The following is a 72,089-nucleotide window of genomic DNA, read 5'->3' on the forward strand; positions in this document are numbered from 1 at the left end:
ATTAAGAAATGTAATAAAGGATGATGATTAAAAAATAATGCTTTGAAATAAAACGAAACAAAATATTCATTAAATGGACTCATAATAGAATGATTTATACAATTATAGATTTGGTTCTTTAATAATTAGGGAGCAAATGAATCTAACTCAACCTACATGGATTTACTTTTATTTTCCTTTTTCATTTTCAGTGAGTAATAATTAACCTTCTATAAAGGAATCCAAACAAACCTATATTTTTATTACTATATATATAAATTTTTATTTTTTTAGGAATATTACCTTATAAATGTGGGGGCAAATTTGAACTTTGAAATAGGTGATTATTAATTATCTTAACCAAGTAAAATATATTTTAGGAGAAAAAACATCTTTATAATTCTTAAGTTTTAAGTTCCATTTTTATTTAGCATCTCAAAATATTACATTTTTTTTCTTTTAAATTTTGAGTTGAATTCTCATTTGATTATAAGTTTCAAGGTGCTACTTATAAAAAAGAAAATAAAAAAGGAAAAACATTACTTTTTTACTTTTTGAGTTTAATTTTTGTATAGTCTTTAGGGTTTTAGTTTATACTTTTGCCCTCAAATTTTCACCAATACTAAGTTTGGGCATTTGGCATTAATTTTCAATTAATTCATTTAAAATAATTATGATGTGAAGATTTTTAACTAATTTTAAAAAATTAGTAAAAAGTAATTTAATTATAATTCTTCAAAATTAATTAATAGAAATTGACTACAATGACCAAAAATGAATATTTAGTGATAAAAAAATCAAGAGTAATAGTGTAAATCTCGAACCTTAAAGATCAAATGAAAAAAAAAAAAAAAAAAACTCAAAACACAAATGATAAAAATGTAACCATTTAAAACTTAATAATCACACATATAAACTTTACCTAAAATTAATTCAAAGGTAAAAATACAATAATAATACATTTTAAACCTTAATAAACCAAAATAAGAACTCGATAGTTTTTCATATAAATCCAAATTTTATATAGAATTTATGGACCAAATAGATACTAGACTCAAAAAAACTAAAAAACTAAAGATCAAAAAGATACCTTTCTTATGTTTTAATATATGAGCTTCATAGAATTGGTAGAATAATAGGAAGAAATATTAACAAACAATTTTTTAAATTCTTCCAAATATGGAAGGAGTGAAAAAGATGCTATATAAAATTTGGATTTATACGAAAACGTAACGAATTTTGGTTCTGATTTCGATTATGCGTTTTCTTTAAAATTTCATAAAAAGAATCCTATGGTTTTTTATTTCCTAGTTCAATTGCATGTGGAGTGTTAAAATGGGTTTAGCTCAACGATAATTGACATAACTTTCCAAAGATGAAAGATTTGATCTCCTCCTACACAATTTTCGAACTAAAAAAGAAATTGACGATATTTCAAATTCATGTATATATATAAATAATGTGTATCTAAATACATATATTAATTAATCTAGATATTAAATATTCAAAATTATGAAATAATATTAACGATCCAAACAGATCGTAATGAAACTAAATTGACGATCAACTTTAATATTATCTATTCACTATGAAGCACAGATACTTCATGCAAGGCAAAGAATCAGTATTAGACATGTATTGGATACCGATACTTCCAGATACTTCTTAGATACGTATCATGCGATTTGACATATCTATTTCTATGTGTACTTTTTTTTAAAGAAAAAAAACAAGCAACTCATCTAATCTTCCCCAATCTAAAATTAGGCAATCTATTTAAAAAGTCTACTACTCGAGTCCAAAACTAAAAAAGTTAAATAAATAAATAACGGACCAAACCCTAGACTATAATCATCTATTGAACAATTCAATGAAGAAATTCTTCGTTTATCTTCGTACTTCGTACTTCATATTTCTCCCTCTAATCTAAACCATTTGGATATCTTCAACAATTCAATGAATAAGTTCTTCGTTCATCTTCGTACTTCTCCCTCTAATCTTCTTTTTCTCCTTTGCAATATGAGTCATTATTCTATTGAATTTTATTAACTATTGTACTTCAACATCTTAGAAGTTGCGTTTTTGTATTGTATTTCAGTGTTTGTATTCTATTTTGTGTTATTATTGTTAACTTGTATGCTAAATTTATCTATATCATAGATTTTTTTAAAGAATATATCTTCAACGTTTCAGTATCCTCGTTTTTTTAAACATATATATTAAATATATATATATAAAATGATACATCCTCAGACGTATCTGTATCTTAGTTTTTTAGAAATTGACGAATCGTCGTATGCAATTGTATCCATATCATGTAGAGATATTTGTGTCTGCATTTCATGGTCTATTGAGCTATACTCAAATTAACTTTTTAATTTCATTCGATAAAAAACCAATTAATTTATAATGGATGGTGATAAAAAAAAATGAATAATAATAATAATAATAAGATGTGAAGTAGAAAAAGAGAAAGAAACAAAGGAAGAGAAGAAAGGCAGCCACCACCAAAAGTGGGGCCGGGATTCGAGTACTAAGAGGTATCCGTTTTTGTTTTTGAGCGCCGTAACGCCATCTTCTTATGATTGTTTTTTGTGTTTTTTCTCTAACTCCTTTATTTTATTCTCTCTCTCCTATTTCAATTTTCCACCACCTTTCTTAAAATTAAGTTAAAACCAACCCTCCGCTCTTCTTTAATTCCCTCTCTTCTCATCTTCCACCTCCCATCTCCGCCATGTCCGGCCACCACCACCCTCCTTGGACCCTCCTCAACTCCGGCAGCGAAATCGCCAATGATAACAGCAACAACAAGATATCCCCCATCAACGATACCCACCTCCTTCCTCCTCCGCCGACGCAGGTGGGGAAGAAGAGAGAGGCGACCGAGGGAAAATCCGGTGGCGCTACCGAATCGTCGGATCACGACATTCATATTTGGACGGAGAGAGAGCGGCGGAAGAAAATGAGAAATATGTTCTCTAATCTTCATGCCTTGCTTCCTCACCTTCCTCCTAAGGTAACTTCACATTATACAAAAATTGTATCACTCTTTTTCTTTATTTATTCTTATTATCGGTCAAATTGAGCCTAGTTTAATAGAATTTCTCAAATATTTCGTCTTTTAAAATTAGGAGGTTTGAATTACCATATTCACAATTTTTTGTAAAAAATCTCTAATGATTATTTATAACTTAGGTTGCAACTAATCTCAAGCATCACTCTCTTAATACATAGTAAACAAATATAAATTGATCAATTTTTTTTTAAAAAAATAGTTTTTTGGCAAAATTTTATTAGGTAAATATCTGGACTACATAAATATATACAAAAATGCAACTCATAACACTCGAGTTTTTTTCATATATGTATATATATAATTTTCTTTGAACCATAAAAAGCTGCGAAAAGTGGCCTTATCTTATGTATGTTTTTGGATTTTAATCATATGGGATTCTTTATTAAATGTATATTTGTTTTTTTAGGGTATATCATGTCTTTTAATAATTATGGAGAGGGAAGATTTTAATGACATGTTTTTAATGTAAAAAGTGAAAAAGGGACATAGTTTTTTTTTATGTACTTTAAACAGAAAATGAAACAAATAAATTGTTGATGAATAACCCTCATTTAAAAAAAAAAAAAAAAAGGTGAAATTTTTATTTTTTTTGTTTCAGAGAAGCATATTTAGAAATTAGTTTTCATGAGTTCACTTGAAACAATTTTGGGTTTTTTAAAAACCTAAGAAAATTATTTAGGTTTGTTTTGTTTTGGGTGTGTGTTTTTAAAAATGCAGTGTGCTTATTTACTAATTCTCTTTTTTAAAACTAAAGAGAAATAAATATCTTTCACTCACCTTTTTTATCTTCTTAGAGTAGAATATTGACTATTGAGATTTTTTTTCTTTTAAAAAAATAAAGTTAATTTTAAGGGGAAAAAATTGAGAACTAAAACAAAACTAGGAGATAAGTTCAAATATTCATAACGTAAATTAATATTTGTGAATGGAAAGAGTGATGAAAGTTGAAACAAACACTTAAAAAATATTACTCTTTTTCTAATCTTTTGTACTTTCAGAAAGTTTAAGGAAACGTTAATACATTTTTTTTTTTTTTTGAAATCAACCAATGTTATACTATTTTTAAGATTTATTAAAAGTGGAACTAAATTTGAAAAATGTATAAAATTAAAATTGAATGAAATTCAAATACACTTACTAAAATATATAATATGTATTTTAACCATGTATATGATTTAGTTAAAACCTCAAATTATAGTTCAACCTTAAATCTAATAAAATACCTTTTCGTATATATTTATATATATGAATGATTAATGTAGGTTCATTTATGAGTTGTTTTCAAATATAGCAAAATGAATCTATTATTTATAAATATAGTAAAATGTTATTGTCTATCAATGATAGACACTGATAGTCACTATCAGTAGACTCTGATAGAGGACTATCAGTATCTATCACTATCTATAATTGATAGACAGTGATATTTTGCTATATTTATAAATATTTGTTCCAACAATTTTTTCGTTTAAAATAATTTTCCTTTATTTTATTTATTCCAGCATCCTAAACTTTAGTCTATCTTCTCTATTTTCTATCTTTTTAACTCTTTGAAGTTTATAGATATATAGACAGATAGAAATAAGGTAGAAAAATTCAAACTTTTGATCGATTAGTCGAGCAGCTTTAACTAATTGAAGAATAAAAAATGGCAGGCAGACAAATCCAGTATAGTTGACGAAGCAGTAAACTACATAAAAACCCTTCAAGATACCCTCCAAAAACTCCACAAACAGAAGCTTGAAAAACTCGACAATAACAATAACAACAATTCATCTATGAATTTCTCCAAGATTGTTCATCATCCCTCCACCACAACCCGTGAGGCATTCTTGGCCGACCAAGCCTCCTCCAACGACGACATGTCGTCGTCTGCTGCCCTATTTTCTCATTTTTCCACCACCGTCGCCGCCGACAATGTCGTTATGAGTAGTCTCCCACCGCCACCGCCACCCTCCGCCTTCCAAACTTGGACTTCCTCCAACCTCGTCTTGAGCGTCTGTGGCCGCCACGCTCATATCTGCGTCTGCTCCGCCAAGAAACCCGGCCTGTTCTCCGCTCTTTGTTATGTTCTTGATAAGCATCAAATCGACGTCGTTTCTGCTCATGTCTCCTCCGATTTCCATCGCTCCTTCTTCATGATTCAAGCTCACGTAAGTATCATATTCATACTTTCTTTACATTTTCAGTTCTTTTCTTCCTAACAATTCTTTCTGTTTCTTCTTGTGGGATACATGTTTGCAAGTTTAGTTTTGAAAAGTATGAAATTTTTTGTTTAAGTAAAATGTAGTTTGAATGTTTAGAATTTAAATAGAACATTATAATTTTGAAAATGTGTTGGGTATAGTACAAGTTTAGTCCATTAAGTTTAGTACAAGTGTTAAGTGTATAATTGATTTTTGGGCTTAATTTCCATTTTATGCCTAATAAAATTTGGATATATCCAAAATAGTTTAAAATGAATTGATTTACTAGATATAAATTTAAATTTTATATGTCTAAATAATAGAACTATAAACTTTCAATTTTGTGTCTATTAAATTGTGAATTTCTATTTTTAAAATATATATCTAAGACACAAAATTGAAAATCAAATGACTACCACCACATATGAAATTAAAAAATTTAACAATCTATTAGACACAAAATTAAAATTTTTAAAAAATTTAAGATTCTAGCTATCAAACATTTTTAAAGTATATGATCTATTAAGACACTTACGAAAGTTAAGGACTAAATAAATATAACACTGGAGGATGAAAGATTAAACTTCTAATGTCACTATATTTTTCATATATTTGAAAATCTTATTACATGGAAACGTAATTGAAAATTAATAGGCATTTTTTAAACTATCAGAACAAGAAACAAGAAAATTACCAAACAAATTTTTTATCGAGGTGATTCCAAAAAAGTTTTTATTTGAAACGATTTGTTTCGATGAAAGCAGGCGAACGGAGGTTACGACGAATTTGGGGCGACGACGGTGGCGGAAGATACATTCAAGGAAGCTGCAGGGGAAATCATATTTTGGTTGTCTTCTTGATGTGATTATCAAATCTCTTCTTGACCATGAAGTTTCAGAGAGCTTGAGATCATATATATTATGTATCCACATGATTAATAATGGCTTTTCTATCTATATCTTGAAAATCATATCTCTCATCTTGTTATGGTTCTATATGCAAATATATATAATCCACTCCATAAACCCTAGCTAGCCTCTTCCCATATAATTTTGTCAAATTTTGGACATAAAATAATAGAAGCTTAAATGTTATTGACTAGGGAAATTTCTTCATAATCAATTCTATTGGGGTTTTTTTTTTTTTTTCTTTTTTTTGGTTCATTGAGGGTAGAGATCGAACTATCAATGTCTTTGAAATTGTAATTGGTGCCTTAAATGTTAAAAGTTTCTCGGACACCAAAAGAATTCTTATTTAACAAATTTAATATTATATCATCTTACACTCCTTTTCACAGGGCTTGAAAAGTGAAAATCAATTTTAATTGAAGAGGAAATAACATTGAAAGTGTTTGAACATTGGACCACTTAGACCACCTACTATGATACATCTTAAATTAACGATTGACTCAAAAACTTAAGAAACTTAAGATAATGGGTGAAAGCAAATTTAATATTATATCATCTATCACTCACAATAACCAAAGAAAAAATGCATTAATGATTTCAATAATTAGCCCAACACAAATTATTCTAACGTCTATACCAAAATTTATTAGGACCCAACTATCCCCTTTAGTTTGTTCAAGCATCTAAGGGGTCATTTGGTTCAAGGTTTTATAGATACTTGGGAATAAAGTATAATACACTTATATTATCAATTAAATTTTTTATATTTCATATTTATAATATAATCTTTTACTAAAAATATTGGTGATTAATTTAAATATCTATTTTCTTTTTTTTTTAATGTAGTTTTGTTAATTGGATAGTTAACTAACTAATTGTTTAATGTCAATTATAAACCTTATATATATATAAAAGAATATATATACAAAAGTAGTTGATATAAACTAATTGATTTCAAATCATCAAACAATGTTTTTAATTTTAAAAAATAACTATAGTTATAGATTAAAACTAGAAGTACAAGTGTACTAGATTGTTTATGAAAAAATTAACTTCTTTTATTATTAGTTAATTAATTAAAAAAAATTAAAAGACTAATTAATAATTCTAATAAACAATTTATGATGTTAATATATATTACCAATAAAAAGNTAAAAAAAATTAAAAGACTAATTAATAATTCTAATAAACAATTTATGATGTTAATATATATTACCAATAAAAAGATATTTAAGAAAATATAATTATGGTTATTCATATTTTTTTAAAAAAAAATTATGATTTTTTATATTAATTCATAATAATAGAATAAATTATTATATTAGCATTATTATTAATAAAATTAATTACAAATTTAACTTAAACATATTTATAAAAATTAAATAAATTAAACAATGTCAAGAAAAAAGTAAAACAAATAAAATGATAAGATAAAAAAGTAAGAGAGAGAGAAACCATTGAAAACGTAGAAAACCCATCTATTTGAATGGTTATGTGGAAATATGAAATACCTTTGAATAAATATTCTCGTTATCAAGGTTGAAAACTTGTGACAAATATGGTGATAAAATACCATTTTCCATTTCCACCTCTTAATTCTCGTGAACCTAACGGGCCTTAATATGTACATATGTTGAAGTCCCAAAGCACAAAAGAAAGATGAGAAAATAAGAAGAGGATTGTTCGTGGAATTGGCTAGATTCAACTAGCAAAATATGCATCACGCCCACAAAGGCCAATTCTGTTCTCAACATTTACAAGAGCGCATGATCTGTAATTAGCTGATCAAAGGAAACCCCCATTTGGCAGCCATTGCTAGGTTTCTGCTCTCGTCTTGTTGCACCCTAAACTTACATTAGTTCAGCAACTATGTTATACAAATTATACGTCCAATGATGAACGAGTTAATCGCATATCGGATGCGCTCGGAAGATGATTTAGACTCAAACAAATATGACTTCCATCTTTGCACAAGGGTGTGTTTCTATGTGAGTTCTGAAATGATCATTGCCTTCGAATCTGAAGGTATATAAAGCCTGCCTCTGAGTCAACCCAACAGGATATATTCTATATAGTTTTAGTTCATCTCCTCCTCTTATGCTTTCGGGCCGTTCTTGCTTCCAAATCGGTACGTGTTTCAAAGAATTGAAGTTTTCGAGTACCCTTGATTCTAAAGCCTCCAATGTCAAATTTCCTGACCTGCCATTTTCAAGGCCAAATGATTTGGTTTCCCCTAAGACAGAGCTTTGGAAAGATAACTGTGTTTGGACTTGAAAGGTTACCTACCTCAAGAAAATGGATTGCATTTCAAACCTCCCTCTCTCCCTTACATATAAATGATATACAGTTTCAGAGCCTCGAGAACATTTGCACGGTCGTTTCTTGAACCTGGGACTGTTTTCTTCTTTCTCATGGATGATGGTTGCCATGTGGATGCAAAGGCGGCAGGATGAGTGTACGGCTGCCATATCGACAAGGGCCTTGAAAGACTCAGATGGACCGTCGTACTTCCATCTAAAAGATAAAGACAGCCAAATCTTCATCAGATTTCATATCATAATGAAATGGAAGAAATTGATCTGACTAACATCATTGCTCCGAGTACCTTAGGGATTGATTGTACAATTTGGGATTTTCAGCAAGGTATTTCATGGACTTGGCAATTGACTCAACATCGGAGAATTCCTTGATATGCAAAAATGAATCAGGAGAAGGAGCAAACTCCTCGATATTTGGAGCACCAACCACCACCGGAATAGTTCCTACAAATAATTGCATTGGTACTTAAAACTCTACAAAACAGTTGATGTAGCAAAACTATGAGAGTTCTATAACTTTTCGAGATTTCCAACTTTAGAACTCTATCCATAACTGGATTCTTCAAAATTATTTGCTAAAAGTATTCTGGTAAAAATATGTGCTAAAGTGAGGGTCTCTAAAGAAATATAAGGTAACTAGCCCTAGAGGTGCAGTGCAAGCCAAAACAAAAACCAACAAAATGGACAAATACGAGTTAGTTTGGACAGTTTGACTTTGAACTATACTAGCTTGTCATTCCTTTTGATTTTCTTAAATATCTACAAAAATAGTCGATTGATCTGATGAGAATTTGCAGTTTCAATTGGTTCAGTTTGATCTCCATCACTTTGTTGAGTATGGTCATGTTACAATATCGAAAAGAACTAAACACCTGTAAAGACAAACTGTCAGCAGAAACTCTAAGTACACGGAAAGATTTAATGAAGTCAGATATAAAACTTAGAAACCGGCAAGCCGAATCAACGTGTCTCACAGATGTTGGTAACAGCATGAAACGGAGAAATACGTATGAACCGCATACCTGCAACAAGAGATTGGAAAAACTTTTCCGTGACATAATCTTCCTCATTGGAATTCTCAAAAGCCAAGCTGAACTTGTAGCGCTTCAAAGTTTCCACCTTGTCAACTGCAAATATCAATTAAATAACAGTAGTTTGTAAAGATTGTGTCAGTAGGATTAGATGTACACATTAGAAGTTTACATAAAAAAAGGTGTTAAGAAATCGACGATCAAAGATATACAGAAAATGTAAACAATAGAGAATCGACACGGAGAATTACGTGGTTTACTAACAATGTGTTAACTATGTCCATGGACAACGGGAGAGAGCAATTTTATTATTAGGGAGAAAAATTCAGATTACAGATCAAGAGACACCTCTAGGGTTAGAGAGTCACTCCTCTAAACCCTAGGACCAAAATCATAAATAACGTAAATAGGAGAAATACAAAAGGCTAGATGAAATATTCAAACCATTACAGAAAAAGGGAAGATCTGAAGCATATAGTATTAGAACTAGAATCTGAACCATAAAATTGATGACAAAAAGAATATGTTTAGAAGATGGAAAGTTCTAACTTCTAGTCATTGAGGTCCGAAAATGCCAAATTGTACTACCTTCCAAAGTCTCTTATCCTCACCTACCCTGAGTTGTGTATTCTTCCCAATATCAGCAAAAGATCACTAAGTTCTTCCATTTTCAAATCAGTAAGCACCCTCCTTGTCACTGTATCTCTTACTGACAATGCTTTTGAGCATGATGTCCCATTCAAATAACAGCAAATACACTCGTTGGGGACGTTATTTAAACATTTGATGTGAATCCCAGGACAATTAGCTAGACATTCCAAAACGCCAACTACCTAATGCAACTAGACAATCAAGTAATGGTGTTGATTTTGAGAAGCTGGAAGAGGCAAAATACATCATCTGAGGGCTTCTTCAAAGTTCAAATACATCATTTGAGAGTCAAGACGCGAAGAAACGTTCCTCTTCAGAGTGAGATCCACGGAATTAAACCTTCACTGGTTACCAACCAAGTACTGAGAAATAAACAAATAAATAAAAGGTGCAAAAAACCTTTACACCTTCCAAATTCTACAAAAGGGGAACTGAAAAGTTGAATTGGATGGAAACACCAACAAAGAGAGAGTGAGAGAGAGAGATCTTTTTTCTTGAAAGGAACCTAGAAGCAAGGATAATCCACTAGTAAAGAAACCTTCAAAAGTTGAAGCTAACATTTAAAAACTCCAAAAAGGATGAGAAACAATCAATAAGGGCAAATATAAACCTGGCAAGATTGTAGAGATGAGGAAATATTATGACCATCCTTTTGAGCCGAATGTCATTCCAATTCTCTATCAAGAGGAAAGGGAGTTCCAAAAATGAAAGCATGAGAGACAACCCCTGCTGATTTAATTAACCATGGGCCCAGAAGGATACCATTTTCTTAAGGTTTTCCCTGGGGATTATTCCTTCATTAAATAGTCAGAAATCATGATTTTTTCCAATGGATGCTGGGAAGGAAAAAAAATTCAGCAATTCTTGAATGCATCAAGACAACTGATATCCATTATCTTAAACAAATTTCCATTAGTTTTCCCAAGATAACAGTCTAAGTGGAAGAACTATGTAGTTCCCATCTGCTACGAACCTAAGAACTAACTGTTGACTCCAATATTCAATCAAGATAAGTTGTCAATAATATTAAAAAAATAAGAATAAAAAAAAACAGAGTCGGTCAATAAATCAAAGTAAAAGTTTCAAAACTAATACTTGTAAAGGTTTTAGCGCACCTCGTCCATCGTGGTTCCTGTGGCAACTACCATATGAATCAATTTTGACATTCAACTTCTCAAGCGCATCAAGAGCTTGCAAACGGAAGTTTCGGGCACCACAATTTGAAATGAAGGCAGCTGCAAGGGCAGGCTCAGTCTTTGGCTGTACTGGTGCCATTATCTCGTATTCTGCCCAAGAAAAATATCCAACAGGGACATCTGATGATACACTAGTGGTCATAACCACGGTATAACCCTTCCTACAGAAGTTGAAGTTCATTTATTATAGAATTATAAAAGAAGCATGCGTCTGAAAGCAACATATAAAAGCAGATTGAAATGTGACCAGCAAAAAAAAGAATCCAACATTAGCAGAACGTTATAGGGAAGAACATTTCAGAAATGAGTACAGACCGAAATAGTTCTCAATTTATAGGTATTCGACCTTAGACTATCTAAAATATGATAGTGCACAAGTGACAAGCGTAGGGATAAGACAATCCACATATATGAACCCCCTTTGATTCTGCAGTCCGAAGAAAATAACTGCAACGTGGAAGGAAAACTATGGTCCAAAACCTAGATGATGAAGATTGAACAGGGGTGAGAATCCAGTTAATTTCCTTGAACCATATAATCCGAAGGCTTACCGACGACTTTGCGGAACAGAATGAGATGTTGGGTAAGCTTCAAAAGTGGTGGTGGATACCTATGAAGTGAAGTTCATGGTGGCAGTTTGGTACTTAACTGCATGTTAATTGCACGTGTGCAGCTGGCAGTGGTAGTTAAGTTAGTAAGTTGGCTCGAGTGAGTTAGTTAATAAGCTAACATTGAAATGATATTAATTTTTTAAAAAATAAATAAAAATAAAAAAATAAAAAACCGCGAGGGAAGATTGGAAGGGCCAAGAGGCAGCTTGGAATTTGAAAAAGAATTGGGAGAGGGTAGGATTCTCAAATTTCCTATAACCTTAGCTAGAAGAGAAGATTAATCCCTGATTACTGCATTTTGTAACCAACCATTTATAGGAAATAAGACCAATTGTTGGTTAACACTATCAGTTCAAATGAAAAATGAACAAGTACCATTACCAGATATGATCTCACTGTCATAACCAGATCAATAAAGTTATCTTTGTCATGGAGCTGCAGTTCCATAAATTTAAAATACAGTAAGCAGTACTGTAAAGGAAAGCAGTTCTCTGAACTGTAAGAATGCATCATATTAGTTAGGCTTACCCACCGTCTTGCCAAAGCAATATTGTTCTCTGGATAGTAATGCGATGACTCCATGGATCGAAGTACGCTAGCAGCACTACCTTGTTGAGGCGATCCGAATATAGCATCAGGCTGCTGGCCAGGATTAAATCCAAACTGGCATCCCACATCACAAGTTCTCCACTCCTATGATGAATTCCAAAAGAGTAAAGGTTTTGAAGAGTAAACGGGAAAGAACATCTTTCTTCTTCATTAATTTCCACCAAGTATGTATATAGCAGCAAGTTAATGACTATAACCACCTCCCCTATAATCCATCTATATGATCTTTCGACGGCTCACCCAAAAAGGAAAAGAAAATGAAGAGGTAAACTCAAGAACCTATGGCAATCAATGCCCACAAATCAAAATTATGTAACTGTAAGATATCATTATAGCTGTGACTCATCACAGTATGAGCACATCAAAATACTTCCAACAAAATCTCATACAGAAATTCAGTAAGACATCTACAAATTCATACATTGGCAAACAATTAGAAAGTGAGATAAGTAAAAAGTCATATGTATAAGGATTAACTTAGCAGCTCTTGAATGAGTTTATACATGAATTGCAAAAATATAATAGGATTTGCAACATACTTCTTCAAGCCAGAACACCACTAAAATCAAAACTTCTAGCTACAAAGGTTCACAAAAGGAGAGATAGAAAGAACCTTCTCGGAACCAGAAACCAAAACAGGTTCCCTTTTGAAGTCCCTAGAATACTCCACAGCATCCTCCTTCTCCAGCCACTCCTCACACCTAACTCTATCAATTTCTCCATCATCAATAGACATTCCCGTGCCCAATTTACTACCACCTTCATTCCCTTCTTGCAAAACCGGAGATCCATAAAACAAGTCGACCCAAGAATCCACCATAGCCGCATTTTTCGCCATGTCAAGCCGACTCAAAGAAGTGATCTCTGCTATAACCACAATGGCCACAAACAAAGGCAAAAAACGAGTCCATTTCCTCTTGCTCGTTGCAGGAACCCCATTAAATCCCATCGAATCATCATGGGTCGTTCCCGCTCTCCAGATTTTTTGCTTTGAAAAGATACCCATCTGGCAAATCGAGGAGTTAAAGAGATTTGGGGGGAGAAAACGAAAAGAAGGAGAAATGGGTTGCTGATAAATAGTGTGGAATTGACGTGTTTTCAACATTTAAGCTCTGTTGAAGCCATAGCCATAGTGATGGCCAATTGGGTCAGAGCAGAAGAAGAGGGAATGATGAAAAGTCAAGTGGGCTTTGCTGGGGTGTCAATGGTTTCGTCTTCTTCAATCAAGAGAATACGATTTTGAAGGAAGAGCATAGACTTTGGTCGTTTTTCAAGTCTACGCTTAAGAGATGAGTACCTAATCCCTTTGCTTTTTTGAGAAAGTTTCGTTCTCTTTGGTTCATAATTTCTCTCTTTGGACAGTACTGTCAACTGTGGACAGATTACCACTTTTTAGGATTAAAACATTGGATCAATCTAAGGAATATTTAACTTATGTTTAGTTTTTTTGAAGAAGAAAAAAAAATACTTAATACCATTTTGGTTGGAATATTATGAGATTGATTCCATTTTAGTTTTTTATATATTTTTAATTTTTCTAAATTTAGTTTATATACTTCAATAAATCTCTATTTTAATAAATTGATTTTTACCGATAATAGTTTTTATGAAAGAGAAGATGTTCATTTGAATATATTTTCAAAATTTGTTAAGAGAATGTTAATTTGAGATTTGTTGAAAGTATATGGTTAAATTTGAACAACTCAAAGCGAAATAGACTTTAAACTAGTATTTTTAATTTTTTTTTTTTTTTAATATTCTCAATGAAAAAAATTATGTCTTACCTTTTCTCTTTTATTAATAATAAATATTTTAACATTTTTTTCCCTTTGCACTACATTAAAAAATGTATTTTTTTCAAGATTTTTTTATTAATCAATTTAAAGTCATTTTAGATAATTTAATAGTCAAATAGTTTTAAATTAATCTAAATTTTGTAAGTACTTTTTATTTATTGTGATTATAAAAAACATTTTTGATTGTCTAAAGTTATCGCTCCCTTAACTAAACTAACACATCTTAAATTATTCATTTTTTAAGGGTAATTATAGAAATTTTGTTTTGTTTAAAAAGTAGTTTAGTAAAAGAGTCGTTTCAAATGCACAATGTATATACATTGGTCAATTCATAAATTTTCATAATTTTTTTTTCAAGATGACCATTCATATTTGAGAAGATAACAATATTACTAAGACTAATATCTATGAACAAAAAATAATTCAAACCAGAGAGGAAGGATTTAAATTTATGAACTTTAGAGAGGTAAGTAATATCTATGACTAATTGTATTATTCCTATATTATTTTTTAATTTAAATTATATTTATTATAGATAATTTTAGACTTATGAAAAAGATCGAAGTCGAAGTTTGAGAATAAAGTTGGGAAAGTCGTTTAATCTCAAACTAGTCCAAGATGGAGTAGAAACAAGCCCAAAAAAGTCATAACCAAAGATTAGTGAGGCGATTGTGGTCATTCGGCCCAAAAGACCTAAACAAGTTTGGCCCTCTTATAAGGGGCAAGTGGGCCATTCGACCGAAAAGGCCCATCTCAGCCTTGGACTTTGAGGTCAAGGCTAAGGCTAATCTACCTCTAGTGGATCTAGTTCTCTTGAGTCCTATTAATAGGGGATTGAGGAAACCTTAGAATTGTGTAAGATCATCTCCTTTCTAAGATGTTAGTTCGGTGTCTTCTAATCCTTTGTTAGAAATTGACTTACAATTTGGAGTTTACCTGGTACGCACCACATTGGTGTTCCATTTTTATTATTTTGCATGTCATTTTTTCTCTCTAATTAAAAGTTTAGGTCAAGTGAGTTGAGCCATTAAGAGGTTGTTCGATGACCAATTAACCTTTGTTTGGTAACAATTTTATCTTTTTTTAAGAAAAAAAAATACTTGTAAGAGTTTTTTTTTTAACATTTTGTCGGAAAATTAAGAGTACTAATAAAAATTTTGAAAGGCCATTGGTATTCTTGGAAGAAGGTATTGACAGATTATTTTTATATACTAGCAATAAGGACAACTTTTTTAATTTAAAGTTATTAAAAAAAATAAAGCTAAAAGGCATATTAGAAACAAGTATTAACGGCAGGAATAATTTTTTAACCCTTTTTTAAAGTTAAAGGATATTGTTGAAACTTTTTTAAAGTTAAAGGGTATTGTTGAAACTTTTTTAAAAGTTGAGAGTCTAACATACATACAAAAAAAAAAAAAAAGTGTGGGTTTGAGAAATTCTTGCCTCCTCGAAGTGGCTTGTCACCCACGCATTCCCTCCCTCAAAATTCCATGCAATAATATAATCTAAATTTCATCTTCACAAATATTTGTCTATTTACCGGAGATCTACATTTTTTCTTTAATTCTTAAAATTTGACTTGGTTTTTTAAATTAGATAACAAATGAAAAATTTTTGAGGTAAAGGTAGTATCTATAGACTTCATTTTTAAAAATAAAATAATTACCAAACAAAATCTTAGCTTTTTTTTTTTTTTTTTTTCTCTTGAGATCTTACAAGTGTGTCCAGACAAAAAGTTAGTCCACAAAAAAGGCAGAGGGAGCCTCAAACTAACTAAAAAAGGGGATCCAGTCAAACATAGCACTAACAAATACTCACGCACTCTTCCAAATGCTTAACAAAATTGTTTAGTTTTAACTCATCCAGAGTTTTGCTTGGTGGAATAAAACCACAGCAAGCACTTAACCCCGTCAGTAAAATGTCATCGACCATCTTCTGGGATGAACTCCATAAATAAGAGCAGAAGCTCTATTATTTCATTATCTAACTGTCCTCCAAATCGCTTGAACACAAATGTTTCAACCTAGCAGCAAAATGAGGATATGCTGCTAGCAACAAAAGTAACAAATATCAAATAGTTGAGTAAAACACCAGGATACAATACAATGGAAAAACTTTACCCCCTTAAGAAAATCAATAAGTTTGTTCAATTCTCTTTCAGTGCCACAAAAGAATGACACTTTGTTTTACGTAATAATTTACACTTGAGAACTTCAGAATGAGAGTATTTCAAACAAATAAGAGAAAGGGTGTGTATCTATCTCACTATCAGGGTTTCTATCTTCTCTATAACATGTATGAATTACCCTACATCTAGTAGACTTTCCATCTTTTCAAACTCTAAGAAAAATGGAAAACAGGAGAAATGAAAGGGTTAACATATTTCACTCAATATTTGAACTAGGAAAAAGTTTAGTTTGTACCATACACAAACATATTTTCTCCTTCCTGCCACAGATCTTCTGGTAGAATTATTTCCTGTCACTTCCCTTATTTTCTTTACAATGCTCTTTCGAGAAGAAAACAAAATCGTGTCGCATTTGGTTAACGAGCTTGAACAGCCAGGTACTTTTACTGGTTGAATTGAATTGTTGTCAGCTCCCTCTTACACAGTAACACAGTTCTGAATTTGGAGGCATAGAGTTTTGAGGATGCTCTGAAGATAATATTATGACGTCTGGCTTGATCTTTTATATGGTACAACCTAAGAGTTCAAACAGCAGCATATTCGACCTCAGATCACTCGTGTGATGCAATTATAAGTTTTCCAAAGTGAAATCAAAAGGTAATCCAGAGATTAACCTGGTCATTGCCCGACGAATCAGAAGAAACTTTTTTTAATCTTTTTGCAATAGGTATGCCACCAGACAACTCTCTCGGATGATCATCCACAAAGTTTTGATCTGAAACTTCTGCATAGAAGACAAAATGAAGAGATAAAAGACGCCAAGTTAGTATGACAAGAGGAAAATCATATTCAACATTGCAATGGTATCAATAACGTCTGTAGCATCAATAATTTCCTAATTATGAATCTTATTAAATTGATATGTTTTAAATTCCAAGCTAATCACGTCAGGGAGACTTCTTTAACAGGGAGTGTGGTAGCATGCACCTTAGATGAGACGTTTGCCCTTTGGCATCTGACCTAGATATTTGATCCTTTAATTAAACAAACAGGAATGTACCCTTTAAGAAACAGCTATTTGTTATTTCTTGCTGAATTATGAATCTATGAATCATTCAGCTTTGTAAAAGGTAAGCTTTAAGTCTCCTTATGCACAAAAATTTAAATTATTTTGTCGTTTATTTGACCCATAACAATAAAACTATTCTTCATCAGGTTTCAACTCTACAGGAACGTTTATATATATTCAAAGTGGAAGGAGAATTTCTTAAATTGAGACAAATTAGAGTGTAACCACAAGGTCCACAACCACAACTGCTCTTTTCACTTCCTTCAACTCAATATTAAAGTAGTTTCTGTCTATCAGAGTCATTTTCATTCATTAAAGAAGGCTAATTCTTTATGCTTCATGGCTCCTCTAATTTGACCAAAATATTATCCTCCCAAGAATTTCTGCTTTGATTCATTCCTAAACAGCTACTGTCCTAGAATTCGTACCATCAGGATGGCTTCATCAGGTCATCGAGAAGTTCATCAATATCCAGAATGTAGTCCATCCTACTCATGTCTACTCAGTTTTAACCGTTTTTTCCACTAATACAATGTACATAAATGCTCATCTAACTTTAAAGAAAGGACCTCTAGTTTTTCAATTATAAATACACATCGAATAACTTCAAATAGAAAAGGCCATCACAACACTGAAAACTATGTTGAAACTATTAGATTAATATATCAGAATATATAGATTTTCCATTGCTAAGAAGATAACACAATATCCTAAGGTTGTCGTACAAATTTTACAATTTACATGCCCAACTTATCCATACAGTGAACAAAAAGTTCAAACAAACACGTGATAATATTGGAAAGAAGATTTGCAGGACTTCAACTAGAGCAGGCAATGTGGTATGGCAAACTAGTGGGAACATCACAAAGTAATGGTCATATTGGTACACCAACACAAAATTGAATCAGAAAAGTGAGTGCATCTAAATGGTGCTAAAAGGGAATACTACTACTGAAGTAATTATTGCAAATACCTTCACCATTATGAAATACGATTGAAAGATCACAGTTGACAACAACAAAATATGTAGCGTATGGTCAATCCAATCATCATCATTAGTGTATATGCATAATGAGGATATAGATTACAAATTGTAAGTATATTAGAAGCTAGAATCAACAAAAAGTGAGACTCTGGAGAATTTTCTCCAGCAAGGGGATTGGAAGACATGAACGACGTGTTCAGGTGTGTCACTATGAGAGGAGTGTTTGAAGGGTAGAAGATGACTACTCAGACAACAGAAAAGAGTACATAAAGCGCCAACAACATAAAAAAAGATATAAGTTATAGAAAGAGAAACTTTCAAAAACATATGACATCAATCAAAATTACCTGTAATGATTATATTGGAATCGCGACAGCATGGAGGGATCTGCTGTGAACTTCTGGCAGATCCACAGGAGTTCGACGTGTTTCTTAAGTGTCTCCTATCACTACAACTTCCACATTCTTCAAGGACATCAGGAATTTCCGGAGTACACTGTTTTCCTGCAGAAGGAAAACGATTTATCCATAGATCCTCTAAAATAGCAGGAGAATCGGCAGTCTTATCCAATGAAGGATCATTCCTCCCAATGTTAGCCTTCTGCCAGGAGGCATCTTGAAGGATCATCAACTAAAAAAAATATAACAAGGAAAAATCATTAAGAAGGTAGAGGAATGAGATAGGGAACTCACTCCCAATCTTGCTATGGATATGTTGCCTCACCTCTGAAGAAGATATATTAGGCATGAACGGCTTCCAATGCATTTTCTGTTCCATCGACAAAGCATGCCTGCGCCTATGTTGATGCAGACCTTGAACAAAAGATGCTTCTAAAGAATCAAGATATAATCTGTGTTTCTCATCTGTCCAATGGGTTTGCTCCTGTTCACAAGTATTCAATTGAGTAACCCATTTCCATTAACTAAAAATTCGAAAGACGTGACTTTGATCAATAATTTAATAAAACCATTCCACATTTGATAATTTGGCTTGGTTTTTGAAAACATCGTAGTAGAGGTGAAACAAGTGTCTATAGTCTCGGTTTTAAAAAACTAACAACCAAAAAACAAATGGTTACTAAACTAACAACCTAATTAATTCAAAATTCATCCGTGAATTAACTTGAATATGCCCTAACGCTAAAAACTAAAACAAATGGGAAAGATAAATAATAAATCAAGCATTACAAAAGAAATTCTTCCCCATGGCCATTCAAGAAAAAGGGGGAAACAGAGAAATGGTAAAGACATGGCACTAAAACAAAGTCATAAGCAAGTACATACGTACGTACCTGCCCTGTCTTACAGGTTTAAAATAACCCCAAATGGGAGGTACCCAAAAACCAATTTACCATTAAAAATTCCAAAAAGCACAACAAAAGCAACAGAATCACTCATAATCAGACATAAAACTTTCGAGAAGCCAAAAAATAAGTCACAAAATCTCCTAGTGGTACTTTCAAAGGGGGGGAAAAGTACAATCCGCAAACAACTCGTCATACCGAGGAAAAGCAAAAAAAAATAATAACAAACCAGAGTACCGAGAAAGAGAGAACCACAATTTACCGCATCGAGTTGGAGAGAATGATGAGAATACAAAAAAGGGTTGGACCCATCAAGAGTAATGGAAGAAGAGACGGATTGAGAGATAGAACGAGTGGAATCGGAAGCAGAGGGCGGCATGAGTGATTGTCGTCGATCTGGAAGCGGCGGCGGCGAGATGGAGGACTGCGTGTGAGAATGACCCATTACGGAGGGGATGAAAAACAAGGCGAAATCGTTGGAAACAGCCCTAAAATAGAAGGGGATCAAATGGAAATGGTGGGAGAAAATTTAGGTCCGAAACCCTCTGGGGATTCAGGCTCGTGGAGAAATGAAATGAAATGAAGAGGAAGAGAGAGAGAGAGAGAGAGAGAAGCGGTGAATGGTGGTATGATCTTTTTGGGGGCGAAACCCAAATAAAAAGGCTCCACATGGGCGCTACGCTTTTACACGTGTAAAAAGCGTCAGCTAAATTCCACGTCATCATCCATATAAATATCTTCCGCCAATGTCAGCCAGATATTTTTATCTACACATACAATCCTTAGCATTTGGCATTTGCATTGGTGAACAGAAACGACTAACCGGCCTTTTCTCCACGCGCCTTTACGATATTTTTTCGCGCGTGACAAATAACACCATCGCATTTTCTTCTCGGTTGAGATCTTTTTTAGTTGATATATTATTTTAATATTTCTAGTTTGGGTTTTATTTGGGATTTTCAAAAATAAAAAAAATAAGGAAACTATTTATCTAAAATAGTAAAATTTTAATTTACATTCGTAGAAAATAATTTGACATTTTTTTTATTCCTGAAAATTTTCTTTTATTTTTATTTTAGAACATTTACTTTTATATGTCTAAATTTATATTGTTAATAATCTTTATTAGAATTGTTTTTGCATTCAAATTAATATTATTATTTTCTCAAGAAAAAAGTACTGTTATTATTCAACCAATATTGATAATTAAAAGGTTGGAATATTATTTTGACATGAGTTGATTTAATTTTAGTCTTTATATTTTTAAATATTTAATTTTAGTATTTTTACTTTTTAATCAATCTTATATTTAGTCTCTCAAAATTAATTTATCAATATTGCTTAAATACTGATGATGTTACTTTTCTTGAAAGAAAATACAATTTATGAATATGTTTTCAAATTTTATAGTGAAAATGCTAATTGATAACAAAAGTTTTTTTTTTTTTTTTTTGCACAATAAATTAGCAGTAGAGAGTGCATTTAAGATTTATTAAAAGGCATTGATTAAAAAATTGAATAAACTTCAAAATACAGATATCAAACTTGTATTTTAAATACTAATTAAAATGATTAAGATTAAGATTTATTGAAATTACAGAGATCAATATTTCAATTTCTGAGAGTATATAGACTAAGATTTAGTCTTTCAAAATTAATTTATTTGTTTTGATTTATTATCGATTTGGTTCTAGACATTTTTTTTTAACTTCCAAATTTTTCTTTTTGTTTCCACTTTTGTTTTGAATTTGTTATTTTTGCTATTTTTAAATTAAATTGGGTTCATTTCTTTTTTTATAGATTGAAATTGGACACTTTTTTCTTGGTACTTTTCTAAATTAAAAAATATATATATACTCCATAATAATTGGTATTGTTCTAAACAACAAAAATGCATCATAACAACAAAACATGCACACTCCATAGTTTATTTTTAAGGGTATATACTCTCAGTTCGGTTTGATTGATTTTTTTCAATAAAAAAGGACCAAAATCAATAGTTTTTTATTTTCTCCAAATACACCAAGTTATCCAATTTTAAATCAAAAAACCGAACCAAACTAGTGAATCGTTTATAATTCTCTGTTACACTCCTAAGTAGAATAAACCACTCCCGACAAGGAGCATGAAGAACTAAAAATGTTAGCATAAATTCTTTAAATCTATATTGAATAGATAAACCCTAGGATCATTCATGTCAAATTGTCAAGAATAACATACCGGATTCCATTGAAAAATTGATGATAGCTTTAAGATGATGATGGATGACTATGGTCTTCCTCAACCAAAACTCCGAATGCCTTAGTATGATCTCTCTCTAGATAGGATTCAAGAAAGACTGAGACCACAGCCCTAAGGTCTCTTTATAAAGTAGTTCAATTAGGGTTCTCATTAAACCAGACTTCTACCATTAAGTCCATACTCAATTAGGAATCTAGGGCCTTAATTAATTAGATCACATAATAGGGCCCAATCTAATAAAATAACCCAATGTGATAAATTATTAATCCACAGCCCATACTTTAATTAAACATATTATTATTTAAATATGTCTAACAATCTCCCACTTGGGCTATGTCTATGTACCCAATATAATTAAATCACATAAACCTTAAGCGTGCATAAACAGGTTATTTCAATAATATAATTCCCCTTTAATTCAATCTGGTCCATCTCCTGTATTAGCATGGAATCAAGGCATCTTTCGTCACTACCCTTGTAACTAAACCTTCCTTGATCACCAATTCTAATACATTCAATGACATATATCAAGTATGGATGGATAATATGGAAACTACATGCAAAGTGATATGGATCATGCCTGTTTCCAACTGGTCCAAATTCCTTAATGAGATCATTCTAAAAAAAACACTTTATGCGAAACTGCATGCATGATAAACAAGTTCAGATAATAAAACATAAACCATCAACTTTATTTAATATAGAAAATAAACAAAATAAGGTCAAAGAACATCCTCAATAACAAACTCCCACTAAACCGTGGAATCAGAAAAGTGAATAATGCCCATGTGAGCAACATGCTCATGAAAAACTTTAGGTGGTAAACCTTTAGTCAATGGATCTGCCACCTTAGAGTTTGTTCCTATGTGTTCTATCGAATTTTGACCATTATGAACTATTTCTTTAACAACCAGAAACTTCACGTCTACATGCTTTAACTTCGTATTGCTTTTGTTGTTATTAGAATACATCACAACCGACTTATTGTCACAAAATAATTTTAGTGGTCTTTCTATGTCAAACACTATCCGCAGCCCAGTGACAAAATTTCGCAACCATATTCCATGATTGGATGCCTCATAACATGCTATAAACTCCGCAACCATGGTAGAAGAAGCCATAAGTGTTTGTTTAACACTTTTCCAGGATACAGCTCCTCCAGTCAACATGAAGATATAGTCTGAAGTGGATCGTAAAGTCTCTTGACATCCAGCATAATCAGAATCAGAATACCCAATGATCTCAAAAACTTTCGATCTCCGATAAGTGAGCATATAATCTTTTGTTCTCTGTAAATACCTCATAACCTGTTTGGTTGCTTTCCAATGATCCATCCCCGGGTTACTCAAATATCTACCTAACACTCCAACTATGAACACAATATTTGGATGCGTACATACTTGAGCATACATTAGACTTCCAATGGCCGACGCATAGGGAACCTTCTTCATCTCCTTAGTCTCGAGTATGGTCTTGGGTCATTGACCTAAATGAAATTTATCACCTTTAGCGATCGGGGTATCTCCCGGCGCACAGTCTTTCATGTCAAATCTACTCAAGATCTTTTCAATGTAGTTCTTTTGTGACAATCTCAAAATATCTTGAGAACGATCTCGCAGTATTTCAATTCTTAATACAAAAGAAGCATCACCAAGATCTTTCATCTCAAAATTTCTTTTGAGAAATCTCTTAGTATCATGCAATAAACCTACATCATTACTAGCTATGAGTATGTCATCAACATATAACACCAGAAAGATTGATTTACTCCTACTGAACTTGTGATATACACAATCTTCCACAATGTTCACCTCAAAACCAAATGAAGTTATCACTTCATGGAATTTGTGATACCATTGAAGAGAGGCTTGCTTGAGACCGTAGATGGATTTCTTTAATTTACACACCATAGACTTTGAATTGTCAGACACAAAGTTTTCTAGTTGCACCATATAAATCGTCTCATTAATGTTCCTATTGAGAAACGCAGTTTTTACATCCATCTGGTGTAGCTCTAAATCAAAGTGAGCTACCAATGCCATGATTACCCTAAAAGAGTTTTTCGATGAAATCGGAGAGAAAGTCTCTTTGTAATCAATGCCTTCCTTTTGAGTAAAATCTTTGCAACAAGACGAACCTTATATCTTTCGATATTTCCATGTGAATCCCTTTTGGTTTTAAATATCCATTTACAACCTATGGGTTTCACTCCTGATGGCAGTTCGACAAGTCCCCAAACTTCATTGTCTTTCATGGATTTTATTTCCTCTTCCATAACACTTATCTACTTTTGAGAGTTAGAACTTTATAAAACTTGTTGGAAGTTGATTGGATCATCTTCCATTATGCCCACATCATCCTGATGTTCTTGAAGAAACACAATATAATCATCTGGAATTGCACTTCTTCTCTCTCTAGTAGATCTTCTTAGTGGCGTTGGAAAAGAAACTTCAGGTTGTTGAGTTTGAACTTCAGGTTTAACAACGGGGACTTTAATGTTGTCTTGTTCTATAATTGGTTCAATAATGAAGTCAAGAATTGGAGCCTGAACATCATTTATAATCACATGAGGAAAAAAATCAATTCCTCTTCAAAGACAACTTTCCTTATGTTATCTTCCCCCTCAAACTCAACATTCTTAAGAAATCTAGCATTTCCTATCTCAAACAATGATCTAGAAGTGGGATCATAAAACTTGACACCCCAAGAGTACTCAGAATACCCAACAAAATAGCAGCTAATAGTTCTTGAGTCCAATTTTCTTTCATTAGGCCTATAAGGCCTAGCCTCAGCTGGACAACCCCATATTTGAAAATGCCTAATACTAGGCTTCTTTCCTGTTCACAACTCATAAGAGGTTTTGGCTATTGCTTTACTAGGTACCCTATTAAGGATATATGTTGCAGTCTTTAGTACCTCGCCCCAAAGGGATTCTGGTAGAGAATAATGACTAATCATACTTCTTACCATATCCTTTAGTGTTCTATTTTTCCTTTCCGCTACACCGTTCATGTTGGATTTGCCCGACATAGTGTATTACAGGATGATTCCACATTCCTTTAGGTATTTGGCAAAGGGCCCTGGACGTTATTCACCTGATCCATCATATCTACCGTAATATTCACCACTACGATCAGATTTAACAGCCTTAATTTTCTTTTCAAGTTGAAGCTCAACTTCAGCTTTGAAAGACTTGAAAACGTCCAAGGATTGAGACTTCTCATGAATTAAATATAGATACCTATATCTTGAATAGTCGTCTATGAACGTAATAAAATATTGTTGTCCATTCCAAGAGGTCGTAGGGAATGGACCACAAATGTCTGTATGTATTAGTTCTAAGACGTCTGAGCATATGTTGGCACCTAATTTTCTTATGTTTGTCTGTTTTCCCTTAATACATTCCACACAAACGTTGAAGTTACTTAATGCAAGGGAATCAAGAATTCCATCTGACACAAGTCTCTAAATTCTCTATTTAGAGATGTGACCTAAACGCTTGTGCTATTACATAGCAGAATTCTCATTTAATTTACGCTTTGTACCACATGAATTAGATAACAAGATCTTGTTAAATGAAGCAAAAGAATCAAGCATATATAGATTATCAATTAAAGAACTGGTACCAATAAACTTAGAATCTTGAAAAAGACTAATTTTATTATTTTCAAAAGAACAAGAAAAACCAAATTTGTCCAAACTGAAAATAGAAACTAAATTCCGTCTAAATGACTGTACAACAAAAGTCTCATTCAGATCCAAATAACAACCAATTTTTAAAAGTAATCTAAAATTTCTAATAGCTTCAACTGGATTTGCTTTGCCATCGCCGACATAGATGAATCTTTCAGCATCACTTGGTAGTCGGCTCCACAAGCAACCCTGCATTGATATACTGATGTGAGTAGTAGAACCAGAATCTACCCAGCAAGTATCTGTAGGTACAGAAACTAAATTAACTTCAGAACAAACCAAAGTAAGAAGTTTACCCTTCTTTACACGCCATTTGGCATACTTGGGACAATTTTTCTTGAAGTGACCTTTCTTTTTGCAGAAAAAACAAGGATTTTCAGTAGCTTGTTTCTTGTTTTTATTTTGCTGAGATGTCCCTTCTGCAGCATCCACAATTCTCCTTTTCTTCTTATCACAAGAGCCTATTGCCAAATTAGCACTTTCTGTCCTTTCTCTCTTAATCCTATCTTCTTCTTGCACACATTGTGAGATAAGCTCATTAATACTCCATTTATCCTTCTGAGTATTATAGCTTATCTTAAACTGAGTGAATTGTGCAGGAAGAGGGATAAGTACCAGATGCACAAGTAAATTTTCATTTATCTCGATATCAAGTGCCTTTAATACCTTATGTTTCCATTGCCCTTATACCTCATAGAAGTTAAAGAACTTTGGCATTTTTAGCAAAATATTTCTCATTTTTAGCAAAATATTTCTCAATTTGAGCAAAGAACTTATTGGCATTTTCACTTTCCGTGATAGAGCCCCGAAAAGACTTTGGAATGGAGTGCCTAATGATCATCAGACACATGCGATTTGACCATTCTCACTTCTCTATATTAGCCGTATTTGGTTGTTCCTCAGTAGAAATAGGTTTATCGGTCCTTAATGCAAGGTCCAAATCCATACACCCAAGAAGTATCTCTAGGCTTTCTTTCCAAATCTTGAAGTTCGATCCATTCAACTTAGGGATTGAACTTAGATTTCCAGATATTTGAGTAAGACCAACTGAAACAATAAACAACAAAACATATGCTCACAATTAAAAGATAACAAAATAATTTCACATATGTGGTGGGCCTCTTTAACAAGATATCTAGCACAATATTGATGTCCATCCTTTGGGCAAAAAACACCAATAAATGGTACTCTCAACGTAGTAATCAAAGTAATAACAATTAACTCTGTCAAAAAATAGCATTTCTTTGGACCGACTATTTTTCACATGAGTAATCCTTATAATTGTCACATACTCATTACCACATGCATACCTACAATTTGGCTAAATAATTATCTTCCTTTGGGCCGATAATTATCCGCAATATGCACATCTTATATTTCATAATTAAAACGATCTAGATAATAGAGGCTATTTTGGTAACATATTATTTTTGACCAATTCAATCTAAAATATAAGATACAATAATATAATAATATTATTGTACAAAAAATAAAGGAGGGGAGAACACCAAATAGTCTTTTACAAATTCACTTAATAATTGCATACACATAATACAATTAAAGTAAACATAAACATGTGAATATCACAAAAACAATCAAATTGTAGATTTTAATTCACAAACTTATCAATCAAGAACTAAGAACCCTTTTCAAGAATTTCACCAAAGTTATTAATCAATAAAACTTAGAAACGTGAGCAAGAAGTTCAATTAGCAAATTTAATCCAAATAGTTGACAAATTCAATATTATCAAACTATTAAAAAATAAATTCACTAAATTCAATCAGTTTTTTTTTTTTTTTTTTTTAACTAAAAAGTTATGTTAATACTTAATTGATGAATATGAGTTTCAAAAAAAAAAAAACAGCGACAACATTAACTTTTTCATTATTAATCAAATTTAAAATCGAATTCATAAAGTCATCAATTAAGAATTAAAGAAAAAAAAACTGATAATTAAAACCAAGAACCGCTGACAAGACTTTAATCGGTAATTGACTGATGCCTTCGCCCAACGGCAACTCCGTCAGTCATAAACCGAAAGTCTTTATGGATAAAACTTGCAGCAATTAAAGACCTAACTCCTTCGATCGGTCTTTAACTTTTTTCCAGTGGATTTCATCACATTGGTGGACTTTTGTCAAGAACGTTGAACTGAACATCCTTAATTTTGACAATAATAGAACTAAGGTTTTTTTTCTAAAAAAAAAAAACTTTAGGAAACCACGTTCAATCAAAATAATCAACAAAAAAAAATTCACTTTAATCCACCACTAGCACATCATTCATAATCGGTGATGGGTATGTCAAATACCACAGACAAGAATACGGGTTGCAAGAACACATATTGCCAAAGAAAAAAAAATGATCGTCGAGATTTCCATCCTACCGTCGATGAGTTTACAACGCTGCTATAGTAAGCCGACCATTTTTTTAAAAAAAATTCTTTAAATTCTACCAAAATTTAATCAACAATGCCAATGGAAAATGCATAAACTAACAATCCAACATGAAATTCATGCTTTGATACCACTTGTTATCATAAATTCTTTAAATATATATTGAATAGATAAACCCTAGGATCATTCATGTCAAATTGTCAAGAATAACATACTAGATTCAATTGAAAAATTGATGATAGCTGATGGATGATAGATGGGATTCAAGAAAGATTGGATGTTTATTGTTTTGGTATATCGGGAACCATAGTCCTAAGATCTCTTTATATACTAGTTCAATTAGAGTTCCCATTAAACTCTAATTAACTAGGAATGGACTGCCATTAAGTCCATACTCAATTAAGAATCTAGGATCTTAATTAATTAGATCACATAATAGGATCCAATCTAATAAAATAACCTAATGTGATAAATTATTAATCCACATACATAGTTCATACTTTAATTAAACATATTATTATTTAAATATGTCTAACAAAAAAACTTTTGATCCTCGAAAGATTTACACGTAACACGATGCGATCGACCATTTTGAATATGACAAACATGAGAAAAAACGATAACCTCAAACTCACTGTCCTGTTTCTTATCCTCCACGATAAAAAAAAGTTTTAAAAAAATATCAACAACATCATTCAATATAACTCAACATTCATTAATATGTATTCTTTTCCTTTTAATTGAAAATAAAAATTCTCATACTAAGATAAATTAAGAGAGAGAGAGAGAAGTAAACCATCCAATCAAAAGTTAAAATGTAATTATATTATGTTTTTTTTTTTTTTGAAAATTTTCGTTTTTTTGTCAAAAAAAATATTAATTAATCTTATCATACGTTATTATTTATTTGTTTATTTTGTGCCATTGGCTTGTCGTATTAGATAATTTGACACGGTGAGATGTAGAATCATTCAATTATGGAATACGTTGTTGAGATATTTTTCCAATAAATGCCCCATCATTTCGTCTGCCATTTTCATTTCTTTAAGATTATTATTATTTATATATATATTATCTCCATATTTTTTGTCACTACCATAATTTTATTTTTTATATTTTAATTTTAATACAATTTTAATTTTATTTCCAATTCTTTCCACCATCTTTATTATATTTTATAATTTAGTCTTATCAATAATAGGGGTGATAGGTTATGATTGATATCATTTACATGTGTTTCCACGTAGATTTAAGTGTCAAATTAAAACCATTGAAAATATGACAACCTCAAATTTATAGAAATAGCAATGAGAATATCGATAAGATGTGGATGTAGCTTCTTGATAAGTTATTAATAAAATTCAAATATATATATATAAATTTTAGGCTTTTCAAACAAATTAACATTTTTAGTATTTATACCATATATACATTAATAACATTTTGTTGATCATATATTTATTATATTTAATAGTTTTTTTACGTTATAATAGAAATACCGATTCACCTCTCATATCGTTATCAAGTCCATAAAATTATAGAAATATCGACATGTCTACAAAAATTTAATACAATGCATAACGTATGTTTATAATTTTTTGTATATACCTAAAAATTGTCACATTCATCTTGAAATTATAAAGTTTATTTTTAATCAAAATTAGTTTGATATCCGGGGGGGACGAAAAAGCCTTCCCCATCCCTGTCCCCACGAATTTTCTCATGGGGAATGGCGCGGGGATTGGGTTCCCCGCAGGAAAAATTTCCCACCTTTATTTTTCTCTAATATTTTTTTTTTAATTTCAATTAAATATATTTTTTTACAATTCTTTAAACATTTTCAATGGAATTTTCATTTAAATGAAATATTATCAATTTTTACTAATTAAAACAATAATACACATGCAATTTAAAAAATATAATTAAAATGCTAAATTCTCAGATTTGTAAAAATTAAAATTTAACCTTTAGAGCATCCTATTTTAAGTATTACAACATCTAAAGAATTAAAGTATAAAAATATTGAATTTAAATAATTAAAACATCCATAATTATCTTAATAAAGTCTACAATATTAAATATTATATATTATAATATATATATATATATATATATATATATTAAAAATTTATAATTTATATACAAAGTCGGGACGGGGGAATGGGGCAGGATCGGGGTCGAGACCTATTCCCCGTCCCCGGCCCGAATTGTAAATGAAAAAAAAAATTTCCCACTCCTTCCCCCATTCCCTGTGTATTCGGAGATTCCCCGACTCTACGAATTTTTTGGACATCTCTCTATACTCGCTTTGAAATGAGCTATTCTTAGTGTCATTGGCAAAATCATTAACCTGTGTATCACATTATGGTTTCCTCCTTTAAAATCTAAATCTTTGTATGCATGACGAAATCATAATTAGTAGTCTTGTACAAAATTCAACTAATAATTACTAATTAGTATCTTCATATTCCAAATCAATACAATTCCTAATTCTCCTTGTTAATACTCAATCAATTATCTCAATTCATTCCACACAAAGTTGAATATTGATTTGATAAAAAAATAAATTGTTATGTATGTTTTATTTTAAAAGTTTTGTGATCTAATCTCTCACACGCTTTTAAATTATTTTACAATATCTCCACTTTTATTTATCTTTTTTACTTTCGCTTTTTTCTTTCTTTTTGCCTTTTTTTCCCCCCTTTTTAGAGTATATTATAAACAGTAAAAAGAACAAAATTACGAAAGTTGCTACGACGTATTATTGTGACACCCTGTACAAGAGTTCTTCAATCCAAACGTTAAGTTTATACTATATTTTAGTTCCAAAATCATAATTAAAAAATATATTTTGGTTAAGTAACTTTTGCACTCATAATACATTTGAATTCATATAATTTTTAGACATTAATATATGACGTTCTAATTTTACAACAAAAGCCATGATTATAAAGTATTGGTATAAAATAAAACATTATAATATAACTACTAAAATAGAAGAAGATAAAGTAAAATTGAAATAAAATATGGGTAATACATTATCATGAGATTTTTGTTCCCAACAAAATATCTAAATGCACCTTTTTTCAGTTTGTTCCTTAAAGGGAAAATATAATATCATTAAAATGTCATCATCAATTATATATGCTTTCTTATCTTCTTTTAAATATATATCTTTTAAATAATTTAATGATAATCCCTTTTGATCGAATCCTAACAAAATGAATACTATACTTTTATATCCAAAACGTTGTTTAAAAACAAAATGTTAAAATATATTGTGTTTGATCTGACTGTGTACTTTAGAGTTGATTAAATTTTAGTTCTTATACCATTTAATATCTTATTTTAGTTCGTATATATTCAATAAATCTTAAATTGATTCTCTCAAAATTAATTTGTACAAAATTTATAATCTTCATGTAAAGAAATATAATATGAGAATATATTTCTAAAATTTATAATAAAAATGCTATTGAATAAAAGTAACAAAAATAGTAATATGGACTAAATTTAAGACTTATCAAGAATATATTGATAGAAATTAAACACTTGAAAATACATAAACTAAAATTGAACAACGAGAAGAAAGTATCTGCAACAATAAGTTTTATTACGGGACAGCTCATGATCTTCATATCAATCTATTCTGCACCTCTGCATCTAGCATTTTCATAGTGGATCATGTCTTTCAAGTTGCACATTGCTTTCCGCCACATCGTTTTAAACAAAGTTTTACCATAACCTTTAATTTCTTGGAACTGGTATGTAATTGATTCATTTATGGAATCATGTATAGTCATTGGGTTAGTTGGTCCATAGTAATCTATACTCATGAATGGGCAGTTTTGAAAAAGTCTTAGCAATACTTCAATTTATTTAAACTAATATTTTATTGTAGATATTGGATCAATAACTTTTCTTTTTGTATGAGTGTAATATTTATTTGTCCATATATAGACATTTTCTATATAATATATATAGAGAGTTTTTTTTAAAAAAAATTCTATAAAATCAATTAAGAAATAATTAATTACGAATAATTAAAAATCTCTATTTTTCAATTTCTTTATAGAATGGATTCACAAGTTTCACACTTCTTCGAGTAACCTAGACTCATAAGAAATCATTTCAAAATTTTAATTTATTGAAAATTTCCTATCTCAATATTATTATTTGACCAAAGTTTTGTAGAATTTATTATATTTTATTATCATAAATAAACGTATATACAACATCAACTAGATAGATCCAAAATAAAAAAAAAATTTCACAAAAAAAGAAATAAAACAATAAAAATACATAATAACAATGCATACATATCAACATTTTCTACCTAGTTTATTTAACTTAAGAGACTCAAATAATCTTTCCCTAAAATAAAGTGAAAAAGATGTATGAATTGTTACTTTGATTTACAATTATTCATTACAGACAAACACAAAATACGAAAAAATGAAGTGAAAAGAAATACATAATATGTTACATATGTAACTTTATTCTTTATTAGTCAAATTCGGGTAGATATTTAAATTGATATCTTCCATTATGGATTAACTCCTATCTACCCCCAAGTATATAGAGTAGATGCATCATCTGAAATATAAATAAATAAATCCTACCGGGGATTAGACTAGTTTCGGAGATGTTAAACTATCTTGTATGAGGCCAAAGTCAAATAGATCTAGATTAAATGATTGTTTCTAATATAAGACGGAGATCACCTAGTACGGAAGTGCCCATCCCATTGAACTTGTCTGCTCCAAATTCGGCTTCTAAGAGTGGGGAACCCAATCCTATCTCAATGTAGGCAAGATCAACCAGCATGAAGGAATTCTAAATAGAGATCTAGTGAACAAAAGCGGATCGCTCCAAATTTCATTGAGAAAGAACACAAACAATTACAGTCTAAACGAATAGATTATGCATAAACAATAAATTACAAGCATGCTTCTTTAATTGAACAAGGGATAGAGTATGCAAACCTTTGAAGAACTATTTCTTCAAGTATCCCTCAATCGTTCAGAAACTCGTTCAACAGCATGAACTCGAATGCAACGATCAGAATAACCAAGAACACAATGGAAGAATCCTCAATCACTATCGAGTGCAACTTGATCCTCAACCCTCGAACGAGACAAGAACACCACCACAAGAGTTACCTTAGTATTCTCGGTGTGAGAATCCAGGAGTTGTGGACTCTATGTGACTTTAGATAGAGAAATGAAGGAGGTAAACGATTGAGTAGACGATCGAGTAAGTGGGAGAATGAAGAATTCTATCATATAGACTTGATACTCGATCGTGTAGTAAGAAGAAACCTATCGTATAGACTTGCTACTTAATCGTGTAGTAACGAGTAACTATCACATAGTAAACTCGATACTTGATCGTTTAGGCTATGAGATACTATTGTTTAGTAAAACTCTTTTACTCGATTGTTTTTCTTTTTGTGAAATGATACAATAATGAATCATCAACCTCTGATTTTGGAAAACCATTTTCTTTTTTATCTCACAGTTACCGTAACCATGCATAACCTCCCATTCAAGTCGGTTATTAAAGAAAAAGAATAATTAATTATCACATAATTAATATATTGTAAATAAATATAATAACCAACTTTTCATATTATATTTATAACCTATAGTTTTAATATTTCATCATATGAAATATATAAACCATAGTTCTTTTTCTATTTCATGGTATTTAATATAAACCATATTTATATTAATTACTCTAATTAATAATGTATCAAATACATCATATCAATTATATCACATATAATTGAATCAATTTAATTATATCATATATAATTAAATTTCATCTGGTTAATTTGAACACTTCAGACTAACCCAAAATCTAATTCTCAACTTGAACCCATTGAGCTACCAAGGGTGTTGGACAGGTACCAGCACGCAGCGGATGCGACGAGAATCGAAAGCACTCTAATTGATTAATTTTGGCAGAAACGAAAACATGTTTAAACAAAATTTAATGGGTTTCAAAACATACCTTTGAAGAACCGTTGAAATCTTGATTTTCAACTGCTAATTCCTCCAAATCTTTGTGCATATCACTACAAGATCTTCTCTACTATTCTCTTAGTGCTCTACATTGAGTTGTGGGACTCAAAATAAGTTGGAATCAAAGGGAACTTGGAGAATGCTCACTGCAACAACCCAATGAAGAACACCTTCTTCAACCAAATTTTCAGCTAAAATTCTATCGGTTCAATCACCTTAACTTCACTCCAATCTCTTTAATATTTTGCAGACTATTATGCAAAGAGTTTTTCTCCATGGGATGCAGCTCATGCTTGGAGTTATTGAAGGTTGAAGATGTTGGGTTCTTTGTGAACTAGTTGAAGATGAAGATGAAAAATCCAATTTTTCATTTTTGTTTTTCTATTTTCAAAATCTAATTTTGATTTTAAAATCATATTTTATTTCTAAAATCAAAATTTATTAATTTTACAAATTAATTTTCTGATAAAATTAAATAATTCTAATTAATTTAATATCAATACTAAATTAATTTTTACACAAATTCATCTTCATATATTTAAATCATATTTAAATATATAATCTCCAATTCTGTTTGATTCTAATTTAAACGTTTCAAATTAACTTATCACGCTACTCTAGAGCTAATCCATTTTCGAGCTAGTAGGGGGACCTCGTGGACCTACAGTTCATGGGCTCTAACGATCCGAGATCAATTGGCTAAACTCATTAGACCAATCTAACCCCTATTCGTTAACTAATGGGTCACTCCACTAAAGTCCATAGTTGAACTCCCCTCACTGTAGATATATTATGTCCACTCGATATAACCATGATTAGTAAATCAAGCCTTCACAGGTTGTCGCAATAACGGTTGAGTCAAATCTCTGTTTTACCTTCGAAATTACCTCTTGTTCCTTAAGTCCCCACTGATCCCCTAATGAACAATTCTTTGTTGATCCAATCAACAAAACTAAGTCCCTCTTGGGCCAATGAGAGGGCGGGATCCCTTGTTTAAGACCCAAAATCAGCACTTAAGGGAACAACCTCTCTACTATCCCTAAAAGCGAGTAGGAGTGAATTCCGTCTGGCACCTTATATCCCCAGCTATCTATCCAGTCTTACCCCTGAAATGAGAGGTTTATTGAGCCGACATTGTTGAGCCAACCCTCACCTATACAAATCTAAGGATAATTCCAAATAAATAGGAGTTCATAGTTAGCTCAGGATTAAGGTCAAGTTACCTAGGTCATCGCTTTGAAATAGTCAGTCTTAAACAGTAAACAACTTTATAAAGTAAGAGTGACTGACTTCGTGGTTCGATCTTGTACAAACCCTTTTGCATAAAGACACCCCTACTCCTCATGTCCCAATATGAACGAATTAGGATCACTTCGTTTGTAGCACTTTACAACACTTGTAACATCTATAAAGCGGGTTGTATCCATAGTGTCACAAGGATAAGGTATCCCTCTTTTATCCATCTACTACAGATCATTTAGGTTATTACTTAAAGCATGATCAACTTGTATGTCTCCCCATACATGTTTAGGTTACATAATATAACCATGGATCTTCGTTTATTGAATGGAGTAAATGCTTATAAAATAACACTTATTTTATTAATAACAATATGTTTACAGAGTGTTTACAAAGTACGAGACTATCAGGAGAATTAGGACACCAATCCCAACACAACACTCACGCCTCTCTCGCATCAAGTTGACCGACCCCTCCACATAGTGATTCTATCAATCATGTACGTATGAGGGCCCTCCATTCTGATTGGTATATCATGAAAAAAGAAAACCATTCACACCAGGCGCACAATGTATTCCCTTGTCTAGATGTTCGCCTTTCTCAATCTTCGCAGAAGATTATTCCACTTCAACCAAGATCTCTTTTTTGTTGCCCACATCTGTAAAAAGATCCATACAGCATAGAGCTTGGTAAGCTTGAACTTGGTCAAGATTCGAACCACCACCAGACTGTAAACTAGTCGTTGAGTGACGTAATGGTTTTTTCGGCTTATGAAGGATTGACTGAAGTCATTTTCTCTACCACTTAGGTGAGGTAAGCTATATTAACCTCTGTCGGGTGGCGAGCAAGTGAATATGATCCTGCCCTCCATCAACTTGTGTGTGTGAGCTTCGCTCCAACTAGCTCTACACCGCCGCCAATCACTTTCGCTCTACCATATTCATAGATTCATTTTTTAGGAACCAAAATGATATTTTTGCTCAAATTAAATAAAAATAAATAATGTGTATTTATTATTATCATTTTATAGAAAAAAATATAGAGAGAGAGAAAACTACATGGTTGTTTTTAAATATAGAATTTTTTTAAAAAATATTTTTAAATAAAGCAAATTTAGTTGTCTATTAGTGATAGATGGTGTTAGTGTCACTTCTATCAATGTCTATCACTATCAATCACTAATAAATAGTAACATTTTGTTATATTTGAAAATATTTCTAGCAACGTTATCACATTAGACAATTACCCAAAACTATATGTATTTTAATCCTTGATTTATTTCAGGATAATATATTTTCCTATGTCAAAATCCCTATTCATGGAAATTATTCCTTACTTGCTTTTGGAAAGAATATAATTGCTTCATTAAGAAAAAAATATAATTGCCTTTTCAAACAAATTTTTATGTCACTTTGTTGTACGAAATTAAAGTGAAAAAAAAAAACGGAAGTACCAAAAAAACAAATATTAATTTATATTTTTAAACTTTAGAGGTTTTACCAATTTAAACTCTAAACTAATAATAATATTAATTTAAACCCTTAAATTTGATAATTGTATCATGTTAAGGGTTTAAATTGATATAAATATTAGTTTTGGATTTAAATTGTTACAACTCCCAAGGTTCAAGGTTTAAATTGATACAATCTCCAAAGTTGAGGGTTTAAATTGATATAATCATTAATTTAGGATTTAAATTAATACAATTCCAAAAGTTCATAGTATAAATTGATATTTCTTAATAAATAAATAAATAAATGAAAATGAAAATGAAACGAAAAGTCAAAGAATTTTTTTTAAAATTTAAAGACGTGACTAAACAAATAACTTCTATCGTTCTCTCGAAAATTGTTCAAAACAAAAATAGGTTGAATCGAGATTTACAATTAATCATATGGTTATTTTAAATTAACCAATAATGATTCAATAAAAAAAAATATTATAACTATTGAAGCCAAATTCTGGATGGTAGAAAGCACATTTAAGCTTTTCATATGACAACAATGATGAATTTGTAATTCAGAGAAGATATGATCTGCAAAACAAGAAAAAACAAGTCATTTGTGTGGTACTTGCCATAATGCCTAAGTCAGTAGGAGACTTCTCGTTGTAGTAAGAGGTTTTAGGGATAAGAATAGATGTACTTCTTCTGGATTCATAATGATGTATTTATAGAAAAATTATGATAAAAGATATCTAGATAAGGATTTTTTAGTCATAGTAGGTTAATTGTTGAGCCAAATGGATCATGACATACACTTTTATGCCTTCATCAAATTGGAAGGTCGAGCTCGAGCTTGCTCGAAGCCAAAAACAGTAGTTTTGGTGACTCAAACTCTTCTCTTCCTAAGACCCAAATGAGTTGGAGCATGTCCCATTCATCAAATTGGGAGAGTTAGTCTTGGCCTCGACAAGACTAAACAGGTCAGTTTGGGTCTTGGCTCAAACTCTCTTCATCCCATGTTTGATTAGACCCTAGGGGTGTAGTTTCTTACTCAGAGTTTCACTATTTTCTTGATCGAATAATTTGTGAACTCAATAAAATTGATTATGCTCTCTGGTCTAAATCTATCCATAACAATAATAATACAAATTAAAAATCACAAAGATTTTTTTCAATTCAATACCATATGTTGGTTAAAGGATTCAAAACTTTAACCTTTTGGCCGAAGATAAATCATATCAAGTTATATATCATCTTATGAGATTTTTTTAAAGAAATTTAAATTAGAAGCAATTGTATATATTGAAAGTTCTATTCCCTAGATTAACCCAATACCAATGTACTTTGAATCTAGAAAAGGGTGCTGAAATCTTTTAAAATTAGAATTAAAGCAACCCCATTGCTTGGGAGGCATCGTAATTTAAAATAATCATATTGATTTAACAATTTAATTGATTGCTAATAACTAAATTAATATATATTAGAATAGTATACCATATTAAAAAGGGACAATAAGAAAAATCTAAAGTTTCTTTTATTTTATATAATATAGATATAGATATTTTCCTTCTTATAATCTGTTGTCTCTTCTTCAAAATTACAATATAATATTTTTTTTGAACAAATTGCAAAAACCACCTTAAACTATGATAATAATGACAAGTACATTCTCAAACTTTTAATTATAAAAATTGAGCCTTTCAACATGTGTAAATGTTAAAATTAGAATCTCAAACCTATAATACTCATAGAAATTAGACCACCAAATGATAAAAATTGAACTCACAAACTTATACAATTATTACAATTTCTACAACTATGCAAATTTAAGGGTCCAATTTTAACACTTACATAAGTTGAGAGCTCATTTTTTACCATTAAAATTTTGAGAGTATAATTACGATTACCACTATTAGGGGTGATTTTTACAAATTAATCTAAAAATATAAAAAACTTCAAAAATGAAATCTTCTTAATGGACAAATATATCATTTTCTTATCAAATCCAAATGTTCAATTTCTTCACTTCAAACCACATAGTTATGATCACCTTGGTCGTTCCCTACCATTTGAATCATGCAGAGATATCTTTCTATAAATAAATAAAGTTTGAAAATAAAATCTTATTGAAATTATCCATACCAAATCATCCATTAAATGGTAAAGAAACAAATGGCTTTAAAATGACTTCAATCCCACCAACGGTTGATGATACTTGATTTACAATCTTAAAACCACAATTTAATTTAATCAAATTGGTAACAAAAGTTAATTTAAGCAAAATTTCTCAAGAACCAGTATTCAGAAATTCATGACATAGCTAACAAAAATTCAATAATTGACACGTCCTTCTTTACTTAAAATCAATCCTCATACCCTGTTATACTAAAACAAACAATAATAATAAGAAAAAATTGCACTTATTTTTTTAAAAAAATTTTTTGTAAAAAAATAATTGAAGACTCCTGAGTAATCTTCACCAAAAAGCCATTAGCAGTGAAGTGCGGATTGCAATACGGCAAAGTTCTATCACAATTTCACAACAAAAAGACAGCATTAACGACGAGGGCTATACAATCCATTCACCTACAGTAAAAAACTTGCGATTAAAGCTATATTTATTATATACAGCTCAATAACTAGTAACCAAGTGGAAAGCTTTAGCAACAAAATAGCCAACCAACTTGCACAATCAAGCTGATCAACCTTACCAAAGATATCCGATTTGATTGGTCATGTATCCTACTGCTTGAGAACCCTTTCAATGGCAGCAATGTAGAAATCTTTTGGCATGGTACCGATAACGCTATCACATTTCTCCCCGTTCTTGAACAGCATAACCACAGGAACAGCTTTAATTTCGTAGTCTTCAGCTATTTGCATGTCGGTGTCGGTGTTGAGTACAAAGCATTTGAGCTTCCCTTCATATTCAGCAGCTAGCTCATCGATAACTCGATGCACCATTCTACATGGTCCACACCAACTAGCATAAAATTCAACCAGGACAGTGGTTCCGCTCTCTAGAATCATTTTATTCCACGAGTCTTTAGTAACTACCTCAGCTGTGTATGACAATAGCAAGATTATTCAGAAATGCATTCTGGGAATGGAGGTCCAATTTTTTTTAGTTCAACACATGCGAATGGGAGGATTTGAACCTTAACCTCTTCATCGAGGGTATATAGGTCTAAACCAGTTGAACTATGCTCAAATTGGTTGATTGAAGTCCAAATCAGTACACAAATTTTATCAATTAAACACTGGACTCCAATGAGGATCAAAATTTTTAATACTAAGGTTTTCGCATAATTACAAGACAGCAATCTATTACTGATACCGTATGTGAACATACTTTATCAATTACTAATTTCCATAGTATGCAGTAAGGTTTAACGGCTTGCAAATAATGTACTTGATAAAGAAGGCATTGCACCAAGGAGGATGGATAACTTTTAATGATGCAAAAAGTATAAGACTGTCATAATAATCTATGGCACAGGCAAATGTTTCCTGAAATAATTCAGCTTAACCTTTTTCTTCCTTTTGTAACAAAATAAGAGAACTGAAGAGGTTGATATCGTGTATATGTAAATTATTTATTTTTTAAAAGATGGTATACTGCATGCATACTTTGGACAAGAAAAGAGATGAATACTAATATACATCAGCTGGAAAACATCATTCAAAAACAAAGGTTCACTTGGTTAAGTTTATGTTTCAGTTATAAGTTAGAATGATGAGGAACATACAACAAAACCATATATATATTAAGTACAAAAATACCATAAATGAAAAATGACCAAGAATCTATGTACCGTCATTTCAACAAGATGTGAGCCAGAAAGTCAGTAAAGGCACCCTTGCCTTGTCAGATCAGAACAAACAAGAATAAAGATTTACTCTATAAACTTGGAAGTTAAATGCACGTACAGTAACAATTAAGAAAAGAACAAACTCAAAGCGAGAAAGATCTCTGTGAGGTCACCAATAGTCAAAACATACAAAAGGAAGGGCAATTCGAGAATTACGTACACTAGTGTACCGGGCACTGTGTAAGGGGGGTAGTTGAACGGGAAGTTACTGGGAGGCTTATTTAGTTTGGGGAGCCTTGGGTAGTAGGGGATGTGTGTATTTTGGAATCTGACTTGTGTATTGGAGAGAACCAGCTCTCTCGAATAGCTGGAAACTTCTGTATTTTGAGTGATCTTGGCTGGTGAATGCATATTGTACCTAGAGGCATTTTTGTATTCTATTATTGTTGTTTATTCTTGCAGGAAAGGTATTCGGATACCTAACAATCTCATTCAAAATTACTCACTCTTGAAAGCTGATGAAAGGAGTTACCATGCCTGACAAGCTCAACTTAAATCATATGCAAGTGCAAGTGCAGTTTCTAAGCACTAAGCAGGTACAAGATATGATTTAACTTGGATCTAAGGGAAGTTCTATGTGTAAATAACAGACATCAGATTGCTATGAAATATAGTCGTCCATGTCCTGTTTCTATTTAAATCTTCAACCATGGTATGATTGAAAACCCTAATAATCCAATAGTTAATCCTTCCCTATCCAGCAGTTACCAAGAAGTAGCACTTTGCAGATTTTCTCTTGATAAAATCATCAAAATAACACCAAGTCAAAAACAGGCAAAGACGTTCAAAGATTGAAACACTAAAAAATAGGAACAAATCAAATGTTCTCTTAATACATTGAACAGATCTTGAAATTCTTCTATTTCAGGAATGTGCAGCATTCCAGCTAGCCATTACACCGCAAAGTTAAGATTGGATCTCGAATTAACACGAGCATTGGCAACATTACTTTAATTATCAGTAAACTAACAAAACAAAACACATGATAAGATTGTATTTGAATTCAATCATCTAATATGTAAACAAAGTCAATCTCGCTCAGTCATTTAAATTTCCATCCACAATTAAATTCCTCCAATATATAGAGCGCAATAATTACACTACATCCAAAATAAGAAAATCGCAACAAATCAAGATCTCATATCTAGAACGTAACAAAACCTACAGTAAGTCATGTTTAGAGCAGAAAATTAAAGAAATATACCAAATCGAGGAGTGTAACATGCAAAGTAAACAAATAGAAAAAGCGGAGAGATGTGGAAAACCTTTAGGTTGACTGATGCATTGGACGTTGAGAGTGAGAGAAGCATTTCGAGGCTTAAGGCGGCGATTGAGACGCAGACTGGAAGGAGGAGAGAAAAGGCGAAGGGAATTGAGGTTAGAATGAGGAGAAATCCGATTGGGAAGAGTTTGAGGAGTAGAGAAAGAGAAGGAGGCGGCCATGGTCAAGAGAGAAGAAGATTTGAAATGGAAAATGGCATAAGGAAGAAGATGAAGATGAAGATGGATGGAGAATTTCAGTGGGCGCAGCCGCAGAACGCGATAGACGGAACGGAAGTGGAGATTTGAAGATGCGTTTTTATTTATTTATGAAACGTGAGAGTTCGCTGAAAGCGATGGGCGCCTTCCACAAACAAGACTCCGAGTGAAGATATTTTTTTCAACTAAACATGTGATTCTTATAAACATTGATTAAAAAAATAGGAAAAAGCAAAGTTTTACGGTAAAAAATAACTATACATCAATTTTATTAATTTATTTTGTCAATTATACATATGTAAGAATAGGTAGATGGATTTCCGAATGTAATCTTAATAATAATTAAAAAATGTCTAAGTTAATTTACTTATTAGAATTCTGGAATTTAATTGATATAATTGTAATATTATATGAATAAAATTTAAAAGAGGGTATAAAGTGTTAAAATTGTGAAAGTTGAGGGTTTAAATTGATTCAACCCTTAATGTTTAGGGATTTATTGATGCCAAAATTTGGATAGAAGAAACATACATGACTTTCACATGACACTAAATGTTAATTTATTTGAAGGGAAGAAGAACGTGACCGATAAAAGAAGATTTGTAAAATGGTGTGGTGCTCGCTCCACACACACTAATGCTTAAGTCAGATAGTGAAATAATGTGGAAGCTAGGGAGTTTGAGAGTAGAATTCAAATTACTTCGTACGAAACTATATTGATATATTTATAGAGAAAATATTTGGTTATCTTATAATTTGATAAGATAATTTGTGATTTCATTCAATTGGGGTGTGTTGGACGCACTCCATATTATGATTAAGCCTCTCGATCTCGGAAGATGAGTCAAATGGCAAGTTAGTCCAAAGACCTAATTGATCGCACAATATAATTTAATTGCACTCCTCTACCTCGGAGGAGAAGATGAGTCGAGAGGCGGGTTGGCCCCAACTCACGCCCCACATGTTAATTAGGCTAAGGGAGATGTTGAACCAAAGACCCACTCCCTCCCTTGGCTCAACATGTCTTGTGTGGGCCCTATTTGAACTTCTTTCCCTTATTTTTAGGAAAATTGGATAATATGACAAAATTTTAGGTTTTGTTTGGATATTTGGCAAATCCAGAATTAATAAGATTTTTGGCAAATTACTCCTACTACACGTGTAGATTGATCATTATATTCTAAAAATATCCTAGAAAAATCTTTCACCCAACTTTTGTTATATATATATATATATATATTTTAAAAAATCTATGTATCTAAATTTGATATTCTACTTTTCAAAATCCTTTCATTCTCAATTTTCTTTTTCTCTTCTCTCCTCCTTCTTTTTTGGCTTCTTCCCATCACAGAGCCTACGGTGAAACTGAGACCCACCACCGTAAGAAATATCGATGACTGTGTTTACGTTCAGATTCCGATGCCTCAGGGTTTCTTTCTAAACTCATACCTCACTGCTTATCGTCTTTCTCCAATTTTCTATAGATTTTTCTAAATTTCTCTTCTAGATGGTTGAATAAAAGTTTGAGATTTTTTTAAATCTTCTGAATTTGTTTCGACATGAATGTTAGGCGGTTTCACAAGCCCATGATTTATTTTCATTCTTTTGGTTCATATTTCAACTTTTTAAGAAAATACTTTAAAATTATGCATATTTTTTAGGAGTTTATAATATTTTAAAATCATAAATGGTTGGTTTGAATATCCAAAAACTTTGTAATTTTACTTATACTTTTAAAATTTCCATTTTAACTCTTATACTTTTATTTGCCCTTTTTGAATATCCATTAGATTGCAATATACTCTTAAAATATAGTTTAGGATAATTTTTTTTCTGCAAAGGTAAATCTAATTTACGTATATAGAGTACTTGCGGAAGTGTTTACAATATAATAACATTGTGTTTCTTATATATTTTTTTGGAGTTTACAATATTTCTACACTGTATTTGTTATATTTTATTTCTCATATTTTCGAGAGTTTGCAATATTTCTACATCGTCTTTGTTATATTTGCTAGCGTTTGCAATATACCTAAACTATTTTTCTTATTGAATGCCTTTGAATAACATTAGTTTTTAAGTAATTGTGTTTTTAAAAATAATCAATTGCAAATTATATGCAAATACTTCGGAGACCCATTAGTTTTGTGAATTTAAGTTAAAAGCATTTTTTTTTAAGTTGTTGATTTCTATTTCATGCCTACTAATAGATAGTGAACATGATTGGTTTAGAATTTCTAATAATTGATTAATGTATGTTTTATTTTTTTTCATTTTAATAGCAATGAAATCTATTTTAATTTTATCTCGGAACTTGAATTACTAGTAAGTAAGATTTGATAGGGTTATTTTGATCAATTGAAAATTTGAAATTAATAATTCAGAAAATCTTTTTGTCATTTATCTAATTTCAAAACTATTTTTGCCATTTATTCAAAGGAAACTTCCTATTTTGTTATTTCTCTTGTTAGCCCTTATTTTTAGATTATCTTTTTGGTCCAAAGTTACCCATAATATGTATCTAAAAATTATATTTAATATTTGTAGTTTAGAAAACACTATCTTAATAAGAACAGAGTTTAGTGGATAAACATATCAATTATCATCTTTAAGATTGATAATTTCATCGTTGATCCTTGATCACTAATCGTACTCAATCTTTACATACTAAATTTGAAGTTATAGGCCTTGTTTGATAACCATATGGTTTTTGGAAAAAAAAAAAAAATCTTCTCAGTTTCTTCCAATAGTTTGCATCTTTCTTAAGTAAAAGAATCGAATTATGAGTCATATTCCAAAAACAAGAACATGTTTTTTAAAACTACTCCTTTTAGTTTTCAAAACTTAGCTCGATTTTTCTAAAAATTGGTAAAATGTAGATAACAAAACAAGAAATATTTAGAGGTGCAAAAGTGTTTATAGGCTTAATTTTCAAAAACTAAAAGCCAAAAATCAAATAGCTACCAAACAAGGTTAAGCTTCATTGGTTTTAGATTTTTGAAAAGTTTGTTTATTTTCTCACAATTGTTTACTATAATTTTTATCTTTCTTAAGGAAACATATCAATTCTTAACCAAACTTAAAAAATAAAGAAAATTTTTTAAAAACCATCTTTTTAATTTACAAAACTTAAATTAGATTTTGGAAACAAAAGTAAGAAGTAAATAATAAAACCCATAGGTGAGATATCGTCCAAAACCTATATTTTTAAAAAACAAAAATTAAAAATTAAATGACCTTAAATTGTTTCGAAGTTAAAATTATGATGACTAAATTGTTATAAACTAAAATTTAAAGATTAAAAGGTACTTTCATGAATATTTATGGATGGATATGTTGGTTGAAATTTTATATCCAACATTGAATTTTTTTATCTGACCAATTGTTTATCCTACCTCCTCTACAATTTTTATAGCCCATCTTCTTTAATTTTTCTAGGTTTATGCTCTAATTTCATTCTTTAACTTCGAACCCTAAAAGGTAATTAAAAAAAAAACTTTAAAAAATGAATGAGTATTGTCATCAGTCAATGTATAATGTTCATTTAAGAATTTGGATTCCCCTAGTTGGTTTTGGGTAGATTTTGAATTTTTATTTGGTTCCTTTTTATATGCTAATATTTACTTTATGGTCGTTAAAGGTCTAGTAATTAACTTTATGCATCTAACAATCTATCAATAAAGTGAAAAACTTATGAGAATGTATGACATTTTGTTCATGGCTGATCAAAGCTGACTAAAGATGAATAATTCTAGCTTTTTAACCTAGATTTTTAACCTCGATAAGATTTTAGGGTGTGTTACTCATTAAAAATGAGAATTAAAGAATCGTAACTTTGCATTAATTTTGATGGTAAATACTAAATTCAAGAAAGGAAATAAAACAGGGGATCCGCTCTAAATTTAAAAATCACATTCTCTTCTCTCGTTCCCACCCAAAAAAGTAATCAATCTCATTCTCATTCATTTAATAGGTAGGACTATCCCTTTTTTGTGTTTACTTTTACCATTTGTCATACTATCACTTTTCCTCCACCATTTCTTTGTTGCATTTTCACCTCAATTACGATCATTCTTCCTTCTTCGTTCTTTTCCCTCTTTCTCTCTCTTTTTTGGTTTTTTGTTTTTTGTTTTTTATTTTTTGTTTTCGTGTTTTTCCTTAGTATGAATCTCTCATTGACTTCTTCTAAACATTTCTTTCTCCATTTTTTATAAGATGAATTCACTTTTTTCCATATAGAAAAAGAAAACGAGTAGTTCCCTTGATTGTTGATTTTAGATTTTGAACCAAATGGTATGGTTTGATTTTTGACCCAATAAGTAAGGGTGTGAGAAAATTAATAGCAAAAGCGAAAAACTAACAAATTGATTTGTGTTATGAATTTGAGGAGAAAAACGAGGTACAACGGAAATACGGATATCCAAAAATGTAATATTAAAATAATAAATAAAATAAAATAACTAAATAACTAAATTTGGAATAAATAAAGAAAATTTTAGAAAATAAGAAATTAAAAAATCTCCACTTTCTCCAAAATTCATGGAATTTCCACCAATCTATATGTATCTTATAAAACCTACCAAATGCCACTATTTATTGGCAATTTGATAGGTAGGAGATGGATTACATGGATAACACTTGGTGATGGGGGTATGACATATGGTGAATGGAAACTAAGCATGCCCATCTATCTATTATCTTAATATTTATAATATTCCCCCTTAGATGCCCATGGTATATATATGAAATATATCTCATTAAAATTTTAATAGGAAAAACCCAACGGGAAAAAATCCTAGTGAAGGAAAAAGAGTACATATTTCATATAATATATACTCTTAAAAGAATATAATATATTTACTCCCCTCATGAAAACGTTACTTAAGATCTCTGAGTTGCTGCAATGTTGTGCACCAATTTTTCAAAAGTTGTGGTTGGTAATGCCTTTGTAAATAACTCTGCGAGGTAAGATCACAAGTGTAGAAAAGCTTTGGTGAAATATGTTTTGTTCTATCTTCTTTAATATATCCTCCTTTGGTTTGAACTATACAAGCTATGTTGTCTTCCTATAATATTATTGGAAGATTTTTATTAAAAGACAAGCCACATGTTTTACGAATGTGCTGAGTCATTGATCTTAGCTATCACATTCTCGACTAGCCTCGTGAATTGCAAAAATTTCAATATAATTTGAGAAAGTGGTTGTTATGATTTGTTTCACCGATCGTCATGATATAGCAGTTCCTTCAGATGTAAATAAATATCATGTTTGAGATCTAGCTTTGTGTGGATCAGATAAATATCTAGAATATGCATGATCAACTAGATCAAAATCTAATTTATTTGAATAAAACAAACTCATGTCAATCGTTCCTTGGAGATAACAGAGTATATGTTTAATTGCATTCTATTATTATTATTATTATTTTTTGTTGGAGAAGAACTATATCTAGCTAATAAATTTACTGAAAATGCAATATCTGGTCTTGTATTATTAGCAAGATACATAAGTGTACCAATTTCACTAAGATATGGTGCTTCAGGACCAAGAAGTTCTTTGTTATTATCTCGAGGTCGAAATATATCTTTTTTCACATCTAATGAACAAACTTCTATTGGAATGTTAATGGTTGTGCTTTGTCCATATAAAATATTTTCAAAAATTTTCCTGTATAAGTTGACTAATAAACAAATATCACATCTGCTAAATGCTCAATTTGTAAATCAAGGTAAAATTTTATTTTTCCAAGATATTTCATCTTAAATTCTTTCTTAAGATATTCTATTGCCTTTGAAAACTCTTCAGAAGTTCCAATTATATTTAAGTCATCAACAATTATAATTGCAAATCCCGACTGTGATTTCTATATAAAAATACACTAACATGTTGGATTATTTTGATACCCTTCTTTTAACAAATATCTACTCAGGAAATTGTAACATATTCGTCCTAATTGTTTCAATCCATATAGTGATATTTATAACTTTATTGAATACAATTCCCGGGAATTTGATTTATATATTTTAGATACCTTAAATTCTTCTAGGATTCTCATATACATATTATTATCAAAAGATCCATATGAATATGCTATGACTACATCCATTAGGATGCATATATAGATTTTCATATACAATCAAGCCAATTAAATACCTTAGTGTAATTGCATCCACCACCGGAGAACATGTCTCCTTATAATCAATGTCAAGTCTTTGTGAAAAACCTTGTGCAACTAGTCTTGCTTTATATCTTATGATCTCATTATTTTCATTTCTTTTTCTCACAAATACCCATTTGTATTCCACAAGTTTAACACTTTCTGGTGTTCGGACTACTGGTCCAAAAACATGACATTTTGAAAGTGAGTTTAATCCTGCCTTGATTTCTTCTTTCCACTAAAACCAATCTTTTCTATGTTGACATTCTTCAATAAATTTTAATATAGGACCTCATTTTCAAATATAATATTAAGAGCAATATTATACGCAAAAATATTGTCAATAACTACATTAGTTTGGTTTCATCTTTTTCCTGTCATGATATAGTTTATTAAAATCTCATTATTATCTTTAGGAATTTGACCTTCCTCACTAGTCATGTCATGAATTTCTTCATGGATAGTTACACCCTCAATCAAATATTTTTTCTACTGTCGATTTTTCTTTTTCGAAGGTTTTTATCTTTAGAACTTACTGGCCTACCACGCTTATGGCGTGTTCCAAACTCCTTAGTGACAACTTGTTGTGTTGGGATATCAATTTTCGATGAAATAGTTGCAGTTGGTATATGTGCTTAGTTACTTTGTTTGCATTTATAAATATATTTGGTAATTGATTTTCATATTTTGCAAATGAATTATTTTCTAAACTTCAAGCTCACATTGCTCTGTACAGATATCTAAGTGAGAGAATTACGATGCATTCCAAGTAATTTCCTTTCAAACTTCTGGATTCTTTCTCTAATGTTGGAAAATTTGTCTCATTAAGATGACAATCAACAAATCATGCAGTAAATACATTACCCATCAGGGGTTTAAAATATTTAATAATTGATGGAGAATCATATCCAACATATATTCTTAACCTCCTTTGAGAACCCATCTTAGTGCATTGTGATGGAGCAATTGGAACATATATTGCACACCCAAAAATTCTCATATGGGAAATATTTGACTCATGACCATAAGCTAATTGTAATGGTGAGTACTTATGATAAACTACTGGCCTAATGCATACAATTGAAATTACATACAAAATAGCATGTCCCCATACGTTGCTTAGTTCTGATAAATAATGGTCTAGCATTAATTGCAAACATTTTTTTAAATGATTCTGCTAAATCATTTTGTGTATAAACATGAGCTACAAGATATTCAATACTTATCCCAATTGATATACAATAATGATAAAAAACTTGGGATGTAAATTCATTAGCATTATCAAGACAAATGGTCTTAATTCTATAATAAGAAAATTGTGCTCTTAACTTAATTATTTGAGCAAGTAATCTTGCAAATGTAAGGTTTCAACTTGATAATAAGCACATGTGTGACCATCTGCTAGATGCATCTATTAATACCATAAAATATCTAAATGGTCCACTTGGTGGGTTGATAGGTCCACAAATATCACCATGAATTCTTTCTAAAAATGCAAGTGATTCAGTTCCCACTTTAGCTAGTGATGGTCTAATTATTAATTTTCCTTGAGAGCAAGCATCACATGATAATTCATTAGATTGAAGAATCTTCTAGCTCTTCAATGGATGTCCATTTGAATTCTCAATAATTCTTCTCATCATTATAGACCCTAGATGACCCAATCTGTCATACCAAATAGAAAATATATCTAGATTTATGAACTTCGGGTTCATTGTTAAATATCTTTCAATTACCCGTATATGAGTATAATATAATCCATAAGATAAAGCAGAAAACTTTTCCAAAATATGTTTTTCATTTGAGACAGTGAGATAATATATAGATATTCTACATTCACTACTACAAAAACTGTATTATTTAATGTTTTTTTTACAGTCAAGTATTAGTCTTACTTGACATTTTTAAAAACGTCAAGTAAGCTCGTGTCAAGAATAAGAGAAAATTTTTTACTGGCTAAAAGCGTCAAGTTGTAATTTACTTGATATGTTATAACTATCAAGTATATGAGATCTGTTGACTTATTTTAAGTGTCAGTATCTAAATTCTTGACATTTGTGGATCAAAGTCTTCATAATTTAACAATTTTTACTTGTTAAATATAATTTCTTCTCGACACCCGAAAACTAACTTAAGGAATACTTGATACGTTTTGCTTGTCAAGCTTGTCTTTTTTTTTTCTTTTTCTTTTTTAAAAAAAAAAAAAATTTAAATTTGTACTATTAGAAATTAACTATATAATTTCCTATTTTGAAGTCCAACAATGACATAGAGGATGATCATTTTATTAACCAAATAGACAAACAACACATATATATAGACAATTTAAGCATCAACCAACCAAAAATTTCCACCAACCTAACAAAGTTCACATATCTTGAATATATTATCATATACTTACAATCTCATATTAACAAAGTTGATATGACAATTTGTAATTTAGAAGACTATCAACCTCATATGAAAAAATTCAAAAAGAATGCGCAATTTCAAAATTATAGTCAACTCCATCTGAATAATTTCAAAATTATAACCATTATCAAACCCCCCAGGCTACAATTTTTAAAGTTGTTTGCTGAATTTATTTAACAAATCAACAAGAATTAAACCAAATACTAACAAATTCACCACCACCCTGCAACATCCTTACATGTTAAGTGCTTCAACAAAATCACACTATTGCCCCTAATCACCTGAAATGGAAAGGAAAAAAAATTAAAGTCTTGCACTACAAAGAATTAGAAAGAATTAGATCCAACAATTGGTCAAAACTAATTTCCTTTTGGAAACCTAAATTGTCTCACAAGAAACTACTTTGATTTAAAGTATCTTAGTTTTATGTTTTCCACTTCAAGGATCTCAACAATAAAATAGAACTTTCCAACCAAGAAACAATAAATAAAGTCAAATATAAACTATTTCTAAGTTGAAGGAACCAAAATGACAATAATAATCAATAAATGTAGTAAGAGAACAAAACATGGGCTATAATGCTAAAATGCAATGTATTATCTTTAATGAGATGTCATAGTTCTTGGATGCCTTTTTTTCGAAAAAAATATGGCGATGGAGTTTGGTCGTATAACAAAAAATACATATCATATAACTCTTTAGAGCTTTCACCATAATATAAATATATCAACTTAGAATCTTAAATCAAAATTGAAAGAATGTTTAGATAATTTTTACCTCAAAACAACCTTAACACTTAATTTGAAGATTATGAACTAGGTTCCAATTAGAAAATGAGAATTTTCAAGAATCACAAATTAATGAAATGTTAATTAATATGCAATATGCCATCAATTCTTCCCCTAAAAGTCAAAGGGTTTTAAAGAGAGATTTGCAATAACGATTATAGCTCCAAGCAGCCTGAGACATTCCATAAAAGATTTGCAGTCTGAAGAAAATAGAATATTTGTTACTAAGAGGAATAAAGCAACTAGTATTAGTTAATAAAGTATCTATCTTACTTGAGTTATCAATTATCTAAGGTTCTTAACTTATCGAGAGCTACAATGATAAAAGAAACCTAAGTCCAATTTGATAAACAGACATTCATTGATCTTTAATGAAAATAAATAATCCAAAATTTGTTGCTTTGAGCATTGCATCTTTCTCTTTCCTAGCAAGCAGAATATTGAACAATTAAAGAATAAAGAACAAACTCTATAAGATGAGAGTACCTCTCCTACTTCTTTCCCTGTTATTTAAAGGACGAACACATATAGGAACATCTAAGAATTTAACACTCCCTCCCATAAGCGGAAGCGATGGATCCACATTTTTTTTTTGGGGATTGACACTGTTTACTTTAGTGCTTCATTTTACATTTTGGTACGTAAAGATCCATGTTTTGGGGTAATAATTTGCAATAGAGTCTGTAATTCAAAATCCTTGAGTCATTCATGGCCTTTCCAATGTGGTTATGAAGAAAACGAGGCAAAAAATGGTAGAGTTTCGAAGAAGATCGATTCTATACAGTAGGCGACTGTACAGTAGCGTCGCGATGCTACAAGCGGCGGACGGAGTTTTTTCTCCGTAGCATCGCAACGCTCCGAGAAAATGGAGAAGCGCCAGTTCACGCGCGGTTTGGATTGGTTTGGAGCTGGTTCGAGTCCGGTTCGCCTGGTTCGAGCGGTTCAAGGATGGTTCAGTGGTTGGTTGGTTCGATTCGAGTGCTGTCTCTTATACACATCTAGATGTGTATAAGAGACAGGGTTCGAGCGGTTCAAGGATGGTTCAGTGGTTGGTTGGTTCGATTCGAGTGGTTCAAGGCCCGGTTCGCTTGTTTTTTAACTGGTTGATAATTCTTATTGTAATAGTTATTAGTTTTGGTTAATTAAATTAATATATGTGTTATATTAATTTAATTAATTGTTTAGTGTCCAATCCCGGTCCAATAATTTTTGTATATTAATTATATATGTGATGTATGATTTAATCTTGTATATATGTCATATTGTATGTCATATAGTATTAAATCCCACCTTAGGTTATGCATTTAATTTCATGCATCATTTATATTATATGAGTTACAATATATATATATGCATGATTTAATTAATATAGCATGTACATGGCATCATATAGTATAATTGTTATAATATATGCATACATGCATTAATAGTATATTCATGTATAATTTATATTATAATTGTTATAATATATAGTTCAATATATGAATGGATGTATGCTATTGTATGTTTCATTACTTTATTATATAAATGTTATATATATTAGTAATGAAATGAAATTGCATGAAGCATGACACTAACTTAGATCATTTATAAATGTTATAATTTACTAAAGTATGTCGAAGCATGCAATGTATGGTTTTAATTTATTTCATATGTTTATAATTGTTATAACAAAATGAAATTAGAAATTAAAATTAATAATTAAGAGATGCATGCAAACCTTAGGTTAATAATCATCTTTTAAAATTGTTTTAAAACATGATTCACATAGAACTAAGATCACTTTTCTAATGAGATTAGAAATTTAACTTTAATCTTGTAATCGGTTTAATAGGATTAAATTGATCTTAATTAAAAGATTAAATATTGTAACAAATGTATCTATAAGGGACCTTTTGCTTAAGGTTAGTTCTATCTAGGCTGGGGTATTTAAGTTGACGGAAACGTAACACCCCTACTTGGGAACTTAAAACGTAACACCCCTACTTGGGAACTTACCTGGAAAGGTGAATTAGATAGATTTGTTACAAGCATGCAAGTTTGATTAAAGTTTGTTAAAGAGTTTAATGGACCTTAATCAAAATTGTTTAACTATCCAAAAACAAGTGTTGTTTTTGGGCAAATTAAATAATCATTTAGATAAAATCAGTAGTCAGATTTTTCTAAATTAATTAACCCTAGGTAAAATGCTCAATGGGAGGTAAATAGGGTATATGATACTTCATTTCATCCTCTTCACATTTCTCCTTAAAATTTATACCGTGAGATCTATACTCGGTCTCGAGGCATCATGGGTGTCCCCTCTATAGGTGACATTTGTATAAATCAATATCAAGGTGAATGGAGAGAGTGTTTATAGTAAGTGGGAGTGGGACGTGTGACAACACATNAGGTGACATTTGTATAAATCAATATCAAGGTGAATGGAGAGAGTGTTTATAGTAAGTGGGAGTGGGACGTGTGACAACACATCCCTCGGTCTTTCTCATTAGTTTGAAGTAAAGTTTCATGCATGGTCTCGTGGCTGAAGGAAATCAGATATGAGGATTTTCATGAGTAGCGGAATGATCGTTCCAAATTAAATTCGTATTTATACATAACAATTACAGTCAACAAACAGAAACTAATAGGCCATGCATAAAACGAAATTACAGCATGCTTTACCAAATAATCAAGGGAAAGAATAAACATACCTTTGAAGATTCATCTTCAAAACTCCCTTGATCCCAAACGCTCGTTCAATATCCAAGACTGCAACACACGAATGCTCGAACACAGCGACCGCAACACAACACGATCACAGTGACCACGAACACGATGATCTCTAAGATCACAAACATTGCGAACGACCTCCAAAAATCTCGAATTACGTCGAGTTGAGTACGACAACACCACAATGGCTACCTTGGTATTCTCGATGTGAGAATCCAGAAGTGTGGGCTCTGTGTAGACTTGATTAGAGGAAGAGACCGAAGGAATAATAATTTTGTAAACGATTGAGCAAGTGGGATATGATAAAGGTCTAGCGTATAGACAAATGCCCAATCGATTAACAAATGTTATGCGATCATTTAGCAAAAGCTCTGCGATCATTTAGCTAGAGGCCAACTGAGTGAACTATCGTGTAGTGTCATTCCATGATCGTTTAGTCTCTCTTCAGCTATCATTTAGTGAATCCTATTCACTTGATAGCCAACCGTGAGTAATTCCGAGAATGAAAATTCTTTTTAACCACTACTAAATTTAGGAAAACATTTTTCCTTTTATCTCACGGTTACCATGAAGTCACCAATAATCTCCCACTCAATTGGTTATTAGAGAAAAAGATATAATTATCTAATAATTAATTTATTATAAATATATATATGATAACCAACTTACCATATTATATTTATAACCTATAGTTTTAATATTTCATCTCATGAAACATAATAAACCATAGTTCTTCTATTTCATGGTACTCATGTAAATTCATTTACATTAATTCCTCCATTTGATGTATCTCATACATCACACCGATCATATATATATAATCGAATTTATCTCTTGTCAATTTGAAACATTTCAAATCAACACCAAGAACTGATTCTCAACTTGAATCCATTGAGCTACCAAGGGGACCTTATAGACTTGTAGCTCAAAGCTCAACAATACATGAATAACTGACTAACTCTTTTAGTCCGGGATCCACCATCCATTAACTCAGGGCACTTCACTAAAGTTCGACAAGCTAAACTCTCCTACTAAGATATTATTATGTGTTCATATCAACAATCAACAATGCGATAAGTCTTCATAGATTGCTCGTGGTACAACTAGGAACCATTAAACGCCGTTAAAAGGCCTCCTGTAGTTACATCTAACTCCTTTAAGTACCACTGATCCTCTAATGAACTAAGTAACAGTCCTAACTATGACTGAGTCCTTTCTTCCAAAGAGAAGCTATAGACACTATGTTCAGAATCCAAGAAATCAGTTCTTAAGGGCAATCTATCTACTTACCCCTACTTTCGGGGAAGGAGTGAATTCCCATCTTGTGTAACTGAGTTCATAGTTCCAGATCAATAAATCCCAAAAAGGTAGGCATGTTGATTTGGCAATCTGGAACTCTCACCATACTAATCAAAGGACCACCAAAGGCAGAAGTTCCCAAAACACTCAGGATTGAGGTCATGTCACCTATGGTCATTTAGGTGAGATGTAAGTCTCAAGTATTAACGGTGCTAATATACAAAGACTAGTATCTCATGGTCTGGTTTATACAAACTCTTTGTATAAGACACCCTGTCGTATATCTCCACATGAATGGTCAGGATCTACCATCTGTAGTAGTTCACAATATTTCCACACCTCTATAAAGCGAGTTGTATCCATAGTGTCACCGGGATCAGGTATCCTCCTTAATCCTTATACTACATACCTATTTTAGGTTATCACTTAAGGCATGATTCACTTGTATTTTCTCATTATACATGCTTAAGTTTTCATACAATAACCATGGAGCTTTGTTTATTGGATATGAGTAAATTCCAAATAAAATAACTCTTATTTATTCATAACAATGTGTACAATATACAAACTAAGAGATCTGGGAGAAATTAGTCGTGAGAGCCTTTATAAACGGATCAACAATGTTGTGCTCCGTCGCGATCTGTGACTATCACATCATCGTGATACACAATCTCTCTGATCAAATGGTATTTCTGTTCGATATATTGCCTCGACGATGACTTCGAGGCTCCTTTGAATTTTCCATAGTTCCACTGTTATCATAATTAAGAGTGATGGAAATCCATATTTGGAACAACTTCCAAATCTGTAAGGAATTTCTCAGCCAAACAGCCTTCTTAGTTGTTCTTTACAAAGCGGCTACGTATTCAGCTTCCATATGGAGTCTGCGATGAATCCTTGCTTGATGCTTTGCCACACTACAGCCCCCGTCCATTCAGAGTAAACACTAACCCTGATGTAATTTATGAGAATCTCTATCGGTCTGAAAGTCAGAGACTGTGTATCTTGTAAGGAATCAAATCCTTATCTCCATCACGAGCATGTAGTCTCTCGTTCTCCTAAGATACTTGAGGATCGTCTTGACCACCATCTAGTGATCTGATCCTAGATTGGACTGATAACGACTGACAATCCATACTGCGTAGCAAATGTCGGGTCTGGTACACAACATTGCATACGTTAAGCTTCCAATAACTAAAGTATAGGGAATCTGTCTCATCTTTTCAACTTCTTGAGATGTCTTAGGACATTGATCCTTAGACAAAATGATTCCATGCCTGAAGGGTAACAAACCCCTCTTGGAATTCTGTATCCTGTACCTGATCAACATTTGATCGATGTACGATGCCTGAGACAAGGCTAACCTCTTGTTCTTACAATCCCAAATGATCTGGATCCCTAGAATATACTATGCCTCACCCAAATCTTTCATTTGGAACTGGGCAGCTAGCCACTTCTTAATGTTAGTCAGAAACCCTACATCATTCCCGATGAGTAAGATATCATCTACATACAGTACCAGAAAAGCTACTGAGTTATTGATGATCTTCTTGTAAACACAAGGCTTATCAAAATTCTAAATAAAGCCAAACGACTTGACCGTACTGTCAAATCTAATGTTTCACGATCGAGACATTTGTTTCAGTCCATAAATGGACCTATCAAACTCTTTGCTCTTGATTTGGAACTACGAATCCCTCTGGTTGAGCCATGTAGATGGTTTTCTCAAGATTACCATTAAGAAATGCAGTTTTGACGTCCATTTGCCATATCTCATAATCATAAAATGTGGCTATGGATAAGAGTATCCTGATAGACTTGAGCATGACAACAGGTAAGAAAGTTTCTTCATAGTCCACTCCTTCAACCTGGGTATAACCCTTTGTCACAAGTCTAGCCTTAAAAGTTTGCACCTTTCCATCTACATCTCACTTTCGCTTGTAGATCCACTTACATTCTATAGGTCTTACCCCATCAAGCAGATTCACAAGCTCCCAGACTTGATTGAAGTACATAGACTCCATCTCCTGGTTCATGACTTTAATCCATTCATCTTGTCAACATCCTTCATTACTTGTTTAAAAAACAATGGATCCTCGACCCCATCATTAGAAATGACGTTCTGGGCTTCAGTCAAACCCATATAATGATCCGGTGGGTTCATAACCCTCCCACTACGTCGAGACAGTCTCAACTCTTGAGCTAGTTGACTAGATGCACCGACCTCAATAACCCTTATTGATCTGTCAGTTTGTTCAACAACTCTTGTTGAACCTTTAGTAATCTCAGTTGTTAGAGATGATGCTCTAAACTCTCGTGTCCTGTAGTTTGTAAACACAGTTTTGTACACTTGTGATGTATAATATATGATATTTTCTTCACTATTTGTCTTTGAACATTGGATGTTTTATTTACTTTACCACAAACCAATAAACTAAAATCCCTGGTTATCATTATGTAACTTAAGCATGTATGTGGTGACATACAAGTAGATCATGTCTTAAGTGATAACCAAAATGGTCTGTAATATATGGATATATGAGGGAAACCTTATCCTAGTAACGCTACGGATGCGACCCGCTTTGTAAAATAGTTACAAGTGTTGTGACTTGCTAAGGATGGTCTGATCATGTTCATTCATGTGAGGACGTGCGAGTGGGGGCGTTCTATGCAAAAAGTTTGTATAAGACCTAACCACAAAGTGTTAACATCTCGTTATATAACGTCGTTCATGATAGAGATTTCACTTCACTAGGATGACCATAGGTAACATGACCTCAATCCTGAGTGAGTTGGGAACTTCCTGCCTATTAGGGCAGTCCTTTGATTTGGCATTGGGTACGAGTGGCCAGGTCACCGACTCAAACCTACCACTTTGGGGATTCGTCTGATTTGGGAGCTGGGAACTCAGCTACACAAGATGGAATTCACTCATTCCTCGAAGTAGTGGTAAATAGATAGGTTGCTCTCTTAAGGATTGATCTCGGGGCTTGAACGATGTAGCACAACACACCTTCTCATGGGCCGAAAGGTGTCCACACATAATAGGACTATGTTGTATTGTTCATTAGAGAGATCAGTGATACTTAAGGAGTTAGATGTAACTACAGGGGCAAAACGGTAAATTGACCCAACTATACTTACGAGCATCTGTGAAGGGTTATCGTACTATTGATTGGTTATATCCAATGGACACAGAAATATATTTATGGTAAGGAGAGTTCAGCCGTCGGTCTTTAGTGGAATATCTAGCAGTTAACGGATGGTGGATCTCATGGCTAAAGGGTTCTCCCACTTGCTTGATCGTTGTATACGATCTTCATTCCTCCACCCCACTACCAAATCCCAACAGAGCCCACTCTTTGGATTCTCACACTAAAAATACTGAGGGTTCCAAGTGGTGGTGTCATCCCCATATTTCTTCTATTCGTGTGGAGATCGTTCGTGAGTAGACGATCGAGTGTTGGTGAACGATTGGCTTGAAGTTCTAGCGAGAGCGAGAGGAGCCGTTCGCTTGGAGAGAACGAGATTGCTGTGGAGAAAGGTTCTTCAACTGGTAAGTTTCCTTGTTCTCTTGTTTGTTGTTCAAAGCACGCCAGTAATTTTATAGTATGATGCATATCTGCATGTTTGAATGTAAATGTGGTAATTCTGTCACAATGTCTTTGGAAAGATCCGCTTCCGCTCAAAGGTACTATTGTATAAGAGTTCCTTCAATTGGTATCAGAGCCAGGTTTTTGATATTCCAAATTCATTGATGCAAAGAATTGCATTTACATTCTCGGTGGGTAAAAGCATGTCTACTCTCTGTTTAATCTTTAAATCGTTTGTGGATGTGTGGGACTAATGGAGTTTCTGGGATGAAGCCTCAGATTGTTTAAATTCTTTTACATTTTAAAGTTAATTGTTAAGGCCCCTGGGTTTTTGGGCATATTAACTGCTATCGAGTCTATAATTTCAAAGAGTTTGAGTCTGTTAGTCATTCGTGAAGAAGCTTTGTAGCAAGGGTTGCTGTTATTCGAGGATGAAGACGACAACATTGGTCAGGTCGTGTAAATGATGGGGTGGACGATCGTTAAGTATCGGATACTCGGGAGCTATTTTATGCACGCGCACTAGACGATCGTATAGCTCAGTAAGCTTCATCGCTTAGTTACTGACTATATGATCACGGAGTAAATTGTTTGCCTATCGCGTATTAAGTGAATGTCTAGATGATCGGGCTTCGCAGCTTTGTTGTCGTCTAAACACTCATTTAGCATCTACGTGTTTTCATCTTATGCGTTAAACGATCGTTTACTTGGAGGCGTTTACTAAACAATGGGAGCTTCACCCAGCAGTTCAAGACCCAGTTCACCTGTGAACCGGTTTGCTCAGCGGAAAAATGTAATAGATAGAGTTTTCTTTCCGATTTTGAGGTGGTTCATCTCGATCCATTAATCTGTGTTAATATATATAGGATGTATGTTTTATTTATATGTCATATGGTATGCCATATAGAAAAAATTCCTTCTTAGGTTATGCATTGGTCATGCATCATCTCTTTATTATAAGTGTTATGATTTAAAGAAGCATGATTTAATTACGTATGGGCATGCTCATACATCATATAATATAAGAGTTATATTTATGCATGCATAAAGCATTGACATGCATCATCTTTATATTATAGGTGTTATAGTATAAGGATGTATGGAAAGCATAAGTGCTTGGTTGTTACTTGTATGTAAAAGTTATGTATAGTAATGACCGGACATTGCATGAAGCATGACACATAGGTTAAATTTACAAGCATTATAAATACCTCATTGTGTGGCAATGTATGGTTTTAGTTATTTATTTTATGAAAGCTATAAGGAAATTAGAACTAAAATCAATAAGAAAGATATGCATGCCAACTTAGGTTTAAATCATGGTTTTAAAAATGTTTTAAAACTTGGATGAGATAGACTTAAGATCACGGTTCTAATATGATTAGCAACCTTAGGCTTTAATCTTTTAATCAGTTTAATAGGATTAAATTGACTAAATAAAAGGTTAAAGTGTAGCAAATTTATATATAAGGGACCTTTTGTCTAAGGCGGGTTCTGTCTAGGTTAGGGTTTTTAAGGTGACGGAAACGGAACACCCCTACCTGGGAACCTACCTGGAAAAGTGAATTAGATAGATTTAATGCATGCATGCAAGATTAAGGACAGTACATTAAAGCATTTAATGAGACTACTTGAACTTGTTTCATTTTCAAAGACAAAAATTGTTTTTAAGCGGATTAAAAATGATTTAGACTAAAATCAATAGCCGAATTGTCTAGGTTAATGAACTCCTAGGTAGAACATTCAATGGGAGGTACTTGGGCATTTGATGCTTCATTTAAACCTCTCCCATTTCTCCCTTTATTGTCCACACCGTGAGACCTATCCTCGGCCTCGTGGCACCCTGGGAGTGTCCCCTTAAAGGATGGTGTTTGGGTAGGTCAATATCAAGGTGGATGGAGAGAATGTTCATAGTAAGTGAGAGCGGAAAGTGCGATAGCATATCTCTCCTAAGGATGGCAGTTTTGTGCGTTTCTTTATTTGATCTCCTGTATAGGATAAGGTTAGTCTCTTGTCCTAATCTTCTTCTTCCCTACGGTGGGCGCATTAAGGCGGGACTCTGGGGCCAAAAACGAGGGGCTACACTTACGCGAAATTGTTAAGGGTTAACAGTTCTGGACCAAATATGTAACATCCCGAATTTTAGAAAAAATTAAGTTAATTATCTAAAATTATTGAGTTTAAATTTCTCTTTCATTTGGAAAATTGGGGTTAAATTGAAATAATTGAAAAACTTTTATTGGTTAAATTGAATTTAATTGATTAGATATTCAAACTGATTATCTTGAAAATATTGAATTTTGCTTCCCTTTGATTTTGGATTTTAGGGCCAACTTAAAAAAATAAATAAAATAAAATAAAAGAGATAATTAATTTCATGTGGTTTTGAATTGATTTAAATATTTGGAAGGATTTAATTTTTATCAAATTAATGGATCTTATGCCCTTTAATTTTAGTTTTTGAAGCCTAAATTAAGATAATTTGAAAAGTTAATTGATTTCTAAATTTAATAAAATCTTTGGAGATTTTGGAGATATTGTGATAAAATATTTTATTTATCTTTTCAAAATTTGAAAAAAAATAAATAAAAGAATTGAGATTTTTTTTCGAAATTAAATGAGAGTGAAAAGAGGTCAAAAATTGGGGGAGAAAGCAATTCGATTTTTCAGCGACGTTGGATCGTGCTCAAATTTAGTCAGCCTGTTTGAGACATATAGAGTTTCATTTTGAACGGTTGGATTATTGTTTGAAGCTCTGGTTTGTTCGTAATCGCTGCTGAATAAAATCTGTAAACTAGAAATTCCCCTTCTCTCCCACTCTCACAAACCCTCCTCATGCAAGACCCTCACTACCAGCCGCTAGCCTAAACAATTTATGCCGTCCGATAGCAACACACGCTGCCTATCTATGGCAGCCACAAGTCGACGCGCCGTCAGCCGCCATTGCCCCGATCTTTGCCGGAATTTTGAGGAAAACCTTGGATTCAAGGTTTGGAAGTTTTGAGGCATTGACCATCAAGCTAGATACCATTTTGTTTTACAGAAAATTGGTGAAGATTGATTGGCTAATTAAATCGAGTATTGGAATTTGTCTTGGACTAAACCACAACTTTATGTTGATTCAAGTGTGCTAAAGAAGTTCTAAAGAGATTTTGTTTTGCGTTTTTTACCAAGTTGAGGTAAGTAATCTTACTACTGGAACCGCCATTGTGTCGATAAATTTACGATTTATATTGAGGATTGTAAGACTAGTTACCAGAAAAATTTTGATTGTTCTGAGATTTAATGGACTGTTTAGAAAAGATATATGAGCATGTGATAATATGTCTAAAGCATGTTAATGTATGAGCATGATTTATAATTGTATGAGATATATTAAAAGGACGATTGAGCATGACCCTAAATTATGAGTTAAGCAACTTTACTATGGGTAGATCTTAAAGTTAGGTAAAAGTTGGAGCATTTTGTTGATGTGCTTATTTATGTGATTTATTATGAAAGTGTGTAAGCTATATGATGTATTATGAAATTTCAAATGTTTGATTGTTTACATGAGTTAATGCATGAAAGTGGTGTACTAGAGTGGATCCATTGATACTAGATTAATTATGTATATTGAGGTTAATTAGCATGATCAAGACCTTGATCAGGAGATTTTAGAGAATTCATGATTATGTGAACGTTATATATAGTATGAAGTTAGATGCAATATCTTTTCCTTTCCAGACTATGTGACTGCATGAAAGTGATGCACGTCCAAGGGCACTAGTAATGAAAGAGATGTACTAGGGCTAGTGTGTATGAAAGTGATACATACCTAGAGGGTACTAGGGTGAACGTAAGAGGTGCACACTCAGTAGGTTACGTGTATACGAAAGAGGTGTATACATAACCATGTGTACGAAAGAGATACGCATCCCTACATTTATAGAAAGGATCTGAGGTGTACGAAAGAGGTACATACTCAATGGATTATGTGTATACGAAAGAGGTGTATACTTAACCAAGTGTACGAAAGAGGTACACATTTAGTGGGTTATATGTATACAAAAGAGGTGTATACGTAACCATGTGTACGAAAGAGGTACACATTCAGTGGGTTATGTGTATATAAAAAAGTGCATACTTAACCATGTGTACGAAAGAGGTACACATTAAGTGGTTTATGTGTATACGAAAGAGGTGTATGCATAACCATGTGTAGTAAGAGATTGTGTTTCCTTTGGGATTCACCAGAGGTTATGGGTTCTATGGGATTTACTAGAGGTAGTGGACATACTTAACTACAGTAGGATAAAAATAAGTTTTTTCATGTATGTATGTGTCCCATGAGGACTAGAGCAGTTTATATGTTCCACTAGAGGTAGGCATCTAGAGGACATAGATGCCTAGCCTGACCCCAGTAGTGGGGTTACTTACTGAGTATTTTATACTCACCCTTTTCTCATGTTCATGTTTCAGGTAAGAGTAGGGACGTGCGAGCGAATGACAAGCGAAATTCGTGATCGAGCCACTGGGACCAGTTTTATGCTTCTGCTCATGAGATTTAAACTTCTTTTCATGTTTTTCATAGTTATCAGTGTTGATGTTTAAAACTTACTATTAAGAATCGCTTCCAGATTTATTTATTATCATTTATGATTTATAGGTACCCTATTGTTGTTTTTAATATTTGAAATTAAATGCAAAGTCTTTTAAATTTACCTTATTTAATTAGTATTTATTTCACCATAACAGAGTGCCATTTTAAGTTTCATGCATGCATGTGTTTAGTAACGGCCTAACTTAAGTCCTAGGGGGTCGGGTCGTTACAAAATAAATGATGGTTGTTAGGTTCAGTTTCAAGAGTTGGTTCTGCCTAATGGTTGAGAGTGTCTCATTCCAATGAAGGGGCATCTGATCACCCCACCGATGACATTTTCCCTACCTCGTTGGGGCATCATTGCAAAATAGAAGTCTTATCACTTAAGGTACTTGGTAACTGTTTTGCTAAAACTAATTGGTTTTAAAATGTGGTGTAGTAAATCCTTATAAAAGTTTGTTTGTCTTTTCAGCAACGGTTTTAAAAATGGCTACAACCACTATTGCATTGCTAAGCACCGAAACACTAACTGGTGACAACTACGCTAGTTGGAAACATATGATCAAGATGATACTCATCATCGAGGATCTTATGTTCGCTTTTACGGAGGTCTGTCCTCCTATTCTAGTTCCAAATGCCGCTCGAAACGTTCCGAAGGCATACGAGCAATGGACATGGACGAACAAGAAGGCTCGAGCCTATATCCTGGCTAGTCTTAGTGACGTGTTGGCCAAGAATCATGAGCCCATGGTCTCAGTGCGTGAGATTATGGAGTCCCTACGGGGGATGTTCGGACAACCGTCTGGACAGCTCAAACACGAGGCTCTAAAATACATTTTCAACTCCAAAATGGAGGAAGGCACCTCTATTCGTGAACATGTGCTTAACATGATGGTCCATTTCAATGTGGCGGAGATGAATGGGTCTAGAATCGATGAGGGCAGTCAGTTTAGCATATTCCTGTACTCATTGCCAGAGAGCTTCCTTCACTTTGTTAGCAATGCGATTCTTAAAAAAGTGAAATATACCCTTACAACTCTCCTCAATGAGTTGCAGACCTATCAATCCTTACTGAAAAGTAAGGAGAAGAGAGAAGGTGAGGCAAATGTTGTCTCATCTTCAAAGACGTTCTATCGAGGTTCGACCTCAGGGACGAAGTCTACACCTTCTACTTCTAACTCTGGAAAGGGGAAGAAGAAGAAGAGTGGTAAAGGAAAAGGGAAAGTGCCTGCTAACCTGCGACTTGTCTCCTAGAGGAGGCGTTCGATGCCGGTTGACAAGGGAAAATGTTTCCACTGCAACCAAGATGAACACTAGAAGAGGAATTGTCCTCGCTATCTGAAGGAAAGGAAGGCCGCCAAGGCTAAGGCTAAGGCGAACAACGTAAATGTGATTTACTTGTCCTAGAAACTTGTTTAGTGGAGAATGATGATTCTACCTTGATAATTGATTCGGGCGCCACTAATCATGTTTGTTCTTCTTTTCAGGGGATCAGATCCTGGCGGCAGCTGGAGGCTGGTGAGATGACGATGCGAGTAGGCACCGGGCACGTCTCTTAAACTATGGCAGTGGGAGGAATCCAATTATTCTTAACATAATAGATTTCTTGTTTTAAAAGATGTATTTATAGTTCCTGAGTCGAAAAGGAACTTAATTTCTGTAAAGTGTCTGTTACAATGTAAATATACTCTTTCGTTTAATGTGGATAAAGTATTTATTTATAAAGATGGAGTTGAGATTTGTACAGCAAAACTGGAAAATAACTTGTATGTGTCAAGACCATTAGCCTTAAGATCCCTTCATAACATAGAGTGTTTTAAATCGTAACTCAATCTAAACGTCAATGCATTTCTCCAAAAAAAATGTCCAACTTTGGCACCTTCGATTAGGGCACATCAATCTCAATAGGATTGAGAGATTGGTGAAGAATGGCCTTCTCAGTGAGTTAGAAGAAAATTCTTTACCGGTATGCGAATCTCGCCTCGAGGGTAAGATGACTAAAAGACCTTTTACTGGAAAATTTATCAAATTGTAAGTCTTGACCTAAGTCTATGTAAGTATTCAGACTATATCTGACGCTTCTATGGATCCTATGATGTGCAGTCAGGGTCGAGGCTATGGTGTTTTATTAGTTTTTACTGAATGATTACTCTCGGTATGGTATGTTTATCTATGCAACAGAAGTCTGAATCCTTTGAAAAAGTTCAAAGAGTTCAAGGCTGAAGTTGAAAATGCATTGGGTAGATGGATTAAAACACTTCGACCAAATCGAGGTGGAGAGTTTTTGGATTCGGAGTTCCAGGACTATTTGATAGAACATGGCATCATTTCCAACTCTTAGTGTCGGGTACACCTCAGTAGAATGATGTAGCGGAGAGGAAACAGAACCTTGTTGGACATGGTTCATTCGATGATGAATTACGCTTCCTTACTGGACTCGTTTTGGGGTTTTGCAATGGAGACTGCAGTATAAATACTCAACCGTGTTCCTTCCAAGATTATTGTGAGAACACCTCTGGACTTGTGGAACAGGCGTAAAGCTAGTTTACGTCACTTTGGTATTATGAGGGTTACCTAGCAACATGTGCTTAGGCTAATCCAAGAAGTTGGAACGACGCTCAAAGTTGTGCCTCTTTGTAAGCTACCCCAAAGGGGGTAACGAGGGTTATTTTTATTGATCCGTCGGAAATAGGGTGTTGTGTTTCCACAATGCTACAGTCCACGTAGTAAAGCTGTGTTACAATGAGTCTTTCCGCGACGAACTACTGAAACTTTCAACAAGAGTTGTTGACAAGGGTCTGCTTCACAGCCAAAGTGTTGTTGATTGATAGTTCATATTGGTAGTGGGTCAGTTTCCACCTCAAAGAGTGGAGGGAACCTTCGACACAGTGGGAGAGAGTTAGACAGAACGTCCGTCTCTATTTGGTTTCACGGAAATCCTAACTATGGTAGCCGATGCGACGTTGAGGATCTTGTTGTCATATCTAAGGCAATGGAGGATGTTGACCGTGGAATGAATGGGGTTCAAAGCCATGGATCTCGAGATGAGTCATGATTTCAACTCAGTATGGGATCTATTTAGTATCAGCCTGATGGGGTAAGACTATAGGTTGTAAATGGAGCTACAGAGGAAACGAGGGTGCCGAGGAAGGTGGCAAACCTTCAAGGCTCAGCTACTGGGCAAAGGTATACTTCAGGTGGAGGGAGTCAACTATGAGGAGACTTTTCCTCGCCCTGTTCCATGTTAAAGTGCGATCCGTATCCTCTTGTCAATTGTCGCTTATTATGATTATGAGATTTGACAAATGGACGTCAGGACGGCCTTTCTGAATGGCAATCTTGAGGAGACCATTTATATGGTGTAGCTCAAGGGATTCATTGCCCAAGGTCAAGGGCAAAAAGTTTGCAAACTGAATCGGTCCATTTATGGGCTAAAACAGACGTCTTGATCTTGGAGCATTCGGTTTGATACTGTAATCAAATCATATGGCTTTGACTAAAACGTTGATGAGCTTTGTGTCTACAAGAAGATTGCCAACGATTTAGTAGTTTTCTTAGTATTGTATGTAGATGATATCCTACTTGTTGGGAATGATGTAGATCTACTGACTGCTATTAATAACTGGCTAGCAACCCAATTCCAAATGAAAGATTTGGGAGAGGCTCAGGTTATTCTGGGTAAGTAGATAGATTGCTCTCTTAAGAGCTGATCCCGGGGTTTGAACGATGTGGCACCACACACCTTCTCATGGCCCGAGACGTGTCCATGAAGGAAATCAGAACTGAGATTTCCATGAGCAGCAGAACAAGATTATTCCAAATCACAATCATTAATGAACAATGCATTTATAGTCGACTTCAAACAAACGGTTATACAATTCATACAGAAATTACAGCATGAATAACTACAAATGCTCAAAAGGAAATCTTACGAACATTTGCAGAAGCATCTCCACGCTCCGTTGCGCACGACCGCTCGAACAACAGTAACCTCGAATGCTCGATCTACACGATCACAACACAGAACAAACACGGCACGAACACCGCGCTCGTTCTTAACGATTGCCTAGGCCACGAACTCCTCAGCAACAGCGAACGGCCTCCATAGCACCACAAACGGCCTCCAGAAAACCTCGACGGTGTCGAGTTGAGTCTGACACCATCAACAAGACTACCTTAGTATTCTCGGTGAGAGAATCCAGAGGGTGAGCTCTGTTCGAACTTGGTGTTAGGCAGATGAAAGAGGAAACACCGATCGCGTACATGAATAGGCAAGTGGGAGATGGCAGAGACCTATCGTACAAATCGATGCCCAATCGTTTAGATAAAGCTAAGCGATCGTCTAGCAAAACCTACGCGATCGTTTTAGTTCATCATTTAGCTCAGTCTGTCGACTATAAACTCTACACGATCATTTACTTAAGGCAAGTGATCGTCTGGCAAAACTATGTGATCGTTTAGTAAATACTGCATGATCGTTTAGTTCGCCACTGCACGATCGTTTAGCTCACCCAGTCGTCGTTTACTAAATCTCTATTTACTTGACACTGCCGTGAGATCCCTTTTTTTCCGAGAGAAATCTCAAAAACTTTTTTCAACCTTTTGTAAAAACTTCTTTTCAAAATAGAAAAACCATTTTCTTTTTAAACTCACGGTTACCATGATTCAATAACCACACACTCACTTGATTATTAAAAAAAAGAATTAATTATCCAATAATTAATATTATTATAAATATAAATGATAACCAACTTATCATATTATATTTATAACCTATAGTTTTAATATTTCATCTCATGAAATATACAAACCTTAGTTCTTTTTCTATTCCATGGTACTTAAAGTAAATCTCATTTACATCAATCCTCCACTTGATGTATCTCATACATCATACCAATTATATCATATATAATCAAAATATCTCGTGTCAATTTGAACATTTCAAATCAACACCAAGAATTGACCATCAACTAAATCCATTGAGCTACCAAGGGGACCTCATAGACCTGTACCTCGAAGTTCCAACGGTACGTGAATAACTGACTAAACTCTTTAGTCACGGGATCCACTATCCGTTAACTTCCAGGCACTCCACTAAAAACCAACAGTTGAACTCTCCTTACACAGATATATTATGTGTCCATCTTAACCAATGAGCAGTGTGACAACCCTTCACAGATCGCTCGTAAGTACAACTAGGCCAATAACCGTTATGCCCCTGTAGTTACATCTGTCTCCTTAAGTACCACTGATTCCTCTAATGAACATAAGTCATAGTCCTACTACGAATGAGTCTTCTCTTCCAAAGAGAAGTTGTGGCCACTATGTTCAAGCCACGGAATCAGCTCTTAAGAGAGCAATCTCTCTACTTGTCCCTACTTCGGGAAAGAAGTGAATTCCATCTTGTGACACGTCTCTAAGACCAATAAATCAGAATTATTATCTTTAGACATCCCCATCATTTGGAGAGTAGTGGGATCAGTATCAGAACCTAAATAAGTTCCAAGTTCAATTTCAGATAACACTTCTCTTCTATGAACTTCAATAGAGTCAGCAACACTTGCGTTGTCTTCTCGAAGTTTAACTTGGGAACTGACACTACTGGTTTTGTCATCCATCCATTTGTGCTCGGAAAGTAAGAATTGATGTTCAAACAAATCTTGTAATGAGTCCATGATCTTGAGTGCAATGATCATGTTCTCAACCCTTTTGGCCAAAACATCAGGTATGCTAGCCAATATGTGAAGTCGGGCCAATGAATTAGCCTTCATCCACACTTCATACGCATTACGAACACTTCGCGGTGCATCAAGGGTTGGGACTTGAGGACACTCCTCAACCATGACAAATACGAGGTCATTTACCACAAAATATGTTTTACAAGACTCTTTCCACTATGTGTAATCGGTCAAACTAGAGGCATTAAATGGAAAAACAAGCATGTTGCTGAAAACAAAAACACATTGACCTATGTTAGGTTTGAAGCAAATACCCGTTGAAAAGCATACAACATCCAATATGGTTTAGCAAAACTAACATGAAGACCGTGTGACATCTAGTTTCGTAATGATGCTTCAAAGGTTTAGGATAAAAGCCGCCGAAGGGTGGTCAATTCATCCCTCCTCTGAATTGAGACATTCTCAACTAGCCATTAATACCAGAACAACTCTTGCTCCTATAACGATTGACCATCATTAATTTGGTCAAGAAATCATTAACTTACTTAACAATTTCCCGTAAGTGTGACCTGTCATTTTAGGCCCTAAAGTTTTGCCTCAAGTAGCCAATCTGAAGGGGAAACATCCGTTTAGGGAAAAAACTAAAGTGACCCTATCCATTTCTGGAGTTCACCTTGATATTGACCAACTGCACAAAACCCATCCGAAAGGGGACGCTCCTAGGGTGCCACGAAGGAGTATAGAATAATCTCACAGTACGAACCAATGACAGAGACCGTAGGATGTGTTGACACACACCCTTCACCCACTTACTATAAACACTCACTCTGTCCACCTTGATATTGACTCATGCAAACACCAACTGAATAGGGATACTCCTAGGGCACGACGAGGCCAAGCATGAATCTCACGACATGAACATTCAGGGAGAAACGTGAGTGGAATCATTGACATATCAGATACATCTTTTCCTCCCAATGAGTATTTTATAACCTAGGGTTTCGTTTACTTTAAAAAAACACGACAAAGAATTTTAACTAAGTGACTTTTTAGGTTTGCCCAAGAGTAACTTTTACCTTAGATAGTTGAAACAACTTTTGATCATCATTCTTTAAACTCTTTAATGTAGTCTTTGACCAACTGTCGCATGTTTGTAGAAAATCTATCTAATTCATCTTTCCAGGTAGGGGTGTTCCATTCCCGTCAATTTAAGTACCCCAGCCTAGATAGAACCTGCCTTAGACAAAAGGACCCCTATAGATAGATTTAATACAATTTTAATCTTTTATGCCAATCAATTTAATCCAATTAAACCGATTTAAAAAGATTAAACTAGGTTGCTAATCCCATTAGAAATTTGAACTTAAGTATATCTCAATCAAATTTTAAAACCCTTTTAAAACATGAGTTCACCCTAAGTTCGCATGCAACTCTTTCTTATTGATTTTAGTTCTAATTTCTATTATAACTCTTATAACAGAAACAACCAAAACCATGCATAATGCCAAGCGAACACATACAAGGCATTCATAACGCTTATAAACAGCCTAAGTGTCACGCTCCATGCATTGTTCATTCATTGGTACTTTTTATATAACTCTTATACAAAACAGCAACGGACCAAGCAAACATGCTTCCATTCACCCTTATACTATAATAGTCTTATAATATAAAGATGATGCATGAATATACTTACTGCATGCATAAATATAACTCTTATATTTCATGATGCATGCGTATGCTTTCTTGTAATTTCATCATGCCATATTATAACACTTATAATACATGATGCATGAATAATTGCATAACCTAAGGTGGGTTTCAAATCTATATGTCATACATTATGTCATAAAAACCACATACATCTCATGTATATTAAACAGATGTTGATGAACGGGGAAAATTTGCCTCAAAATCCTCAAAACTAAAGCTAACTATTATAAAAACAAAGAGTCTCCGGTTCAAATAGGTGAACTGGGTCTTAAACCGTCCGATCAAAGTCCGCGTCTCCATTGATCGTGTACCAAACTTCCTCACGATCATCTACACGAAAGAGTAAATGCTTTACTCAATCGTTTACCTACGCTTCCAGAACTAAACGATCGTTTAGCAACGATCGTGTACCTTTTACTATACGCTGAAGCATGTGGTACGTGATCATGCAGCGCGCAAAGCATAACGCAGTCTATAAACGATCGTCTAAACGACAATGATGCGGTGAAGCACAATTGTCTAAATGATCACTGAGCGAGNTCGTCTAAACGACAATGATGCGGTGAAGCACAATTGTCTAAATGATCACTGAGCGAGCGCCTAAGTATCGTATACCGCTGATCGTGTTGGCAGTGACTATGCGATGAGCATGCTAACTACACAATCATTTAGTGCGCACGTCTTTTATTAAATGATGAGCATCAAATGCTCCCACTCGATCATTTACCTCCAGCGTCTATGTGATCGGGCATCCAACACTACGTGATAGAGCAAACACTTTACCCCATCCATTAGCATTAGCTAAATGATCGTTTAGTAAATACTACATGATCGCATAGAAAAATCTACACGATTTATTAGCCAAATCCCAACGATCATTTACCTGAGGCTACACGACACGACCAATTCTTGGTC

At 32.8% G+C, this 72,089-nt stretch overlaps 4 protein-coding genes across 6 annotated transcripts; 1 reads left to right on the forward strand and 3 right to left on the reverse strand.

Annotated features, from left to right (window-relative positions):
• Positions 1-2,577: 2,577 nt before the first annotated feature.
• Positions 2,578-6,153, forward strand: LOC120078779 (transcription factor bHLH95-like). The gene is made up of 3 exons (XM_039033086.1): positions 2,578-2,995; positions 4,711-5,208; positions 6,006-6,153. The coding sequence occupies exons 1-3, from the start codon at positions 2,714-2,716 to the stop codon at positions 6,099-6,101; spliced, it is 876 nt and encodes a 291-aa protein (XP_038889014.1). The 5' UTR covers positions 2,578-2,713; the 3' UTR covers positions 6,102-6,153.
• Positions 6,154-7,809: 1,656 nt separating this feature from the next.
• Positions 7,810-13,882, reverse strand: LOC120077948 (glycoprotein 3-alpha-L-fucosyltransferase A-like). Of its 2 annotated transcripts, none has more exons than XM_039032082.1 (7): positions 13,179-13,882; positions 12,485-12,649; positions 11,265-11,506; positions 9,490-9,594; positions 8,755-8,911; positions 8,436-8,663; positions 7,810-8,348 (listed from the first exon to the last, which is right to left on the reverse strand). In XM_039032082.1, the coding sequence occupies exons 1-7, from the start codon at positions 13,391-13,393 to the stop codon at positions 8,093-8,095; spliced, it is 1,368 nt and encodes a 455-aa protein (XP_038888010.1). In that variant the 5' UTR covers positions 13,394-13,882; the 3' UTR covers positions 7,810-8,092. The 2 variants fall into 2 exon arrangements, with proteins under 2 accessions (XP_038888010.1, XP_038888009.1); XM_039032081.1 differs by having other exon boundaries at positions 12,489-12,649; positions 13,179-13,881.
• A 2,415-nt stretch (positions 13,883-16,297) lies between these two features.
• Positions 16,298-20,482, reverse strand: LOC120077171 (cold-regulated protein 27). Of its 2 annotated transcripts, none has more exons than XM_039031075.1 (5): positions 20,109-20,482; positions 19,267-19,425; positions 18,891-19,173; positions 17,164-17,273; positions 16,298-17,065 (listed from the first exon to the last, which is right to left on the reverse strand). In XM_039031075.1, exons 1-5 carry the CDS (start codon positions 20,289-20,291, stop codon positions 17,030-17,032), a joined length of 771 nt encoding a protein of 256 aa, XP_038887003.1. In that variant the 5' UTR covers positions 20,292-20,482; the 3' UTR covers positions 16,298-17,029. The 2 variants fall into 2 exon arrangements, with proteins under 2 accessions (XP_038887003.1, XP_038887004.1); XM_039031076.1 differs by having other exon boundaries at positions 18,891-19,046; positions 19,236-19,425.
• An 18,836-nt stretch (positions 20,483-39,318) lies between these two features.
• LOC120077519 (thioredoxin M3, chloroplastic) lies at positions 39,319-42,360 on the reverse strand. Its single transcript, XM_039031430.1, has 2 exons — positions 42,026-42,360; positions 39,319-39,950 (listed from the first exon to the last, which is right to left on the reverse strand). The coding sequence occupies exons 1-2, from the start codon at positions 42,201-42,203 to the stop codon at positions 39,631-39,633; spliced, it is 498 nt and encodes a 165-aa protein (XP_038887358.1). The 5' UTR covers positions 42,204-42,360; the 3' UTR covers positions 39,319-39,630.
• Positions 42,361-72,089: the final 29,729 nt, after the last annotated feature.

The sequence above is a fragment of the Benincasa hispida genome, chromosome 5 (assembly GCF_009727055.1).
Source record: "Benincasa hispida cultivar B227 chromosome 5, ASM972705v1, whole genome shotgun sequence".
Classification (NCBI taxonomy): Eukaryota; Viridiplantae; Streptophyta; class Magnoliopsida; order Cucurbitales; family Cucurbitaceae; genus Benincasa; species Benincasa hispida.

Bases quoted from the DNA above. Each gene is read 5' to 3' on its own strand.
- LOC120078779 (XM_039033086.1), top strand. From the start codon at position 2,714: ATGTCCGGCCACCACCACCCTCCTTGGACCCTCCTCAACTCCGGCAGC. The intron at 2,996-4,710 runs GTAACTTCACAT...AAAAAATGGCAG, and splicing joins TTCCTCACCTTCCTCCTAAG to GCAGACAAATCCAGTATAGT. The intron at 5,209-6,005 runs GTAAGTATCATA...CGATGAAAGCAG, and splicing joins TCTTCATGATTCAAGCTCAC to GCGAACGGAGGTTACGACGA.
- LOC120077948 (XM_039032081.1), bottom strand. From the start codon at position 13,670: ATGTTGAAAACACGTCAATTCCACACTATTTATCAGCAACCCATTTCT. The intron at 9,595-11,264 runs GTGCGCTAAAAC...TGATATTTGCAG, and splicing joins CAGGAACCACGATGGACGAG to TTGACAAGGTGGAAACTTTG. The intron at 8,912-9,489 runs GTATGCGGTTCA...AATTATTTGTAG, and splicing joins TTTCCAATCTCTTGTTGCAG to GAACTATTCCGGTGGTGGTT.
- LOC120077171 (XM_039031075.1), bottom strand. From the start codon at position 20,291: ATGGGTCATTCTCACACGCAGTCCTCCATCTCGCCGCCGCCGCTTCCA. The intron at 19,426-20,108 runs GTAAATTGTGGT...ACTTGTGAACAG, and splicing joins ATTCTCTCCAACTCGATGCG to GAGCAAACCCATTGGACAGA. The intron at 17,066-17,163 runs GTTAATCTCTGG...TTGAACTCTTAG, and splicing joins ATTCGTCGGGCAATGACCAG to GTTGTACCATATAAAAGATC.
- LOC120077519 (XM_039031430.1), bottom strand. From the start codon at position 42,203: ATGGCCGCCTCCTTCTCTTTCTCTACTCCTCAAACTCTTCCCAATCGG. The intron at 39,951-42,025 runs GTTTTCCACATC...TGTCATACACAG, and splicing joins ATGCATCAGTCAACCTAAAG to CTGAGGTAGTTACTAAAGAC.